General features: G+C 39.8%; 1 non-coding gene across 1 annotated transcript; it reads right to left on the bottom strand.

Moving 5' to 3' along the window:
• Positions 1-48,252: 48,252 nt before the first annotated feature.
• LOC122809834 lies at positions 48,253-48,416 on the bottom strand. The gene has a single exon (XR_006365963.1). It is a non-coding gene; the product is annotated as a U1 spliceosomal RNA (small nuclear RNA).
• Positions 48,417-72,089: the final 23,673 nt, after the last annotated feature.

Raw genomic sequence — 72,089 nt, 5'->3', positions numbered from 1 at the left:
TGCCAATATTAAACTTTCTTCTCTTGGTTTAAATTTGCCTCTCCTTAAGCATTCCTGCATTTGTTCCTGATCAACATGAAGTTCTTACAGAAGTTTTCTATACTTGCAATTATATTTATTTATTTATTTATTTATTGACATTTTTTTGACTGGGAAAGTCCACTGGGCCATTGACCCCTTTTCACTGGAGGCTCGGGGAGAAAAGCTCCACGATAGTACATTCAAATTAAAGAACATTAAGACATTTATGAGTTTAAAAAACATTTACACATTATATAACATACATAGTAGTACATTCAATATAGTACATTAAAGAACATATTCATAGTTCCATATCTAGATAAAAGTTTACAGGAGGTTTTAAGCAAGGGAGAGAGTAAAGCCAATGAGTAAAGGGGCAAAGGGGCAGAAGTATATAGTGAGGTAAGTTGTGAGTGTCACATAGGGTAGTTTACCATGAGATGGGGAGGCTATGGAGGTTTGATTATTGTGCAGTGACAGGATAAGTTTTTTTGGTAGTGTAGTTTGAGTGATGATTTAAAGAGTTGTGAAGATTCCGTTAGAGTCATATGGGAGGATAATGTGTTCCAAAGTTTGGCTATAATATAGGAGTATAGACTTTGTCCAGCTCTTTTGTTTGGTTTTATAACATTTATTACTTGTTTCTGAGAGGCTCTAAGTGACCGAGCAGGAGTGTAAGTTTGCACGACTGAGTGAAGCACTGGGCAGAGGTGGGGTTATAAAATTAGTTTATGTGCTAATGTTAGTTGGGTATAAGAAAGATGGCTCGAGAATTCGAGCCATTTGATTTCTGAAATTGCTTCACAGTGGTGTGTGTGGTTTGGTTTTCCCGAGGCAAATTTAGCTATTTTATAATAGCAGGATTGCAGTTTATTCCTAAGGGATGAAAGTAGATTGGTGAAGATAGCACTTCCATATAGAAGGGAAGTGAGGAGTAGCGTACTTGCTAGTTTAGCTTTGGTTTGCTTGTTGAGGTATAATTTGTGCCTATATAGTTTGCCTAATTTGAAGTGTACTTTTTTATTGTGTTATGAATATGTGGCCCAAAGGTAAGTTTTTCATTTATTGTTATATCTAGTAGTCTGGCAATTTTAGTTATTTCTATTTCAGTTCCATCCTTAGAAAAAATCTTAAAGTCTGTGCTTGGTGGTTTTGAAATGAATAGGAGTAGTTTTGTTTTTTTGGCGTTTAGTAGTAGTTGAGAATTATTTAGCCAGGTTTCTACTGAAGTAAAAGCTTTTTGGGTTATACTGAGAATGTCAGAGAAATTGTTGGCGGAAGAAATAATTGTCGAATCATGAGTGTATTGGATCAAGTTCCCTAGATGAGAGACTTTGTGAAGGTCATTAATAAAAATATTGAAGAGTAGTGGCCCTAGAATGGAACCCTGAATGACTCCTATGTTGTTTTTTTGATAGGTAGATTGCACATTTTGCCATTTTACTGATTGTTCCTTGTTATTGAGGTAGGAGATGAACCATTTGACAGAATTGGGGGAACATCCTAGTTTTGATATTTGGTACAGTAGTTTGTTGTGTGATACTGTGTCGAAAGCTTTTGACAGATCTAGTAGGATTACTGTGGTATAGAGACCAGTGTCAAGGGCTTTGTTGACAGTATTGGTGAAAGAGAGCAGGGATGTAATTGTGCTATGTGCTGGATGGAAACCATGTTGTGTGGGAGAGAGAAGCTCATTGTCTTGGAGGTGTTTAAGTAGTTGAGTGTGTGCACATTTTTCTAATATTTTTGATACTGGTGAAAGTATTGAGATTGGGCGGTAGTTTGACAGGTCATGGGAGGTTCCACCTTTATGTAGTGGGGTGAAGCTAGATTTTTTCCATAAGTTTGGGACATAGCATTCAGAGAGAGATCTATTTATTAGTATACTGACTGGGTATGCAATTGCACTTGATGCTAGCTTTAAATATTTGGGGGGAAGGGTTTGTCAGCAGAGAGAGAGCAGGGTTTAAGTTTACTTAGAAGTTTGCATATTTGTGAGGTAGGAATTGGTTGGATGGAGAACGAAGGTGCTGTTGGATTATTACTGGAGGAGTCTAAAGGGTGGGGAAGTTTTATTATCATGTTATGCTTTTCCCACATTTCTTGCCTTCTCATCTGGTCCTTCACCTTATATTCTTTCTTTTGTTTTATGGCACATTCACTTGCTGCCTAGTTTTTATCTACTTGTGGTCTGATTTCCATTCCTGCTTGACGTCAATATGCTTCTGCTAAATTAAGCAGAGAAGTCATCTTAGATTTATTCTCCTCATGTTTCAAAACTTTCACTAAGTTTGGGCCTTGTGAGGTCAGCAGATATGTGTGGAGTCCCACAGTTGCAGATCTATACATATACCCCAGGATTCATGAAGCTTGCACCAGGCACAGGCATAGCGTAGGTGGTATAATGCCAAATATGGCCGCCGAGCAATTCAGGTATGATCCAATTCCACGTGCACTACCAGCGTACTCCAGATCTGCGCAGCCCTCGGCTCAGGTATGCTAATCACCCCATGCGCAGTACTGCACCATGCAAATGAAGGTACATAGTGATTCATTAAGTGGTGCAGGCATAGTGTAATCCCACAGAAATGTAAACTAAAAAAAATGGTTTACATTTTTCCAAACAGAACATCTGAGCTATGAAAGCGGACCAGACTCATGTATTACAAAGTTAACATATGCCAATTGCTAAATATACAGCCAATGGCATAAGAAAAGATGCACAACACCTAAAAAACAACATTTAATGTCATGTCCACAGTAACACAAAGTACAACCGCAGGGCATGTTGGCGCAAACAGGAACACAAGGAAAATATATACAAATGTCATAAAATCGCAATGTAATACAAATCATGATTTCACCATAATACTCAATGGTATGCATGGTACACCACAACCAAGCTGCAAGGGTTGCTAAGGGTCTATGACAGTGCTCGGTGTGGTAACTATGAATTAGTAGTCAATGCTATGCAAATGAGGCAAGTGATAGTGAATTGCAAATGTCCCGCCGGACTAAGGATGTACTATATGGCGCAGCGCTACAACACCGAGGAGTGGTTTGGAGGTATACATGAAATCAGCAGTGGGGTGTGCCACCATAGCTGTAAGCACATTGGAGCAATGCAAATCTGGCATGCCCATTGCTAAGCAAATCCGCAGGATAGGGGTGGGGATGTAGGTATACCATCATTTAGCTGAGAGCACATATGGTGCCTGAAAGCGCATGTGTACGTGGATGAAAATGTGCCCGAAACCCGGTAAGCGGACGCACGCGCCGTGCACCATAGCTCAAACAGGAAGGTTAGGGGAAGAAAATAAGGAAATGCCGCAGTAGGGTAGTTGGAGAACAACTGAGAAATTAACACCTGTTAACTCACAGTGGGCAATCAACGGCAGCTAACAAGTCTGCTCGCAGCAACCTGCAGAACAGGATAGGGGAGGTGTCGGATTGCAAAGAAAAGAGAACTGTCATAGCAGAGCAAAGCAAACCTGCAGTAGATCGGCCATAGAACACATTTCACAAGATAAGCCAGGTTTTGGAAAGTACAAAAGAAAGCAGGCTGCTGGATGCATGCCAGAAAATGGGAGGGGAAACATTAAGAAATGTTAAGGGAAGGGAAAGAGGTAATCCACTGCAGCTAAATGTAATTCAACACCAAAGGCACCACCTATAAAAAAACTCCAGCTCTACTCAGTTGCATACTGCCTACTTCGAGGCGATCTATGCCTGACATACAAAGCTATGTCAAATCCAGAATTAATGGACATGCTCCACCTCAGTAAATCTAAATCCCTTAGAGCCACATGCTCGAGGAACTTGAACCTCAGCACAGAAATAAATAGAACTTGCTGGAGGGACAGGTTCATAACCCAGAGGCTCCCTTCACTCTGGAATAGAATTCCAGTTCATGTGAGGCAGACACCTTACTGAATCTCTTCAAGAAGAATCTCGATAGGTGGATGGGGGATCGTAGGTTTGTCCCAGGGATTACTCCCGTGTCACTATTAGACAGAATCACAGTAAACTAAATCTTAAAAAGGGCACAGTATACTCAAATCAAGGGGTGGCGTAAGCCATATAGAATTGGGCTAGGCTTATAATTGCCCCAGGGCAGATAGCCTAGTATGAACCTATGAACCTATGAATAGCAGTACCTGTGGTAAAACACATAAGATACCCTGTAGCTCCGATTGTACATACACACCCTATGACATCATCAGTGTTCACAGCACAATAGTATAAAGTGTGAAGGCACCTCACACACACCTGTGTATTCCCAAACACTGCACCATTGGTGTAAACAGACGGGGAACTTTTACAATGTGTTGGGAGCTGCCATAGCTGTGATTCATCACCATGTGTTAGAGACTGAAGGTGTTGTGGAGGATGATGCTGACAAGCACCTCAGGCCCCGGAGGAGGAGAGGAGTATTCAGACCAAGGGTAACCTACCAGGGGCTACATGATCTGGAGATAGTAGAGCATTACAGGGTGGACAGGGACATCTTACAGCAAATAGTTGAGCTGTGCCAGCCATGCCTGAGATCCAGAAACAACAGAAGGGAACCCATCCCAGTGGACACGAAGGTATGTGTAAGCTTGCGAATACTAGCCACATGTACTTTTCAAAGGCCAACTGGAGATATAATGGGCATCTCACAGGCATCAGTATCCATGGTACTACACCAGTTCCTGGATGCCATGTTACCACATGCCAATGAGCATATATACTTCCCCCGAACTCAGGAGGAGTTGGCCAGCAATATGCATCTCTTCCACCATGTGGTACACTACCCGGAGGTACTGGGTGCGATAGACTGCATGCACATACATATCAAGTCACCACCCAGTGAGCATGGTAGGTGCTACATAAACTGCAAGGGATACCACTCCATTAACTACCAGGTCATGTGCAATGCCCAGGGCATTATCATAGATGTGTGTGCTAGCAGCCCTGGAAGTTACCATGACTCCCACATCTGGCATGCCTCGCAGCTGTATCAGGTATTTGTCAGAGGGGACATCCCACATAGCCACCTTGTGGGGGATGCTAGCTATGCACTAGAGCCGTGGATGATGACTCCCATCAGAAATGCACACACACCCATGCAAGAACACCATAATGAGGCACACACACAAACCAGAATCATCATAGAGTGTGTGTTTGGGATGCTGAAATCACAGTTCCGTTGCTTGGACATATCTGGTGGAGCCTTGCAGTACTCTCCAGGCACGTGTGCCCACATCTTCATAGTATGTGCCATGCTACATAATATGATCCTGCAGAAACAGCTGCAGCAGGGACATAATGGTGAAGGCCCTCACAGCCCACCGCAATTGCCAAGATCATCACAGGCACAGAGGGATTCAGACCACGAACACCCTGTGCCAGCCCCAGTAGGCAGACAGAGGCGTGCCCAATATGCCCATGCCTTGGCAAAGAGGGAACATATAGCACATACACTGACAGTGTAGGCCCCTATGGACTGACATACCTCTCTACCTGCACACAAAGTAAACTGGATGGCACACACACGCACGACCACCTGTAAATTGTAATGTATAGGTGGCCTACTGTGTGAATCTTACATATGCAGCCCTCAACCATTGCACACACAACAGCTATTGGAACAAGGAATGTCAACACCTGAACAGTACACGCACCTAACAGCATATGTTGATTCTGTATGTATAGGTTCCTAGGTACATCAGTAGGTACATGCCCGATTGTCAGAGGCCATTCATCAACTGAGGCAAACAGTGTCTGCTGTCACCACCACATTGATTAACCAACTGTCCCTCAGTGGAGCAGAGCCAATTGCGGGATCGATGTGTGTAATCACTGTTCCCCATACACTCTGCATGGATTCCCTGGTGTGTTAATGAGGGGCACCATATAATGTAGTCAGGGATGTAGTGGCAAAGCATGGAGAGTACCCATGACAGGTATCTGTCACCCCAGCATGCTCCACCTATGGTTGTGTGAAGGTGTAGCACATTATAGTGTGTGGCTCACTGTGACATACATTCTCAATGCTGGAGCACATCCATTAAACATCACTTGGACATACCATTAATAGGTCTCATCCATATGTAAACTAACTGAGTTACACATTTGATTGCAGTATGGAGTAACAGCCATAGTACAGTCCACATACAAGACACCATAGCACATTTACAAATCCCAGATTCCCAAGTGGTAAATGCACTGACTGTCGTGCATGTTCCCGGTTCCATGTCCTGCAAGGGACGTTACGTAATCCTGAAGGCACGAATAATGGATGTTGGATGCAGGTCATCACATTAGGTTTAGCTCATGTTAGCAGGATTATGCGTTGGCAAGTGCTGGTAAGCGTCGTTTAAACATGACTATACGGATATGCGCGAAACAGGGCTAAGCTTTGCTGAATATCACGCAGATCATGGTCAACGATGTCCAGAACAGGTGAAACTAGCATTATTCACCCCTGTACTAATAGTGCCTGCTCTGAAGGGTAAAACGACCACTGCCAGGAGTAGAACACTCAATCATTTACACAATCACCTAACACTAAGCTACCTGAGATGTACCAACGGCAGGTGTGTATTGTGACAGGTTAAAACACAAACATGCGGAGTCCAGGAAACAATGTACACCACCATGTACACAATGAAAGGTGTGTTCTCCCTCTCACTCTCTCTCTATATATATAAATATATATATATATATATATATATATATATAATAGAGATAGAAAGGGTGATAGAGAGATATATGTTGATATATACGGCTTCATCTATATCTGCAAATATATAGATAGGTCAACGACATGTACACAACCATGGAGGTACAAATAAATAGGATACTGCCAACTATCGAATGTGTCACATACCGACACGTGTAATCACGAGGCTTAAAGACCGAAAGACCACAGTACCGGAACACTAGAACTGCATGTAATATTATCACGATGTTAAGGGACATTTAGTTATCACTGCTGGTGCTGCGGTCCAGGTAGGTACTGTGTTCAACTGTGTTTGTGATTGCTGTAGTCTGTGTATGTGTGTGTTGAGGGTGCCGTGTGCATTTCCATGGGACTGTAATGTGTGTGTGTGTTTGCATCGTGTGTCTGTTAGTGCTAACTCAGAGGTAGATCATTACGGTAGGTGTAGTCATAGCTGGCCATAGGCATACGGTTACCACCTGTCCCACTTTAAGAGGGACAGCCCCTCCCTGGGCAGTTGTGTCCTGACAAAAAATATTAAAAAGGGCAAATATCTGAGATTGTAGGACATAATTATGTCCCATATATTATGTAATAGTTGCATTAAATAGTAATTCCTGTATCTAAAATATGTAAATGTTACATGAAACATGATAAGTAGCTAAAGTGCTACAAGAATAAGTATGTATTTAGGATAAAAGTATGTTCTATCCTGTGTATTGACCATGGGTATGTGTCGGCCTGTAAACACCGATGTATGTCCTGCAAATGTCCCACTATGGCCATTTGAAAAGGTGGCAACCCATGCAAAAAAGGTTCAGTCACCAACACAACTGCAATGAGTGCAAATATCTGTGACAGAAATGCATGAGACAGCTGTCATTTAGTAACATTCCCTTACATATCGATGTATTTCTGGAGGTATTGAAGTATCAACCTCACCTGCATGCTATATAGGAACCAATTAACAATGGCTCAATGTATAAGCCTGTAACAACCATAGTTTCAAGTCTACTAAATGATAGGTTTTCAATTAGGGAAGGAGCCCACACACATATATGGAATATGTAGAAATGCAGTCCCCACAAGCCTGTATATGCTATGTACACCCACCTACATCTCGCCCACACCCGAAACGATTGCAATACAGACTGTAATAACATCACAAACATCCACCCACTCAATTACATCTGCAGAAGCGTTAACATACCTTGTGAGAGACACATTTCTAATGGCACCATGTGAAATCGTAGCTGTTGTATAATGGAACAGACGGCAATGTTACAGGTTTTGTTTGCAATAGTCCCTTATCAGATGGTTGATGACAGGTACACTCACATGTAGAATCACATACTCTAGCCATCACACACAATCCACGGGGGACATGAATTCAAAATATCCGTGTCTCCAAATAGTAATTGCAATTCCTCACAACAAAACACATACAGGCCGTCTCCCCGAAGGTAGGGCAAAAGGGCAACACCCAAGTGGAGAATTCAATTATACCCCATTGTTGCCACGTGATTGGTGAATGGAGTAGCTGCACAGCTGATGTGCATGTAATAATTTACTCAGGAACATCAATTGGCGGCAGGATACCACATGTTACAGGTATAGACGTATAAAAGGATGCCTTGCCATACATTCAAACTGCATGCTCATACCATAGAACCGTTTAAACAGTAAAGGTTTAAGAGAGATATTTACGAAGACTCGGAACGCTAAAAAGGTATGTAGAACACTCAGTATGTTAGTGTATGTAGAGCCTGTTTTGTATTAACTAAAGTGTACGCAATGCATAAAGTGGGAAAAGGTATTATGTAGTGATGTCTCGTTGAGCATAGTAACGCTTGCAGAAATTGTGTGTCCTGCTGTGGGCCACAAGGTAAACATCTCATACACCACAAGGGATGCTACATGAGGGCTTTAACCACAACAATTCCACACCACCCGCCGTCAGTGGTAGGGTTTGTCCAACAAGTACGTGCCATAGCAGGGGATAGTATATGTTGATATACTGTCACAGTAGGCATGTGTATGGGCATATAACGAGAATAACATGCCTAAGGTGATCCTGCTGTGCAAGTATGCTTTGCATTATGGGATAATGTTTAAATATGTGTAATGTACAGTATTGTAGGTAGATATGTCAGATATTTTACACAACATAACTGTTATATCATGCAAACAAAGGGTATCGTCTATTGGCATGTACAATACACAATAACAGGATACATATGGCTTGTAGTCACGGGACACTGTAACAGCATGATAGCTAATTGAAATGGAAGAGCTACTCAATTATCCATGCACAGAGGACATGTAATAGCTTCACAGGTTCATAGTGAGGTACTATGCTGTCCGACCAAGTCCATGTGTAAGCCCAACTACAGTGTTTTCACCAGTGGCACCTCCCTAAGGTAGTGTCCTATCTGTGAACAGCAGAGCCATGTGTTACCTGCACCTGTGTACAGTACAGCCACTGCAGTGATCCCTGGCATACATGTGTGTCTCCCATCCACCCATCGAGGTATCTCATGAAGAGTGCTAGTGAGTGTCCCTGCTTGATGTACATAGGAATCATGTTCCAAAGCATGGTGAGTGTCTGGTTCAGGAATGTATCCCTCAAGCACATCCCACTCATTGTAGTATTTGTGCACATATCCATGAGCATTTTGCTCTCAGTGGCTTTTGCTTATGTTGCTTATGCGGAGTATATCCATAAATATTGTTGTGGACATGGGCCCTGTATGTTCAGCAGAGATCATATCTGAGTATGCAGTATGCAAATGTGTACAGTCGTGGTGTCCGTAGTTGTGCCGCATAAGTCATTCTTCAGAGGTCAATAATCCTCATGGTGTGTTAATGTTGTGGTATGTAAAGCCGTTGCTGCTCTGTCAGGTACACCCCAAAAGGGGTGTTGTACCCTTGAACGTGTGTCATATGTCAGGAGTATAGAGGTACAATGGGTGCTTTTGTTCCAGCTACAAACCCATTACAGATAAGAGTGGCCACGTAGAAGGATATCCACGCCACATTGGCAATATGGTTATCAAAGGAGTGGGTGCTATATACGTGTGTACTAAGATCCCGTATAATGTCACATGTATGTAGGGGACTACCACCTATGTGATTGATAGTCAGTGGGTGATTGGTGTAATCCAAAGGGGATGTCTATTCACCTTGTGTCATGCAGCTTGAGGCCATGTTATCGACACCAGGTATCCATCACAGTGACACCCTTATGGAGGGTGTCTGTATCAGCTGGTGGATCAATCATGGCATCTTGTTTGCAGTCATCTGGAAACCTATTAAGGAAAGTCCCTCTGTGCTAGCCTGTACCTCAGGGAAGCATATACCGAACATGAGAGGCCCTATGACCTAGGACTGTGGTACGCCAAGTGTAACTGAATTACAGTAGGTACTATGGTATGCTACCCTCATTGTGTGGGTCCTCTCCATGAGCCACTTTGCATAACATCTCAAGACATAGGGGTCGATGTGCAGGTGGATGTGTATGTTGTCAATACCAGAATGGAGAACGGTGCTGAAAGCCAATGAGAGGACAATGTAGGCTGTGTGGACCCCCTTACCGTCATCAACTACCCTGGTAACTGTGTCAAGGAAGTCTATCAGGTGTAGGAGCCATGGTCTGGCCCTAACAAATCCAAGCTGGGTGGCATCAAAAGTCTGGAGCCCACCAATGTCTCTGTGAATGACTTCCACGATGATGTGCCCCATAGCCTTGCAGAACAGTCCAGTCAGGCATATAGGGCAATAGTCCTTCTGGTTCATTGTGGCACCACCTGTGTGGAGTGTTATAACTGTTGCTGTGTGGCATTCAGGGGCCACAATCTCTGATACAAGGCTATTAGTGAATCTAGTGGCCAAGTGGGGAACCATGTCATTCTGAGGTTTGTGTAAATCACAGCTTGGGATGTTGGAGGGTCACATGGAGTCTGTGTTCCAGGCCTTAGAGGGTGCAGGTTGGAACTGCGTAGTTGTGACCGCAGGGACTCTGCATTGTTCCTGTATGGATTTTGGCCCTCTAGGGAGTGAGAGTGTGTAAAGTTAGCATTGAACCTATCTGCCAGGATGTTGCCAATATCAGTCGGTTCTGTAATGTTCCTGCCTAACCGTCGTATGTCAGAGCAGATGTGGGTATTGCCATCGAGTACTGACATACCATCATAATGCTTTGTGGTAGTCCTTGGAATGTGTGTAGCTAGCTTTGGAGGATGTGATAAGGGATCTCGGATTCCTATTGAGGCAGACCAGTGAGCTACCCCACCCATGGGATTGTACTCCACTTTGCAACAGCCTCCACCTTTTGTTGTACATTATGTCCATGGAATTGGACCCCCAGAGTGGCGTCCGCTATCTGGTGGATACCATCATGGCTCTGTTTGGGATAGCATGATCCATGCAGTTGTGTAAGTGCTAATGAAGTGCACTGGTGTATGTTTCAGCGTTTGTAAGTGCATTGTCCATCTGCAAAGGTGTCATGATGTTTACTACCGCTGTCATAAGACGTCTGAAGTAGGCCTTGTAGAAATCTTGTACTGTGTATACCATGAAGGGTGTGGTGCCGGGATGTGGATAACAACAGTGATTAGCATATGTTTGGAAACTACCAATGAGGGGATAACCCCAGGTGTGGAACACCAGTCACATGTTGGTAATGTCCATGTCTAGGATATTGTTGGCCTAGGTGGTGGTGTGTATGGTTTGATCCAGCCGAATGGAGGTTATGAATCCCAGAAAGCTTTGGCCTAATGTGTCGGTACATGAGTAGGTATCCCAGTTAAGTGTGGGGTAGTGTCAGTCTCACATTAGTAGTACCTGTCTGAACCCTACTGTCCAGTACGGTAACCGTGGGGATTGTTGTTGAATCCATAGCAAGTTACAATGTGTATAGCAGTTTTGGCCACAGTTAGTTGCAAGTGGATCACCTCTGATGCATTCTGCTAAGTAACCAGCCTGGAGGTGTGTACATCCTTGTGAAATATAGACACACCTCCGCCGTGGGTGTTCCGGTCCTGGTTACATGACTGAAAGGTGTGGTCTGCGTATAACCTATCAGTGCAGGTGTGCTCTTCGGAGCCTAGAGGCAGGTCCCAGTCACTGCAGAGATATCAAAGTGGTCCATTATAAGGAGTGCCTCACCTGAGTGCGTTAGAGATGAAGATGTCAAGCAATGAGTAACATTATCCCAGGTTTTGCTTGCCTGTTCCTGTTCTGGTGGTATATGTTATTGGAAACTGTCCAAGACAGGCAGTATAGGAGCAGCAAGAGCCTTACATGTTATCTATAATCCCAGGGCCGACAGGTGCAGGTCATCTCTGCCAGAGCATCGTGTTTTGTTGACCATGTCATTCAAAGCAGACAGATACTGGATGCCAGTGAAATGACAGCAGAAGCATAGGCAACTGTCGAAGTGAAACATTCAGTCATTGTACAGTGGTATCAGTCTGGATGAATGCAGAATGCTTCTCATGGCTTGGGCGATACCTTCTGGGCTACAAGACCGGAGAGCTATTGCATGTCCCTGTACATGTAGTCCAGGAAGTTACATCTCAGGGCAGTCACATTAACATGGAGAATGACAGTCAAATTGTACCTGGTGAGGTGTGGCATGGGTGCATAGGTTATGTTGCAGATCCTGTTACCTGACAGCCAGATGTAAGCGACTGTCGCCTTGTGTAGCCTGCTGAGTGGGACATCAGTGTGACCGCCTACAGAGTCACCAACGACTGGTATGTTGGGCATGTTATAACACCCTATTGGCTGTAGCTGATGGGCACACATGAACCTGTGGGCTATAAGTAATTGGTGTTGTGTCTGGTGATGGGGGTTGCCTCTGTTGCCTACACAGAGAGTATGGAGAGGTTCTGCAAATGTCGCAGTCATACTATGTGTGGCCTGTGGTGGTGGAGATCTAGTGAAAATATGTGATGAGTGGGGTGTGTTGCAAATGTTTAACATTCCCACATGAATGTCAGGTTCAGTCTGGGTTGGTGAGAGCATTACCCCCAGCATGGCTACATATGTGCATCTCCCATATGCTGTAGTTGTTGGGAGGTGATCATTGACTGTGTACATGAGAAAATTGCTCTATTGACTCATGTTTGCCATATTCATCATACAGACAGGCAATAACACTGGTAAGTGACACTTGGACATGCCTGTATATTCAATCATGTCTCACAAGATATGTGAGGTACGTGTGTACAACAGCTGTTGTACGGTAAGCAAGCTGAAAATGTAAGGACAGACAGTGTACTTGTAAGAAATGAGTTGGAATGGGTGCTATAGTAATTAGTAGCTCATGAAGTGCTTACATGTTCTGAACAAGTGCTGAGCATGAATATGCAATACAGATAGGGTGTTGGATAATATAAACCCACTGCAACCCACAAGTGGAGACGCCTGTCATAATTGGAGGCACTGCACTATTACCCTGCTGAGTATGGTCTGCAAGTCTATGAACCTTTATCAATGTAGATGTTAGCAGTACAGATGCAGATGACAGTATGGATGATTTCACACTGCATAGCATACCTGTGACAGGTCATAGGACATCATCACCCATACTGTGTTCCAGCTACACTGAGTATACTAGATGTACATTTGTATGTCAGAGGAGTGTTCTACCAGTGGCCTGTTGACAGAAGCAACACTACAAAAGGTGTCTGAGTGACATAGCATCATAGGTTCATAGGTTCGTACTAGGCTATCTGCCCTAGGGCATTTATAAGCCTAGCCAGAGTGTTGTGGCTTTCACCACCCCTTAGGATGAGAATACTACGTCCTTTTAGGGTTTAGTTTACTGTGCCTCTGTCTAGTAGTGACACAGAGATGACCCCCGGGGTAAACCTACGATGTCCCATCCACTCGTCAAGATTTCTCTTGAATAGAGTTAGTGAGGGGCTCTGCCTAACATGGATTGGGATTCTGTTCCAGAGTGTAGGGAGCCTCTGGGTTATGAATCTGTCCCTCCAGCATGTCCTATTTATTTCAGTGTTGAGGTTTAAGTCTCTTGCTCTCATGGCTCTGATGGATTTGGATTTTCTGAGGTGGAGCATGTCCATTAATTCCGGATTGGACATGGCCTTGTACGTCAGGCACAGATCACCTCTGAGTAGGCGGTATGTAACTGAATAGAGCTGGAGTTTTTTCAGTCGGTCAGCATATGACATATGTTTAAGACCCTTTATCCTCTTGGTGAGGAACTTTTGGGGTCTTTCCAACTGCTGCAGGTGTCGGGTAAGATACATCCCAAATGGGGCATTGTACTCAATCATTTGGCCTGATAAGAGAAGAGTACAAGGGCACAATGACCTCACTTGATCTAGATGTGAAACCCTTCATGATAAGGTGGGCAATATAGAAGGTCTTCCTAACCACTTTGGCAATGTGAGTGTCAAATGATAGGTTACTGTCAACCTGGGTCCCTAGGTCCCTGATTACCTCTTCCGTACTTAATGGATTACCACCTATGTGGTAATTTTTGGGTACCTTGTTTTTCCCAAAGGGTATGACTATATATTTTTTGGCATTCAGCTTAAGGCCATGGCTCTGGCACCAATTATCCATTTCTATGAGGCCTCTCTGAAGGATGTTTGTGTCCGCTGGAGTATCAATTATGGTGTCCAGTTTGCAGTCATCTGCGAACTTTGTCAGCCACAATCCTCCTATGTTTGCCTGTACCTCGGAAAAATAAATGCCGAACAAGAGGGGTCCCAGAACTGAGCCCTGTGGGACACCGCTTGTGACTGGCTTTGAGTCTGACATAGCTCCAGCAACTCTGACCCTGTGGGTTCTGTCCTTGAGCCAGTTTGCAACCCATCTTGTGACATATGGGTTTACATTTAAGCTGGTGAGTTTGTCTATGATGCCCGAGTGGGGTATTGTGTCAAAGGCTTTGCAAGGTCAAGGTAGGCTGTGTGAACTGCCTTACCCTCATCAATGGCCTTAGTGACTGTTTCAAAAAGTCGACCAAGTTCAAAAGGCAGGATCTGCCCTTGACAAAGCCAAATTGGGTAGGATCCAATGTCTGTAGGTCCCCAATGTCTTTGTTTATGAGTTCCATAATGATCCTCTCCATAGCTTTGCAGACCAGGCTCGTCAAGCTTATGGGATGGTAATTTCCAGGGTCCGTAGAAGCACCGCCTTTGTGAAGTGGGACCACTGTTGCCGTACGCCATTCTTTGGGTACGTATCCTGTAGTAAGGCTAAGATTAAACAGCAGCCTTATGTGTGGGTTTAGTTCCTCTTGGAGTTCATGTAGTACACAGCCCGGGACACCGTCCGGTCCCATTGATGCTGTGTTTTTAACTTTAGAGAGGGCGGCTCTCACCTGGGCATCTGAGATGTTAGGGAGGTTACACTCTGCTGGGATAGTTATTTCTCCTTTTGGGGGGGGAGGGGGAGGAGAAATTTGCACTGAACCTGTCTGCCAGAATGTTCGCAATGTCAGTGGGTTCAGTGTATTTTGTGTCATTTTGGACTAACTCTGAGCATATCTGGGAGTTTCCACCCAGGTTTCTAACATAGCTAAAGATGGCCTTGTGATTGTCTTTTGTGTCTTTTGCGATTTTTCTCTCAAAGTTGGCCTTGGATGATTTTATGAGTGATTGTAGTTTTTTGCTAGTACTGATCAGAGATGCCTTCCCTTTTAGGGATTTTGCTCTGTCAGTAGTAGCTTCCTCCTTTTGTTGTAAAGTTTGTTTATGGCTGGGGTCCACCAGACCGGGCACCTGCCTTTGGGGGAATGGGTCTTGGTTTTACTTGGGATTGCATGATCCATGCATTCTTGAAGGTGCCCGTAGAAGGCATTTGCAAAGGATTCAGCAGTGTGGGTTGTGGTTTCCACTGGCCCAGGGGCCTTGAGAGATACCACTTCAGTCTTAAGAAGTGTGAAGTTGGCTTTTGAGAAGTTCTTCACTGTGGTCTTTTGTGCAGGGGGGGGGGGGGGGGGGATGTGGATATCCAGTGAGATTAATTTATGGTCTGATCTTACCAAAGAGGGATATACTTCCAGTGTGGAGCATTTTGTCCCCATGTTTGTGATGATCAGGTCTAGTATATTGTCTCCTCTTGTGGGAATGGTGACTAGTTGTTCCATTGCATTTGAGTTTATGAATTCTAGGAACCTTTGGGCTAGGGTGTTGGGGCTTGAGTAATGTTCCCAGTCTATGTTTGGGTAGTTGAAGTCTCCCAAAATGATGGTATTTGGAGAGACATTCATACTCTCCAGTGTCTTCAGGAAGGCTGTGTGGGGTGCCTGAGTTTGAGAGGGTGGTCTGTAGCATGCTACAAACTGTAAGGCAGTTTTGCCTATGGTTAGTTGCACCTGGATGGTCTCCGATGCTTCATGCTTTGCCACTAACCTGGAGGTGTGGGTATCTTTGATGAATATGGATACTCCCCCTCCTTTTGTGGTTCGGACCAAGTTTTGGGGCCGGAAAGCATGATATGAGGTAAAACTTGATAGTGCTGGGGTGCTCTCAGGAGCCTTGAACCAGGTTTCAGTCACTGCACAGACATCGATGTTCTCCATACTGAGGAGGGCTTCGAGAGCGTGCATCTTGAAGTTTAGACTTCTGGCATTGAGCAGCATTACCTTTAGTTTTTTTCCACTTGTGTTTTCTAGGGAGGTAGGTTTGTCATTTGAGCCTTGCCTAAAAAAGGCACTATGGGGGTGGCAAGAGCCTTGGCCAATATCCAGAAGCCCAGGGGTGACAGGTGCAAGCCATTCCTTGCGAAGCAGCGTGGCTTGCCAAGCATGTCATCCCAAGCAGACAGACATTGGATACCCTTAGAATGACACCAGTAATTAAGCCAATTGTTAAAACTGATCATTTTGTCTTTGTACTGTGGCATCATTCTTGGTGAGAGTAAGATGCTGCTCAGGGTCAGGGTCATACTGGCCTGGGATACATAATCAGAGAGCTCCTCTATGTCTCTTTTCATGTAGTCCAGGGAGGTATGTCTCAGGTCGTTCACACCGGCATGTACAATGACTGAGTCATATTTGTACTTGCTGTGGAGTGACCTGAGTGCTTGTGTTATGTGGCAGATTCTAGCTCCCGACAGGCAGCTTACTGTGACCTTTTCCTTGTTCAGTCTGGTGAGCAGGACATCAGTGTGTCTAACTATGGAGTCACCTATTACAAGTGTGTCTGGCATGTTGTTTGGCCTTAAGGGCTGTGACTGTTTAGCACACTGACTTTGAGAACTATGTGTTGCATGCGCTATGTCTTGAGGTGGTGGTTGCTTGGGTGTCTGCTTTGGAGGCCTCTGTTGTTTTGGTAGATTTTTAATCAGCGCCTCCGAGTATGTTTTTATGTGTTTATGTGTTTGGTTTGCAGTTGTGATAGTTCTATGTGAGACTGGGTTTGTGGTGTGCGTGGTTACCTTCTCCTCCTGACTGGTCTTGCCAGTACTGAATTGGGAGAGCTCAGCCTCCAGTTTGGCTATATAGTTGCATCTCTCGCATATATTTGTATTTGTTGGGAGGAGGAGAGGGTTGCCTGTGTACATGAGGCAATTGTAGCATTGCCTCAAGATTCCCAGATTCACCAGCTGAACAGGAGAGGACGCCAGCAACTAACCCTTCGACATGCTAGAAATAGTGAAAAAGATTGCTGTGTAACTGAGTCAGAAAGGACCTTTAGGGAAATGGGTGCTCAAGGGAATTTAGGTGAATGAAGTATTTTCTTTTGTTTAAGAGTGCTTTACCTGTATAAAAAATGCTTTAGGAGCAAGTGCTGAGCTTTTCAGATAGAGTATAGGCTGTTTAGATTGCAAGTAGAACAGTTCTAAGGGAAAAATTGAAGAGCAGACTTTATCACACCAGTGGCAGCTACAGTAAAACAGGGTTAATGTTTTGTACTCCCCCCTCATTGTAGCCCATACCACACAGACAAATAGGAGGCATCTGCGTATGTAAGGATGTGAATGGCCATGACCTAGGAGCAATAGCTGTCTCAGTGTTGTGGACAACATACAGAATGGGCTTTGTGGGTGCGGTGCATGACATATGTGCACAATCTGTCAGCTGCTAATAGCATTGTCACCGCTAGGTGAATAACCTTGTACCCATTAACTGCCACCTAGGCAGCGGTCAACATTATGGACACTATGTGTAAGGGATGGTGCTGTGCAGTTCACATCCCTGAGCTGGTGACATCTCCAGGCCTATTAGGTAGTCATACGAGGCACTCATGTCATTTCAGGGTGCTATCCATGAGAATGGAGATCATTGGACAGGCATACTCAGTACTCGGGTGACCAATATCGGATCACATATCACCTTTAAGGGGTATTGGCCATGCGTGGATATGTGATACCAGCCTTCACAATCCTCACCTACACTATGCAGCATGCTGGCTACATTGCATAAAGACATGTGCTACACTGTGATGTTGGACATGCTACACGTACAAATCCTGATCTGAAAGTCATACGTCATGGACAGCCACCATCCTACTACAAGGATAGCCACATGCTGGACAGATCCCTGTGCCATACATGTTACATACTCCTGCCATACCATGCAACCCTGTCCATCAAAGTTGCACATGTCATCTCTGTCATATATGGTGCGATGACCGTATGGTAGATGTATCATTAACTGTCTGGATCAGTAATGTGGCACTGATGCACCTGGCTGTGGCAAAATGGCTGTCAGATGCAGCTAGAAAATGTTGCCCATACATGCTATAGTTGATAACTCTCCCTGCGAATAATGTCCGGCTAGCCATTGTCCCTTGTGTATCACATGTGCAACACAGGCGATATGTGGCAGGATGTTGAACTGCTGTACAGTGCCGTGTACATGTATATGGCAAAACGCATGCATGTAAAGGTTTCAGTGCACATGTCTGCATTGTCACTGCTCATGTCCGTTAAGGCAGTGTATATGTTGATATGAGACATATACACAGCATCAAGGTCAACAGCATTACTGTGGACACATCCAGGCATGTGCTGATAGGTAAGAACACCAGTACAGGCAAACAGACTTGCCCACATCAGGACAGCATTCACATGGAGTATGAGCAATGTAATGAGGTGACACACATATATGGTGATGATATACAATGCACAATGGGTGTTACATGTGTGTGACACAAACATGTCAGTCATGTCAGTGTCATGACGATTTGCTAAGATAACTGTTCATATGTACTAGAGTTAATACAAATTCATGTGCAGCTGTATCTCTGTACATCTCTGTGATACTGTGACCTGTCTCCATCATTATGTATTCCAGATAATACCTCGTTCACGCCTGCCAGCGTATAGCCACCTGGAGGATGATGCCCTCATACCGTACCTCCATGATAACTATGAGGTGTTGTTCAGCCATGTGCCACAGCATGCCCAGCAGCATGATGACCTGTGGCAGGAACTTTGCAGGAGGGTTAATGATGTGGGTGGCCATAACCGCACCTACCAGCAGGTGTGCAGACACTGCATGGACCTGATACGACATGCGAAACAGCATGCCAATGCAATTGCCAGGGAACAAGGTGGAACAGGTGGTGGGCCACCAACCCAGCCACCGCTCACACCTACCAAGGAGCTACTGGCCAGCCTGGGGACACCCTCAGAACAGCATCCGCAAACACTAGCTGCCATCGTGGAGGTGGGTGTTTCCCAACCACTGATGCCTGGTAAGTCACTACTGCACATATGACTATTATATCCCATTTAGTTGCATGTGGCACTGCACAATATGTAATGTAACATCATATGCAAAGTATGTTTACACACATGCCGCATACTATAGTATGCTACCCTGTGTATGCACACATGTGTATACTATATGCTATTGTACAGCCGAATGTGTTAACATGCACAGTGCACCCTGTAGCTGTCATACAGTTATGGATAATGTTCAAACTGCTGTGTCACCCCTATACAGGTACCTCTGGCATGCTGAACAGACATCAGTCCATTGCAGGTGAGACAGTTATCAGTATCAGGCATGTTAATGCATAGATCTATTCGCCATGTGGCCAGTTAACACATGTACACATAATGTATGGTCCAGTCACGATATACAGGTTGTATCTGTCATCAATCACACTGGCTACCCATGTGCAATATGTATAAACTAAATGAAACACTGACATGAAACCACAATATCTGTCATTGCTAGATGTGTGGACAGCTGTGCATACAACGGTGGAGGTGTTGTTCAATGTAGGCATATGTACTATACATTGGAACAACACATGTGTGGTATGCAAACAGTACCACACAGTGAGCTGGGATATGGGCAGCCCACAGGATTCACCATTATGTAATATGCCCCTGCAATGGGTGCACACATTGTGACATGCCATCTGACATGTCCCAGACATGTAGTGTTCCGGCTGCAATATTGTCTCACTGTCCCATAATACATACCCCACATACCAAACATACAACCCTTTGTCTGCATAACCCTGTGCACAGTGACGTATCTGACATCTATGGGTGTATGTTATATGGGACAACACAGACATGTGAGATAGATGGCCAACACATGTTCACACATGGCCATGGAGGATGGCCAGAGACATGTAGCAACACACAGTAGATGTGATGTGTATACACCCTGTTGCACATTGTCCACACATGGTCCAACTATAGCCTTTGTTGAATGGTTATATAGTTGATGTGGAACACTGGACATCCTAAAAGCCTGTGCACAGCTTGTGGAGGTGTCACTTAATTCAACCATATAAGATGTGTTGAACATCATGACTGTGTCATAGCATGATAGTAGTCACCTGTACAGCTTCCACAGACATAGATACCACATCAGGCCACAGATACCGTACATTTCCCTTGCTGCTGTTAGACATCACTGTCAGCCGTGCACCTCGTGTGTGTGGTACATAAATGTCATGTGGGACATGGTGTATTGACAAGTCTGCCATGTGTGTACATGGTTTCCAGGCAGCTAAGACATTTTAGTAGTTGTGCAGGGGTGTCATCCATAGGTCTTCCAGTGACCTGTCACATGACACAGCATGGTTTAGTGTGTATACACCTCAGCGACGTGGCTCACAATCCACAGTAGTTATGTAATGTGTATGCACGCAGTCATGGCTATGCAGTGTGTGTGTATTCCACACTGTATTGCAATATAGACGCCTCATGATGCCATGCAATGGCACAGTGTCTGTACCTCGCACTGTATAACAATGTAGATGCCTCATACTACCCTTCAATGCTCATGCACATCTGCTAAAAGTGCATTCTATCTGTAGGGCATGCAGACAACACTGCAATGTGATACCCATTACACCACTGTACATGTGTCAGGACACCATTGTGTCAGACATGTATGCATGTCAATGCACACGTCAGCAGATTACATGTCATACTACATGTTAATGACAATGTCACATCAGCCATGTGTACTGTTAACCTGTGCTGGTCCACATGGTGTATCACAGGGATGCATGCTTACTACCATGATTGTGTGAACTGCATGGCTTCTAATATGACACCTGCTTGCTGTTGTGTGCAACCCAGGACTGTATTAATATCTGAGCTGCATGCCTTCTGCTGTATCACATGCATACTGCATGCTATCTGTCAAATCACATGCATGGTCTGTCTGTGTGTCTGTGTGTGTCTCTGTCTGTCTGTGTGTGTCTCTGTCTGTCTCTGTGTGTCTGTGTGTGTCTCTGTCTGTCTGTGTGTCTGTGTGTGTCTCTGTCTGTCTGTGTGTCTGTGTGTGTCTCTGTCTGTCTGTGTGTCTATTGTAATGTAGAGTCTTTCTTTGCATTCACAGGTGATGTAGGTGCGTTACCCTCCTGCAGTCCATCTGATATTAGTGTCCCCACAGACTCTAGCAGTGATGAACATATGCATGAGGTACAGGCAGGGTTGTCAGGGGCTTAATCTGTGCCAATGGCTGCCATCCCAGCTATGTCCCCCTCTTCCCCGCACACAGTTCTCATGCCAACCCATACCCCATCACCAGTGGCCATAGAGGAAGGACAGTCAGCGTGTGTTAGCTTGGAACAGGAACATGTGGTGGGTACAGAAGATGTGTCTTCACACCATGGTGTCAGTGTAATCACTGCCGATGTGCCACACAGGCATGTGGCCAGTGCTGCTCGTAGGAGGACCTCTGGCAGACATGCACCTGCAGGACAGAGTGCAGCAGCTGGTGTCACCAGATGCATGTTTCAGACTGTAATAGCAGCACAGGCACGTGCTGAACAGCAGAACAGAGATGGGCAGAGGCTTCAGAGGGCTGCTATCTGTTCTTTATACAACATCCAGGCATTGGCAAATGCTCAACAGCAGATTGCTGATGTTCTGGACAGGCGATTGGGTGACATGGTTGGAATCCTTGACAGTAGCATGGCAATCCATGAGCGTGAGCTGTCTGTGCTGGAACATCTGGTAGGAGTGAGGCATAGGCCACATGGACATAGTCCAGCTACACCACCTGGTGCAGGTCAACGTGAACAAGCTACCTCACATGCCCACTCCCACAGTGCCAGTAGCAGTAGCAGTGAAGCTGGTGCTGCGCTGTCCACACCAGGACACAGCAGGCCACGTGGATGTGGCCCTGGATGTTCCCAGTGGGGACACGGTTCCAGTGGACATGTTTCATCGGACAGTACCCAATCTGTACCTCTGCCTGTTAGTGCCCGTGCAACCCCTGGCAGGCACAGGTCATGTAGCCGTGGCCGGACACAGTGAGCTGTACATACTGGTCTGTACAATCTGGAGCTGTCAGTAATACCCCTGTGTAGGCCGGACACATGGCAGAACTGTGTGCACACATACACACACACAGCAGAAACATCTGTAGGGCACTGCAAAACCCACATGCATAACAACCACACATGTCCAATCAGATTACCGGCCCTAACCCACACACATGATGTCATCCACTGGTGCAGCCTATGCCCCTGGCAAACATTATCACCCTGTGCATATGATGATGCCTGTGCCGCATCGCTGTCATCCACACCATCGGTGCAGGGACATGCTCATATGGTCTGATGCACAGGGTGAACAGAATAGTGAGATAAGTGTATATTACATTTGTTGTGTACTGTTGACATGCACCAGACATACCATGTAGTACAGGTTTAGAATGCATTGTTATATGTTCACAGTATGTGTCTTGGTAACAACAGTAACAGCATGTTGGTAATTATGCCCTGCTTCCCTCCTTAAGGTCTAATTGCATGTGCCATTACATTACAGTGTTTGCAGTTAGAGTACACTGTTGTATGTTCACAGTATGTGTCTTGGTAACAACAGTAACAGCATGCTGGTAATGATGCCCTGCTTCCCTCCTTAAGGTCTAATTGCATGTGCCAATAGGTAGCAGTGTTTGCAGTTTCCCATGTGTAAATGTGGAGTACTCACAGGCATGTATGGCAATACCAGCATGCTATACGTCATCTCATCCTCACTGTTAGAAAGGCTAAAATTCCACAGATGTCCACACATCTACTAATCCAGAAGCATGTGAGCTGTTTAATAGGCTACAGTGGCTAGAGATGTGACATCCATACCTGGTCACATCACAGGTATAGTGACATGGTGTGGGGGGTTTACACAGCGGTCTGGCTAATGTCAACGTTAGAGACCTCACTGTGTAGCAGTAATACACTGTCACATTACAGGATGAGAACACGCACAGACATACACAGACACACGCAGTAACATGCCCACACTCACGGGGCCAATGGCACTATAACACACACTCGATAGTGTTGAGGTGAGGACCCCTGCCTATGTGGCAATCACCTTGACAGTACTGTGCACCCACATGACATGACACAGAGAATGAACATGTACAGGTAGCCAGTAAGGCTGAGACCGATGGCATCGACAGGGTAGTAGACTGCATCACCATGAGGGGTTAGGGATCCTGTGTGTTCTGTATGGTAGTATACACCCTCACTCCATGCACCAGACAGCCATACATACATACACACGCACACTGTGGAGTCCACAAATGTCATTCACATACAGATAGCTGACATGTGTGTGTTACACACACCACCCCTGCATACGTCTTGCTTTCTACACTGCAGTATGTACAGATCTCTACAACAGTGTACAGGAGTGTGTAACAATTGGGATGTATTCCCCAGCATACGTGGCATATATGGTCACACAAACAAACACACATGGCAGTACTGTGAATCATACACCTGCTATATGATGATACATCTGACAGACATGCAGCAGTATTGGCCGCATTATGTGTACCAATGCTACCTTCGGCAATTGTGCTGCTATATGCACATGGGAGGATGTAAGTGTTACAGGTGTCAAGTGATTTACAGTCAGTAACACCCTGATCGATGTGTAGGTTGTATGTCTTCACCATCAAGTAACAGTAACATAGCGTACTATTTGCACATGTCATGGTAGGATGGCTTGTGACACACCTGTGAGCTGTCTTCAGCAAACATCCATCTGCAAAGGTGGACCACCACTTTATGTACACACATCCATCCATACCTGATGTACATCCAACCATACTGTCAGTATTTCACCATATACAGGTGTCAATGATGGGGCTGCATTGCAACTGCATGTTGTAGTTAGACACAGATGAACTGCATACATCAGCTACTGCACATGCATGGTAGCTGAATGCACACCACTACATGTACATGTGTGTTGGTCCTACATTCCTGTCATGTAGCCATGTTTGTATGCATTGCAATTGGTGGACATGTTGTGATGACATACATGATACATGGACTGTTCTATGATATGATGGTTGTCATGGGTAACTAGTACAGAGGGAATGTTACCTCAGTCAACATTGCTACCTTATGTACTGTAAGCATTCAACAGCCATGGACATACCTTCCATGTGCATGTGTGTGATTGCTGTAGCCGCTTGTCTGCATGGAGGACAGCAAAAGCTATGCTATGTACATATGTGTTTTGTGTGTGTGTGTGTGTGTGTGTGTGTGTGTGTGTGTGTGTGTGTGTGTGTGGGCCATGTACATATCCACGGCAATTACATGTATGTCATATCCAAACATGAGCGTTTTTTGGTGTACAGCAACAGTCATCTGTTACAGCTGTGTAAGACCCAGGGCCCCTGTTAGGTGTAGAGCTGACCTGGTTATGAACAGTGGCATCATTGCATTGCATCAGTATATGTGTAGTCTGCACAGTTGCTGTAGACCTATGTACAGTCATGAGTAACATGGTGTTGATGTAATGTATGGATGTGTGTTGCTGGTCCAAGTACATGGTGATGTCTGAGGGCTACATAGTAGAATGTAGCATTTACCACTGTGATCTGCACCTGAGACATCTGTGATGGCTCTTGAGTGTGTACTGGTCAGTACATGTGTGTGGCCTTCATGTACGTGGGGACACTAACACCTGGAGTGGTCCGTCACGGTCTTATGGCCCACATGTCTGTATCTGAGTTATACGGTGGTAGTGCTATTGTGCGCAACTGTGCCATATGCCAGGTGTTCCTCACTGCAGAGATGTCCGTATTCCCCATTGTTGGATCTGGATTGTCAGCTGTGATTACGAACGCTACACATCATCCTTATTCCCCATTGTTGGATCTGGATTGTCAGCTGTGATTACGAATGCTACACATCGTCCGTATTCCCCATTGTTGGATCTGGATTGTCAGCTGTGATTACGAATGCTACACATCTAGCACTGATGACGGGTGTCAGATATATGTAGTGCAGCGTTCATGATAACAATGTTCACTATCGACACACTGTGCCCTTCTGTGTTTAGAATTCGTGTGCATACAAGACAGCCCTTCACTACTACTAAGTGTGTGAGCATGCCCAGTACACCGTTGTGTAGATGGACACACAGTACATTCCAAACGGACATGTGCTACTAAGTGTGTGAGCATGCCCAGTGACACCTTGTGTCGGTTATGTGCCTCTGTGTATGGGCATGACCATTGAAATCCTGTATAGAGATAGTGGTCATCCAGGCAACAGATGTGCATACCCCACGTCAGGATGGATTCCTACATTGAACACACTGGTTAACTGTCTTGAAGGGTGTACTGTCTGTGGCACGTCTCGTATCTATGTAGTGTTGTAATAGTGCTCCGTAGATAGGCAGTTGTCCCGCTCACACAACTGCTGTGTGTTTGTCTCCGTCTATCTTGGGACAGTAATATGCTTTTAGACTGCTCACTCTCCATACATTCCCTAATGGCGTCTTTGCCTTTCCTGATGATGTCATCCACCTAGAAGTATGCCTCTGGGAGTGCTGTGTTCCAGTAATCTCAGTAGCGCGCTCTGTAACTGCGAAATGCTGTAGTATGATAAGGTAGTTAGGTGTATGTTTGACTCCCAGCCCTGCCAAGTGAGTGTATGTCTGTGTCTTTCCAGCTGCCTGGGGACAGAGTAATGTTTTTAGACTGCTCACTCTCCATACATTCCCTATCGACATCTTTGCCTTTGCTGATGATGTCATCCACCTAGAAGTATGCCTCTGGGAGTGCTGTGCTCCAGTAATCTTGGTAGCATGTTCTGTAACTGTGAAATGCTGTAGTGTAATAGGGTAGGTAGGTGTATGTTCGACTCCCAGCCCTGCCAAGTGTGTGTGTGTGTGTGTGTGTGTGTGTGTGTGTGTGTGTGTGTGTGTGTGTATGTATCTGTGTGTTCCCAGCTGCCTGGGGACAGATTAATGCTTTTAGACTGCTCACTCTCCATACATTCCCTATCAGCGTCTTTGCCTTTGCTGATGATGTCATCCACCTAGAAGTATGCCTCTGGGAGTGCTGTGTTCCAGTAATCTTGGTAGCGCGTTCTGTAACTTCAAAATGCTGAAGTGTGATAAGGTAGGTAGGTATATGTTCAACTCCCAGCCCTGTCACGTGTCTGTGTGTTTCCAGCTGTCTGGGAACAGAATGATGTTTTTAGACAGCTCACTCTCCGTACACTCCCTATCGGCACCTTTGCCTATGATGATGATGTCACCAACCCAGAAGGATGCCTCTGGGAGTGCTGTGCTGCTGAAACTCGGTAGCACGTTCTGTTACTGTGTAATGCTGTAGTGTGGTAGACTAGACAGGTAGGTGCTCGATTCCAAGGCATGGCAGGTGTGTGTGTTTGGCAGTTATACCCTATGTGTTGGAATCTGTAGGTGGCTAGCTGCGGTATGTATTCAGTGTGTTTTGTTGCTGACCTATATAGTGTCCACAGCCCACATTTTTTGCCAAGACACGGGGTTGTCAACACATACATTCACCAATAGGTCCGGTGAGTAAATGTCAGCAGCCCTACTCTTACCCTTAATACAGTCTGATCCATGTGACGCAACAAAACACACATGCCTTGATAGTAACAACACTACATGATGCAGGTGGCACATGTAGTTTCCTTTTCATTCCTGTCTAATGCTTTGCTGTCATGTGGTCCGCTGTTGTGATATAAATGCAATATCTACATATGTGTGTACATGTATATGTGTGTATGTATGTATATATATATATATATATATATATATATATATATATATATATATATATATATATATATATATATATAAAAATGAAGAAAAATAAAATGTATATATGTATACATATAATATATATGATATATGTAGATATAGAGAGATAGACATAGATTTAAACATATATGTCTGGGGACATCAGCACTATTGAATGTTTGTGCTGAATGATCTGTACATGATAACCTTGGATGTATGTATATCTGCCATGGCGTAGTTGTAATGCACATCATCTGTTGTGTGCAGGGTCCTGGGTTGTAGTCATGTAGACACCAGTTATTTTTTGCTGGGAAGACCATGGGACATCAAATATGGTGATAGTAAGGCACCTGTTACCAGTTGTGTACGGATCTGAGCGACACTAAGTAGTGGTAATTAATTAGGAGGTTCGGTATGGGTCATATAACTATTCTTTAGAAGACTACACTATGCAGATGAGGTTGACAATAGTGTATCCCACTTATCCCCAGGGTGTGATGCAGATCCCTGGAGTGAATGTGTGTAGTTAGCTGGGTTCAGGGCTCGAATATAGTTGACAGCATGGGAAGGGGGTCAGGCATACTGTACGTACATTGCAGAACTGTGCCTCGGGAGTGCTCCTGCCTTAGCACGCCTAAGCTAGGGGTGTGTCTATACCTGCCTGGTGACATTGGGAGGGACAAAAGCAGTAGTGGGGTAGTCAGGGTGTACAGGCTGCACAAACAGGTGATGATCAGCACAATCAGCAGATGACATGGCCAGCCCGCACCTGAACAGTACGGTAATTTGAGCAAGCGGCATACACACAGGTTTCTTACGCACTCTACATCACCGGTGTATACCTGCGGGGACATTTCACAACGAAGTCCAACCAAATGAGAATGCCTGCAGCAGGCAACATAGACCAACATGTGCAGGAGGCTGAGGGCAGTGAGGATGTGTATGCTGCCGAACAACCCTTACTGAGATGACATAAGACTTTATATACCCAGGGTGACTTACCAGGGGCTACATGAGCTGGGGATGGTGGAGCACTATGGGGTGGACAGAGACCTCCTACGGCGGCTTGTTGACATGTGGCTGCCACACCTGACACATCAAACAGGCTGAGGGAAACCCATCACAGTGGATACCACGGTATGTGTTGGCCTAGGTATACTAGCCGCAGGTACCTCATACAGCAAACTGAGGATATCATGGGGATCTCGCAGGCATCTGCATCCAAAGTATTGCACCAGTTCACAGATGCCATGTCAACACATGCTAGTGAACAAGTACATGTCCTCAACGCATGTGATTAGTAGACCAGCAATATGCATCTCTCCAACCACATGGATGACTACACTGGGGTACTGGGTGCTATAGCCTGCACACACGTACACATCAAAGCACCTCCTGGTGAGTGGGGTAGGGCCTACATTCACTGCAGGGGCATAGCCTCCAACAGCTAGGCCATATGCGATGGCCAGGGCATTAGATTGAATGTGTGTGCTGTCTACCCTGGAAGCTATGATGATTCCGATATATGGCTTCTGACACAGCTGTACTACACCTTTGCCAATATGGACATCCTCTACAGTCTCCAAGTGGGGGATGCTGGGTAACCACTGGTGTTGTGGCTGATGACACCCATCAGCAATGCACACACACCTGAACACTCACACCATAATGAGGCAGATGCACAGGCAAGACATATAATTGAGCATGTGTTTGGGATGCTCATGTCATGGTTCTGGTATCTGGACACATCTGGTGGAGCCCTCCAGTATTCACTAGCTACATGCACACAATTTGTTATGGTATTTCCTATGCTACACAATCTGATCCTGCAGTAACAGTTGCAGCAGGAACAGCATGGGGCAGGGCCACACGGCCCAACACTACTGCCAAGGCCTGTACAGGCACAGTGTGACTTGTCGAAGGAACTACCTCAGCAGGGCCCAGTCGGCGAAAGGCCGTGCACAGTATGACCTGCCCTTGGCAAAGAGGCAACACAAGGCATATGCACTGACACAGTATGTACCCACGGATTTCCCCTCTCTGACTCGCACACAGTACAGTGGATGCCAAACATGACGCTACCTGTGCTCAGCCATGTATAGGTGGTGCACTGTGTGCATCCGACATAGGCAGCCCTCCAGCACTGTCCTCAGGTCCAGAACACCCCCAGGGTACATCTATTGATCTAACAATTGGCAGTTGTATTACAATGTGTATTTACCCATTGCTATGGTATGTATGTGAGCATACAAGAGACTTTGGTGTTCGAATGTTAGGGCAGCAGACAGTACACGTCCATAGTGGTACCATGACATCTGTAGCACATACAGGGGTAACAATGGTAGCCAGTAGTACACAGGGTGTCCTAACCCACTGCAGATTATGGGATGAACATCATGTGTGTCCGTACAGCCCACACACGTTCCATGCAGCTGGACAGGTGTGGACCAATACAGACAAATGATATACAATGGCCTATGGATATGCCCAATGAATGACACCAACCCCCAAAGACACACACAGACTACAGCAGGCCAGGCAGTTTGATGTAGGTTGTGAAAGCTAGGACGTCCAACACCACTATGCTGGTATTTAAAGCTGGGATCTGACGTACACTGGTATCCCTCCAACCAGCAATTTAGGTAGGTCCACACACTGACATGGAGTACCTGGCATACCAGTACAGTAGCGGCAGATGTGTACAACTGTCAGCTGTGCCCCCCATCCAACCTATACATGTGAGAGTCATGTGCACCACCCACGGTGCTGTGCAGGACTGTGGATGCGGTTGGATGTCCCTCCACGCTATGCAGACATGTAGCAACTGTCAATGCCACATGACCATTAGCTACCCTGCAGACATAGCATGACACCTGTCTGTGTAGAACGGAGGGGTCGGCAACAGAGTACTGACTATCTGGACATGTCACATATGCAATACAGTTTACCATATTTGGCATGCTCACACACATGACGGTATGACGGTAATGTTGGTCAACAACATGCGTAACAGTCATACTGGGCATGCTCACACACTGAAACACAGGATGGCCAGGCATGCATACAATAGTGGTTCGGACATATCTGCCAGTACATTGCTATACGGTTGGATGGCTGTACTGTATTGTGTGTGTGTGTGTGGTCTATTTCTGTACATATGCCATGGTCTATTGTTAATTCACATGAGCTATGTGCGCAGGGTACTGCTACCAACACGTGAATAGGACGGTTCTTTGTTTGCGGACAGACCGACGCCTTTGGATACGAACTGGGTAAGGCACATTCCAGCAGGTGGGAGCAGTTGTGCGTGGGTTTGCACAGTGTTAAGCACTGCTGACCTCTGGTTACAGCACCTTATACCCGTTTAGACTCCACATGTCTTTGACAGTACACTACTGACATACTCGTAGACAAACACGCTTACAGCCGCTCGCTCACCGACATTTGTGTTTACATTTGTCACTCACGCTGGGTGTGTGCGATCCCTTGTGATGCGTATTACATCGGACTACATAACTACAGTATCAGGTATGTCTAACCATTTGGCGACGGCAGGCGTTTGACTGTACGGACTCGGTGGCCTGCCCAGTGACGTTATCATATTATATGCGTGTTCCTCATATGATCCTCTCCCATCTGCCTGATACATGGGAACCGATACTCTGCAATGCTGACATGTGAATGTTATTTTGTTAGCGCAGATGTCCGCCGAGTCATGCTACCGCATGCCTACTGTATGTTTTCCACCTTTCAGATTGCACGATGGGAGACTGTAGGAGTAACACCTTTGCCACTTTGCATGGGACAGTCCCTCATTAGGCATATGTCATGTGACAATACTCTGTCCATTGCTACTGTCCTGATTAGGGGACATTCTCATATTCTACGTGTCTGTAGTGGTTGCTTGTTACAGTTCTTGTATACCTGACACGTCGATATGTTATATGTAGTAGCATAATCAACTTTACTGCTGCTAGACCATGCTTTAATTTGTGCTGATATGTATATTTCTGTACTATGCATGGCTGTAGGTATGTTCTGCCCTGGTACGTCTGACATTCCTACAGAGCAGGTCCCACTTTGGCCATTCAGAATGTTGGCGGCCCTATAGATCCTATATGTAGAGCTATCACATGTGTCAAGGCAACACATACCCACAGCCAGTAGTAAACTGACTACTTCAACGGTTTGCATACGTTAAGGTTATTCTTGTAGCATTATAATTGCTAATACTGTTTCCTATTACATGTAGCTGTTTCTGATACAGCAAATTAATTTCTGACACCAATACACACAATTAATGGCCTCCTTTCCCGGACTCACAGGCCATGTGCCATAACATTCATTTTGCAGGACACATCTGCCCAGACGGGTGTGTCCCTCAAAGGCGTATGGGTGGTAAATCTCATCTATTATGCTATCATATACCTAAGGTGGTCAGCAAATTATGCACTTTCCGTCACTAGCAGACCTCACATACCAATGGGGGAGAATGAACACTGTATCAGTAACACTGCATAACACCCTGTGGGACACATTTAGACAATTGGTTCAATTAACCAGACACATTGACAGTCACAGAGCATATGTATTCATTCACGTTTGTCGAGGTACATGCTGTTTATGACTCATACATGTTGTCATCTGTCATTACCTGTATTCCGCCACCTGTCCACCTAATATCACTAGTTCTGGAAGAGTTTAGTTGGACTTTGTTACATTCTGATTCATAACTATTGTCGCCCATGCTAATCAGGTACACGACACTGATTTGGTCCCTATGTAGTCCCCCGATGGTTTACAGACTATCCGGTAGATGTGCTCTTCAGGTTTGGGAGATATAAGCGTCTGCTATGCCCACATAGGAATATTAATGACTTCCACTGGGCAGGCCTACTACATCTCTGCCAACCAGCACCTGCACACTTAAGCCCATTATTGCATACCCATGGTTCACCTACCTAGCACCCCTCTACAGCACTCATGTCAAATACTTACTGTGAGCGCAGCTGGGGTATGAGCACACCCCTACACATTGCCCACTCTCCCCATCTCGGGACACGTCATACATTTTGTCAACCCATGCATTATCACACTCGCGCAACCTACTGTTCTATGTACACCTACATCCTGCTCACATCAATGACAACGGATTCACACGTACACTGAATTTTTGGTGTCCCGCAAGGGACACCGTTATCCATGTTTAAAGTGTAGACCTTGCAGATCTCTCCCACTGGTACTTTCCTGCCAGTGTTTTGGACAGCAGCAGTGTATTTATCTTTATTGCCTGTCTGTATGTCTGACCAGCCTAGCTGGGTGGTGTGGGGGGTACAACATTTATTTATTGGACCTCTCAGTCACATAAGCCCGGGCTGTAAATACGTTACCCCTAATTGCTGTAAAATAACCTAGTTATGTACATGTGTATATCTACAATGACATATATATTTGTTTTGTGTGTATGTGTATATATCAATACCTGTTGTATGTGTGTATATATATATATATATATATATATATATATATATATATATATATATATATATCTGTATATATATCTGCATATATATCTATCTATATATATATATATATATATATATATATATATATATATATATATATATATATATAGTTTCATAGTTTCATAGTTTAGTATCAGGCTATCTGCCCTGGGGCATTTGCAAGCCTAGCCCTAGAGATGTGGCTTTGCCACCCCATGTAGTGGTACTAAGGTGTATAGAATAAATTTAGAATACTGTGCCTTTGTCTAGTAGTGTCACATTGAAGACCCCCTTACTTATTAAAATTAGTTTACTGTGCCTCTGTCAAGTAGCGACACAGGGGTGACCCGCAGGGTAAACCTACGATCTCCCATCCACTCGTCAAGATTTCTCTTGAAGAGAGTCAGTGAGGGCTCTGCCTAACATGGACTGGGATTTTGTTCCAGAGTATGGGAAGCCTCTGAGTTATGAATCTGTCCCTCCAGCATGTTCTATTCATATATATATATATATATATATATATATATATATATATATATATATATATATATATATATATATATATATATATATATATGTGTGTGTGTGTGTGTGTGTGTGTGTGTATAAATAAATAAATAAATATATATATATATATATATATATATATATATATATATATATATATATATACACACACACACGTTTTTATCTATATATACATCTGTGTGTCCGTTAACCTATACATTTCCCGGACATAGACACTTACGCATGCGTATTGGGTTTTATCTCTGCTTCAACAGCATACTATTGCCTTAGTCATTATGACACCGAAACTTCACTCCGGTGAACTTGTGATCAGTATACTGCGCATTATACAGCGGACAGATGTCGCACGTTTTTCATGTCTGGGGTGCCGCTGATAAGTGAGATGTGATACAATGTCATTCAACCTATTACTCGTATGCGCAGCCTATTATTCCTGCTACTGTGTTTGTTTCTGTGCACATTCATATTATTAATGTTAATAGAATGAGTGTTTGTGTTACTGAGATTGTACGTCAACATATTGATGTCTGCATGTAGTTGTGTCTTTCTTCTTTTCCCGGTTTGGGATTGTCACAGCAGAACTCCGTTCCGCTCATGGTTGGCAGATAGGTTTTACTTGCCGGGCTGCCAGCCCTGATGCACAACGTCCAACAAAGATACGCCCATTCATGCATGTCTCCACGCAGACAACGCTCTATCTGGGAATCGCACCTATGTACTAGCTGACCTCCATGGGCCACTCCATTGCAGCAGGCACAACATACCCTAGAACTCCTGTGTCCATAATTGCATATCCATAGTTTCTCCAGCAAACCCGTGTTGAGTTTCCACGCATAACAGCCATTATCCACCTGATATCGCAACCATGACACACCTTTACACATTGCCCTCTCCAGAGCGTTGGGGCCCTACACACATTTTGTATCACCTCGTGTATTCACAGGGTCCCCATCCATTCATATTTGCACATATGTGCCTTTCCTGGTGTTATGGATTACGAATGGTTTGCGGGTTACAAGTGTAGGTGGTCGGAATATGTACTACATTCCATCTGTGTATAATGTTGACGTAGCACTTCAACGAGGTTATGGCCACTGGTATAACCCTGCCTCTGGTGTGAATAGCGGTGCTCTACTCACTCTTGTGCAGCTTTATCTGACATACGCTGCGAGCACTTTATAATACCTTACTTGCTCTAGATTCCCTTCACAACCCTTATGTTTGCTTTCATCTTTTGGAGTTTATTCTTTATATATATATATATATATATATATATATATATATATATATATATATATATATATATATATATATATATATATATATTGATATATAATTGCATATTTCTGTTATGTCTGTGGATATTTATCTATACACACATCTATCTATCTATCTATCTATCTATCTATCTATCTATCTATCTATCTATCTATATGTATATCTATATATATAAAAGTTACAGCTGTACAAGACAACATACATTTGCTATGCTACAAGCTGCGTACACACACGCAGGTGCACTTGCATCTACTTATTCTGAGTTACATATCTTTACTGCCACTTCTTTGTGATTACATGTGCCTTATTCCTTATGAAAGTACCACTTTGTTGGAATCCAGTTAACTCCCCTATGCGAGACACGCGGTCACCTTTACATGTATAAATGTTGGCTTTACAGCACAGAGGCATTCATTACACAATAAATTAATATGTGCTATAGTTGTACTAGAACCGGGAATGTCTTTATGTTAGGCGGATGCTCTAACCACTATACTATTGTTATTCTGCCTCATTTATATGTATACCCATGATTCATAGCTACTCTGACATACGCCTCACCGCTTCACTTACACAGCAGGCATCCATTCTCCTGCTGGGAAAACCACAGTACTACACTTCCAACATTCCCTGTTTCCTACTGTTCTGGACTCGTGCTGCATGTCTACTCACTCCAAGGATATTCAGAACTCCTACCCTTATAGTCCTCGCACATACATGTGTTTGATGTGCAGAGTGTTCATGTGCTGGTCCAGGTTTAGGCTTGTCCAACTGGTGACTAGAACTGCCCTGTGGCTGTTCAAATATCAGATGTAGTACATGGACAGTTAGTCCAGATTTTAAGATTCTGCCTGTGTTTACAGATGCCGGTGTTTGGCCACCTCTGACCACATTATTAGGTCGGCACTGCATAATATAGGGTGGGGAGTGGTTCCACTACATAATATAAGGTGGGGGGGGGTTTCCACATGTTTCCCTTCACATTTGACTATTTCATTCATTTATATATACAATGAATATTATTTTGGCCATCAGTTATAAATTCACTATAGGTATGCAATAGTCCAGTGACAGTTGGTTAGTGTACATATGTGTACGGACCTCTGTGATACTCGGGGACTAGTTTCTACAGTGACAGGGACAAGACTATGACAAATCAGGGACAATCACGGACACTTCTATCATATTAGTACTATTAACTTGGAACGTGTTGACAGATTCGTATTACTACTGATTTTCTGCAGTTAAATGCGTCTATTGCTCTTAATTGTTGTAATTAGTCATTCTCATTCAACACCTTTCCTCCAAAGGTCACTGGTTTTGTGAGTGATTAAGAGGGTGGCCAGTTCTTGTGCAAATGCTCTGAGCATTGGTAGGGTTGACACATTGTCATATGTACAGGTTGGGATATATTCTGGGGACACCAGATTGTTTAGGCCAACACATACCCATGGTCAGTATAGGTTTAGAACATTCATTATTTTCCTAGCTGAGAGCCTATACCTTTCGCACTTTAGTTGTTAGCCTGTTTCTTGTACAAATTACATATTTTCTATCCTGACATGACCACTTTAGGCAACTGTTACATGCAGTATGGTACATAGTTATTTCCTACAATCACAGGACATTTGGCATTGTATCATTGTTGGTCAGGACACACCTACCCACACAGTGACTGTCCCTCACACTGTGGATCAGGGGGTATTCTGTTTATGTCAGTGCCTTCATCACCCTATTTCCAAGTGCCACTATACGAATGTGTACAATATATTCTCTCGATTATTCATGTCGGGACACGTGCGTCAAGGGCAGGTGTTTGATCCTGGGTAGTAGGTTCTGTATGACCATCTAGGGCTGGACAGTCTCGTGCACCACTACTGTATATTCCAACTTGTGTCCAGATATCTACAGGACTGGACATCGTGTCTTTATACCCATTCTGATGTTTACACATGTTACTTATTCCATGAGGGATATCCAAAAATTTAACAAGACCAATACCGACCATTCTTTTGGCTTTACAAAAATGTGCTGGGGGTTTTACTTGCAAGGGATACATAGTTTGCAATCCTGAAACTGCCTAGGGTGACACTGCCTACTACATATGAGTAGTGGTCACTATGTGTAGATATGGCTGCGCCAAGCTAGTAGGCCATGTATGGCTGGATTTGGTGGATGTTCAGGTATGGGGGCGGGTTGTGTGCAGCGGAGGGGATGATGGGTATTCCATTGTGCATCCAGGTGTGTTGCATTTGAATTGGCCGGTTCCATCAGGACCAATCTGTGGGTATGTGCCGGTGACATTTCTGTACATTTGTATCGCACATTTAAATATTCATATGTTTGTGGGATTGTGTTCTACAGTATGGCCTGTCAGGTTGTATTGCAGATGTGTATACATGTTCTTTGTGTTTCTTTCTGATTCCCCTGCTGCTCCCACATACACCTCCAGTTCACCTATTCTGCATACGACACAGTCTCGCCTTTGAGGATTATACCATTACCCACCCCCCATGCACACATATTCCTGACACTCCATCCATCACTGCTTTGGTTGATGGCCCATGACACGGTCAAGGTAACACATTGCATAAACTACATATGTCAGGTACCTGTATGGTTTTGTGGACTACCCTGGCATGTTTCACCTTCCACATGCTATACATCACGCACATAGGTACACGCCCATACTTAACTTTCATGACATGGTTGGCACACCCGGGTAATACCCGATCAACTGTGACACATCCTAATAAGTACGGCTTGGATCGCATATGTGCGGATTTTGGCTGACTGCTCTGATCATTGGTAGGATGCCACCTTTTCCTATGTCCAGGATGGGATATATTCCGGACACATATCCGATTGTACTGGACAGCACATACCCACAGTCAATGCTATGGATAATACTGTTCCTTTAAGCCTACATGTTGCCTTATTGTTGTAACAGTTTATATGCTCCTTCTGTTTTGTTTTCATGCTTATTCTATTTCCTGTCACATATGGTGTGTTAAATACGGACATACCTATTGTATGTGACTATTACATGCGTTGTGGGATATAATTCTGTTATACGGTCACTAGATATTTACATTTATCATGGTTTTGTTATGGACACATCTGCCCAGCTGTGTACTCTCCCTCACAATGTGGGACAGCTGGTGACCCTGACCATTGGGCTGGAGATAGCCATTGGTGGAGCGCTAACATGATGCGTTTCACTTCCACTTGGTATAACTATCTGCACTATGTTGGACTACAGGCACATGGTTTTCAATGTCATTTGTTCAAGGAATGGGGACCTGTTATTCCCTACCATGCATTTGTGTTTGCTTCTTCATTTTGTGTTCGCAGGAACTGTCTTGCATGCTTTGCATATGTTTCAGTATCCACGGACACTGACAGATGTGATTACTATTGCATGCAAATTGTTATATGCTAGCATTTTAGGTTGCACGTCGACAGCTGACATTTCCACTCCTCCATGTGGCACTTTGACACACCCTATGCACTCACGCTCGTTTCCTATGCATGTGGCTGTGGCTGCAGCGCGCCTTCATTAATATGCATTTGGCAGTACTGCGCCATCTTCACGCCACACGATCAGCACAAGCCTAACACCGGCCTTGCACCGAGCTTCATGAATCCCAGGGATAATCTATTTCAAGGAAGCCAAACCCTTCTTTGGAACAGGGAATATATAATCTTGGTATACACTGATTCTTATAAATCATTTGGTGAGCATGAAGCATCCATTTTATTTTCCTTTCTAATCTTTTCAACATGTTTAGGGGCCAGTCAATCACTCCAAAACTGTAAGTTAGGACAGGAAGAGAAAATCAGTTTATAGCTTGGATTTTGTTCCTATATGTCAACACTGTTTTAAGAATTAAAGTCTTCTATGTTATTCCTTTATACGTTTATTCACATTTGTTCATGTTTTATTGTTGATCCTTCATCAATTCCCAAATCTTTATACACTCCCTCTTGCTCAAGTTCTTTTATACCATGTTCTTGTCCCAAACTGATGTTTTCCTGGTTCTGTAGTTTTCCCGCTTTAAAGGTTGCTTTTGCACACTTATCAAGACCAAATGACATTCTTATATCATCTGAAAAGGTGTTGACAGCCTGAAGCTGTGCTTTCACTTCCTCAACTGATGAGCTATACAGTTTTAAATCATCGACAAAGAGACGATGAGAAGTCTTTAGACTTGTTGTTTTCTAGGAACCAAATTATAGCCATGGCCTAAGCTGTTAAGTAAACAGCTTAATGGGTTAATGGCAAGGTAGAATAGCAACGGTGACAAAGAGTTACCTTAGAATATCCCATTTTGAATTTTTATCCTTGTGATAATAATCTGTCCTTTATCATGGCTCAATTGCAGATTGGTCTGCCACTGTTTCATGGTCACTGTAATGTGGTTGATCAGTGTAGGGTGTATCTTATACATTTTTAAGTATTCTTTTATCCATTAATGTAGGATACTATTAAATGCATGTTTTTTAGTCAATCCATGCCACACTTAAATTCTTCCCCTTTTTGCAGTTCTCCAGTATTACTTTATTTAACAACAAATGATCCTTTGTTCCATATGATTTTGTTTTATTGCCCTTTTGTTCTATTTCCATAACTGAGTTATCTTCTAAATGACTATAAACCCTGTCATAGGTTCATAGGTAGGTACTAGGCTATCGGCCCAAGGGCCTACATAAGCCTAGCCAGCAAGGTTCCATAGCTTATGCCACCAAAGAAAGTTATTTTCTTGTGCCACTGTCCAGCAGAGACACAGAAGTGATACTCGGGGTGTATTTCCTATTTCCTATCCACTCATCAAGATTTTTCTTGAAGAGTGCTAATGAAGAACTTTGCTTGACATAGATGGGTAGCTTGTTCCAAAGTTTATACATCGTCAGAAGGCAAGTTATTGGTCTATAATTTTTAGGGTAGCTTGCAGGTTCACTCTTAAGTAGGAACATTGTTTTTCCTCTTATTAGCCAAGTTGGTGTCTTTTTGGGGTGCACATATAAATAGTTCCTACTCATGGCTAAATCCTCGTGCAAAGATGTTAATACTTTTAACCAAAACTTAGTTACTGCAGAATAGACAGATTTATGTTGATAGTGATATATCCAGCAGATTTTGCTATAATCTTATGTCCCTGTTTGGATCATGAAGCATTATGATGTACATTACCTTCTACCCTTCCACCATCACCAGGAATGATGGTAATTATACCAATATTGGTCTAGCATTGTTTGATGATAATTTGCTGATACTGTTACAAGACCTAGTTCAGCAGCTCCCCTGACTTTGAGGAATATTGGCTGAATGGCAGGCATTATCAGGATACTAGGTGAATCTGGAGAAATCAATATTCATGGGGTGTAATATAACTAATCTCCTAGATATTCAGGAATTGTATTGATGTACTATAAATCCACTTATACTTGACAAATTTAGAAGAAAATATTGCTCTCACAGTTCAGGTGTTCAAAACCTCAAACATGCAGTGCATTCAGCATATTAGTGACACCAATTTCAGGAGTGGCATTCTTGGGCATTGACACAAGAGGCTAGATTAGTGCTAATTAAAATGGTCTTATGTCCTAAAATTTTGTAGCAACCAATTTGCTTACAATTTAAAATTATTTTTTTAACTAAAACATGAGCATCGTAGCACTCCGTGCAAGCATGGTATAAACCATATCAACCATTTGCTAACAGTTTGCTACAGTTTAACATTAGAATTTTCTTTTTACGACAATATGTTGAAGGAGAGTTGGGGGCAGGGCACAGAAATGGGACCTACCTGAATTTCTTTATCTTTTTTTTTTTTTTTTTTTGCTCTTCAGTAGTAGAGTTGGGTGGGTGTAATAAGCTGATCATTTACAGTGTAGAAATCAACTTAGTACAGGGAAGTGTTTTTTGTTTTGTTTTGTTTTCTTTTTTTGCTCTACACTTGAAGAGCTGAGGGGGGGGGGGCACTTATTTATAGTACCAGCCCAGGGTGCTGGCTGAAAGAGTTATGCTTTGGGGATCCTCTTTGTGTATTTTTATCTGGTGATTACAAACTGAGTACAGTCATATAATCCCCACTAACACAAATACCCTCCAAGAAAGGCTGAGACACACAAAGAACTAGTGCCATAGTGCCACGGCCACCATCTAAAACTCAATGCCAAGTAAAGCATAATAGTATCCTTTGAGAAAACAGCTACCCCTGAAAACTACCATATTAATAATATACCCCTAACAGCAGACAATGTGGTCAGGAATCTGGGAACACATGCAGACAGTAGCCAGACCTTTGACCATCATGTGTATATGGCAGTAAGGAAATTATTCTATGTTATGCAACAAATAAGAAGAGGTATGACAGCTAGGTCCTAGAATGGCATTCTTCTGCTGTACTCAGTCCATATCAGACCAATCACTGAGTACAACTCCACATTTAATATATCTGACCAGGAGCAGCTACAGACATTCCTCACAAAAAGAATACCAGGTGCAAACTACATGTCCTACATGGTCTGCCTCAAAGCCCTGTCCCTATTCTCAGTATTCTACAGGCTCTTGAGAGTTAATCTATGCCTGGCATACATAACATCCTCTAATCCCTCTAATGGACCTGTTACACAACTGCAAAGCAAGTAGTATCAGAATTACCAAATCTAGGGACCTAAACCTCACCTGCAACATAAAAAGACATGGTAGAAGGATAGGTATGTGCCTCAGAGACTACTCCTTCTCAGGCATATCAAGCAATGCTCTTCCCCAACCCACATCAAGTGCAACTTGGAACAGTTGATGAGGAATCAGAAAGTTACTCCTGGTCTTACACATATGTCTCTAATAGATAGAGGAAGCCTGCACATGCTAGACTACCCATGCCCAAGTCTACATTCTTCTTCTTCTTTCGGCTTTTCCTGGTTAGGGGTCGCCACAGTGGATCACCTGTCCGCTCATGATTGGCAGTGGAGTTTTACGGTGTCAAGTTGCCAGCCTGGTGCCCAACTTCCACAGAAGGCACACACATGCATGCACTTACACCTAGGGCCAATTTAGAGTGTCCAGTCTATCTACAGCATGTCTTTGGGATGTGGGAGGAAACCGGAGCACCCAGAGGAAACCCACGCGACTACAGGGAGGACATGCAGACTCCACACAGAAGGCACCCCAGCTGAGGATCGAACCAGAGAACCTCTTGCTGTGAGGTGGCAACCCTAACCGCTGCACCCACTGCAGCCGCCCCATGCCCAAGTCTACATATATTCCATAAAACAACCCTTGTGCATCAATCTGTTAGATACATTTGAGAAGCAAGGCTAGGCTTTAAAAGACCCCCCCCAGTGGTCATTAGCCAAGTAATCACTTTACAACCTATGAACCAATATACACACACACACACACACACACACACGCATACACACACACACACACACACACACACACACACACACACACACACACACACACACACACACACACACACACACACACACACACATGTAAAGACACACACGTAAAGACACACACGTGTAGCACACATATATACACATGCACTAGTGCATGTAGACTCATGCACACCCAAAGTGAAACATGTCATGTGTTTACAGAATTTACATAGACTCAGTCAAGCTAAATGTATTAAACATTTTAAAAAATCTGTGCCTTATTAGACTGAAATTTATGTTTTGAACATTTTTATAAGAATTTTCTTGTCTTAAGTTTGTTTGCTCTCTTTTCTAAAACAGACCTGCAATGATAAGATTCTTCATCTGAAAGATCAGAATATTTTCAACTAGGCTGTGTACAATTTTAATATTTTAAAGTTTTTATACATAAGTTTATACACTGGCCTTTCTTATAACTTGTTTTGGTATGACATTTTAGTAGATTTTGTGTGCATATTAAAGAGATTCTTGCTTTAAATACCCTAGTAATATGCCTTCTAATTTATCCTCACGGGGGGGGGGGGGTTGTCTAAAGTAGAACAAGTTCCCTTACATTCATAATCAGAAGGTCATTGGTATGTTCCTTTAATATAATTTTTGCAATACATTTTAACATTTAACAATCACCCCAAGAATATTACACATGGCATGCTGCATTTCAAGATATTTGTTTTTTTTCTGTATGTCATGATTGATCTGGCATTAAGAAGTCCTTCAAGTGTGGTGGGTTCTATACACAGTATGTCAATTCTTTAACGATTGTCCTAACTTTGGCTGTTTCTGCTTTGCTTTGTAATGCAATCTGACACATTTTAATTTTTTCTGCTTATATTTTTCACACTTTTTACTGAGTAATCCAAAATTAGCCACACCATCTGCCATTTCCCACTGACACCACTTATCTCAAAATATGACACTTACAGAGTTGTTTAACAAATGTATTTATTATTTCTGTCCCTTCACTATTTCTCTATAAACATGACATCATACAACATTGAGTTAAACATTAAGATTTAATTGTTATGAGCTTTGGGTCAGTGATCTTCTGTGACCTTATGCATCCTTATCTGACCATGGTGGACTGCCATGGATAAACATTTCCTTTTGATATTCATATTAGCAGCACATAGTCCTTCTTGTCAAAAACAATGGTCTCCATCATCCAGTCCTTGGTTCTTCCTAGATGAACCCTACCCCACATCTCTAAACCAACCATCATTTTCTTCTAAGCTGACTTGAGTACCTAGGGTTCTCTCCTAACCTCAGCAGTCATCCATTGCTGACTTGAGCACCTAGGGATCGCTCCGAACCTCAGCAGTCATCCATTGCTGACTTGAGCATCTAGGGATCTCTCTGAACCTCAGCAGTCATCCATTGTTGACTTGATGTAATATAACTGCATCTCTTTTAGAGATGGGGTAGCCTATTAGAGAAATGACTTGAAGTCTTCATTGTGTACTACTTTCTTTCATTATGCACCACCTAGCTGCTTGGCTTCTGGGATTTGCTATATGTTGTCCTTGACTTCCTTCCATAACTTGCAGCTGCATCGTTTAACTTCTACCTGCTATAAGCCCATACTCTAACTATATGATCACATATGCATCAAACACATCCAAATTAATATGACTATAGGAAAGCCTGTCTGCCTTGTATATACCCACACCCTAGCATGTAATCTCCTTTCACCACATTCTTACCAATATATAGACCTTCAGTATGTTGCTGTTGACTGTCTTCTTCATCATCATGTTTATTAACTGATTGCTATGGGGGTGGGAGGATGGCATAATGGTTAAGGTGTTTACCTCACAGATGCAAAGTACAGGGTTTGATTCTCACATGGGGCAATTGGCTAGGCTTGAAATGGTCATGAACCTATATCTACCAGTTCATCATACGTTCTTTGTACTTCAATGTCACTGCACCTCCAGATCAAATCCTTCATGAATTTCTCTTAGTTAGTAGCTTCCTATACCATTACTCACTGCTATTAGTCACCTGTTTATTCCATCTAGTCACATTTAATTTTTTTCATACATTACATTTAAATGTTATCTGTATTATGTCACTTGGCCAGCATAGACAGTGTCGGTCACGTACAAAATAATGAAGTAATACTGCAAGATTCTTAATGATGTCAATTAATTTCAGCAAATAAGTGCAGACAGGGCTAGATTACTTAGTAAATACAAAGGACTTTAAGCATCCCATGTTGCAAAGAAGATCAGCAAAGCAATGTGGACATATCTTTCTAAGAGAGATGCAGGATTAAGCAATGAACCTTATTGTGTGGAGCTACTATAAGGCACTTGTTGGATACCCATCAAAGTGTTTAAACTTAAATAAGATATCTACTCATGAAAACATATAGTATTAAACTGTACATAACACCTTAGGGTTCATCTTCATAAGCAGAAATGGACATAACAAAGTTTGGCAAGCAACTGTAACATTCAACAATGGCAGATGTCTACAATACTGTTATTAGCCAAACCATTAGCTAGTTTCCTTATTTGTAGTTTAAATGTAAATAGCTCTACAAATGTGAATAAGAGATATCTGTTTTAATTATTTTATGGTATACATGTAGATAGTTGTTTAATAGATATCAGATAGTTATCTGCTTATCAAAAACAACAGGTAGAACTTAGCTTTGGTGTGGATATTTGGTCTGGTACTGTTGTGCTTTTAAATCTTCTGTTGCTGTTTTGGACATAATGGCTGTACTTCCAGATAGATTGCTAATCTTTGATACTAGAGCACACATGGGCATTTTCAAGAAATTGTTATCTATGTTCTTACTAATTTAAAAAGGAGAGAACATTTTTTTGATAAAATAAGACTTACATGTTTGTAACAAGTCATCTTATCATGCTAGGGAATTGGAAATGCCATGTTAGATCAACTAATCACTCTACATCAAAAGATGTTAAAAGAGAATTAAAAGGATTAAAAACATGGACATCTTTTATTGGGACATTCATTGGGGCCTATTTATAAGTGAGGTAGTTTGTTAACTGACAATGATTGCTTTTCTTATTCTGACTCATGGATTTTAAATCATTTTAAAATTATATATCTGTCTATGACAGATCATAAAGTTATATTATTTAGTCTTTCTGTAACATTTTTTTTAGAAGGAAAGGGTATAAAACATTAAATGGTTGGGTTTTGGATGCTCCAGAATATCAAGGGGCTTTGTCTCATTTTTGGAAAGATGACCTTACTTTACTGGGCTTTTTTAAAAATTGGACTCAGTGGTAGAACAATTTCAAGAAAAAGCACAAGACAGTATTCTACTGTTTATAGAGCATCAGTTAGTTGAGTGGCCTGAATATGAGAAATATTTAAGTATTATAAATTCTGATATTTTTATGGACAAAGCATATCTTTGGAAATAATTAAATTTAGATAGATTGAATATATTGTTATAAAAACATAAATATTTGCAGAAAAGAACTAAAAAAGATATATTTCTCTTTACAGAAAAAAAACATTGAAAGGGAATCATGTTTTATAGATTCTCTACCCTTGTCACACTCTTTATAAGAAATTTGATATTATGAAATTGGTTAGTGATTATGTTAAAAATCTGTTTCCTGTGATATTAGCATTTCTGTACAGTGATGTGGATAAACTATGGATGGGTAATAATTACTTAAAAAACTGAATAGCTTCATGATCTGTCATAGATTGAGATTGTTAAAGAATGCCTCATCCCCTGGTCCAGATGGTACCCAATACTGCATCTATAAAATGAGGGATGGCTCTTAAAAAGGTATTTTCTTATGTATATTGAATGAATGGTTGAATAATGGTATTTTGCATGATTGCATATGAAGGGATAATATGTTTTATTTTTAAGAAGAATGCCAGATCTGATTTAAAAATGTTTAGACTGCTTTCTTTCATTAATTCAGATTATAAATACATTTTTGTAAAATTTTACAACTCAGGCTGAGTAAAGTTTTCTTACATAAATTTCATCAAGGAATATTATAGCAATCACCCATGACTGGGTGTGGGTAATGCTGGATTTACTCACTGTTGGTGTGGTTTCATCACATTGGTAAAGACCGAGTCACCAAACAAAGCCAACCATGGATCAATCAGCATACTACCAGCCATGGGTTATTGTGATTATACAATGACATTATTTAAAAAAAAAGTTACTTACTTTTCTTAATTAATGTCCTTGTATAATGGCACTGTGCTGCTCTTCTTCATTTTCCCTGGTATCCTGGGGCTTTCTTGATGTACTGCACATACATATGGGACTTACTTTCCCATGCTTATGCAGTTCATCAGTGCTGTGTAAAGGAAGCAACAGAGAAAGGAAGATAAATGTTACTTTTTTTTTTAAAAAATAAATAAATTGGGAGACTTTCAATGTATGGGAGAGATGGGACAGAGAAAATGTAAGGATAATTACGTACGTTTCTCTAGTTTTGCATAACATACCTGATTATCCTTGTATTTTTCTCCAGTTTTTGAAAGTTTATTTATTTTTATCTTTATTTTTTTTTTTAAATGAAAAAAGTAGAATTTCCATAGCATATATTAATATAAGAAATTCCAGGCGACCGTGCTTTTTTCCATTGGTATATGCTTGATTTACAATGGGAACGTTAGCTGGGCTGTCTAATCAGCGTGCTTGTTTTTGAATGTTAATCGCCAGTCATTGTATAATTGGCATTAAAGGACGATTTAGTAGAAATATGTTGATTCTATTTAGAGAAGTTATTGATGCAATTATATGCACTGACTAAGGGATATTAATTACTTGTGATGTTCAAAAAGCTAATGATTCAGCTTTCTGTGATAGTCTTTCAAAGGTATTGAAAGGCTATGGTATATTTTTGCATCTGATAAAGACTATTCATTCTGTTTCTTAGATTTGGCATGTGGTAAATAGATTCATAAGAAAACATATACTGTTGGTCAGGGAGGTAAACAATGCCCCTTAGTGGTTTCCTGTTTTCCTTAATAATGAATGTCATTATTGAGAAGTATAGAATTTTACATTTGAATGCTGTTTTAAAACATTTTTATAAATATTGTCATGTCATTAATAATATCATACACTGATGATTTATATTTTATTGTTAAGCTGAACATTTTGTTAATATAGTTTTGTCTAATGTGATACAACTTTTAAGTAATGTCAGATTACAATTAAATTTACAAAAATGCATTGATTAAATGTGTTTTACATCATATCATTCCTTTTATTACTATGGATGGCAAAATATTGGGGGTGGTCTACTTTATTACTATGGATGGTAAGATATTGGGGGGTCTCCTTCACATTGTTGAACTCACTAATCATTGAACGCGTTTTTTTTTAATCCTATTTGTTAAAGCCTTCATCCATCAAACGATCATTTCAGTGAACTTTTTCCTACAGTAAGTAACCTGGGGGCTGTTATTGTGAATTTGCCCTTTTCCCCACTGTAGTGTGATTTTAGAGTTGGTATATTTAGTTAGGGGGTGTGGGGGCACAGACCCACTGCCAAGGTGGGTTTTAAAAGTGCTGCTTTTGTTGTGATCAGTAGGTTGGCTCAGTGGTTGCTTATCCTGAGAAAAAGTTTCACTGAAACAATCATTTCATGGATGACGATTTGATAAATAGGGTTTGACAAAGAGATGGTCGAAGATTAGTGAGTCTGACGATGTGACTTAGGCCCAATATTAGGAATTACTTCTGACCTTAAACACATCTATTTATGGGAAAAGGACACATTATAACAAGATGCACATACCCTGTTTTAGACATGGAATTTTTTAAGTTTTTGTTTAGAAAGAACTTTTATATTTTACATTGTTAGGTTATATGGGACACATTTTTCCTTTCCTTAAATGAAAAATAAAGTTTATTTTAATTAATTATTTATTTATTTTTTTGGGGGGGTAGATTAAATCCAGTTGAAACAAATACTCTTTATTGACTAATAGGAGACAGTGTGTTGGGACTGCTAAATCCTATTCCATGTCTGTTGTCCCTTCATTTATACTGGATTTCAATAGTTTGGTTCATCTGGAATAGATCAACCCAATATAATTTTGAAGGAAAAATTAAAGATAGCTGAGGGATCTTTTAACTTTAAAAAGCAGAATCCTTCTCATTATCTTATGAAGGAAACAATCTTTTATTAAAAATTTCATTCTATTATTAGTTCAGAGGTTGATAGTAGAACACTAGGCTAACTGCCCTGAAGGGATATTTTAAGTCTAGCCAATAACTCTAGAGCAGAATCAAACCCTGTACTTTAAGACCCTAAGCATTACATTAAACCCTCCCTCCAAAAAAAATAAAAATTGTTTCCCACCTTTGGGGAAATCACAGGAGTCAGTTCAACTAAATTGTGCAATGGAAGAGCCTGAACTTGGGGAAACCACATTCTTGACCCCCCCCCCCCCTGCCAGGTAAGTAACATTTGTAAGCATAGCTGATCATTTATACAGAAAGTTATAGAATATAACTATCATGGACAAATGTTATTATGACAAACCCAGGTGTCTTCTGCCTTTTCATTTTTACATACTAAACAAAGGAGAGACACATCTAAACATACTAGCGATGTGCTTCACTTTTTATGGCATTTGATGTTAGGCAAACTCCCTGTTAAGGAACAAGTGAAATATAAAATAAGAGAACAGAGACTATACAATATTTGTAAACCTAAAGAAACTTCTGCAAATTTCCATGAATGTTCTACAATTCAGGCCTATTGGAATGTTTTACTGTGCCATTACACTACTGGTTTTCTTTTTCCTTTGCATATTGATATGATTTTGTATGGGTGTTATGATATGTGTCCATTATCTATGCAGAGCACACTTTGTGGTATATTTGGGCAACTTGTTGTGAGGTACAATTATATAATAAATTGTGGGATTGTTCTTTGATTTTGTGAAAAAAATGTGAGTGGTTGTGGCAGAAAGATTAGAAGAATATATGCTGCACCTCAGAAAATCCAAATCCCATCGACCTACGTGCTTGAGAGACTTCAACCTCAGCACTGAAATAAATAGGACATGCTGGAGGGACAGATTCATAACCCAGAGGCTCCCTTCACTCTGGAATAAAATCCCAGCCCAGGTTAGGCAGAGTCCCTCATTGACTCTCTTCAAGAGGAATCTTGACGAGTGGATGGGCGATCGTAGGTTTACCCCGGGTATCACTTCTGTGTCACTGTTAGACAAAGGCACAGTATACTAACCTCGAAAAAGGGCATAGCAAAATTAATTTAAAATGGGTGGTGAAAGCCAAACACACTCTGGCTAGGCTTATAAATGCTCTAGGGCAGATAGCCTAGTATGAACCTATGAACCTATATATATATATATATATATATATATATATATACATATCTGTATATATATATATATATATATATATATATATATATATATATATATATATATATATATATATATATATATATATATATATATATATATATATATATATATATATATATATATATATATATATATATACATTTAGGAAAGTAATTTGATATTGATTATTAATCTTTCTTTTACTGTTTTATACTTGTTTTCTTGCTTTGATAATGTGTTAAAATCTGGATTTCATTTTGTGTATGTGTGTTATATATATTTATTTTAATCTTTATTAAAAAACACTACTCTTTAAAGAAAAAAAGTCCTCTAGGATCTTTCACATCCACCTGAGCTACCACCAACTTATACAAACTGGACCTCAGTTTAGCATCTCTTCTGAAGGATGATGCACTCAGGAGTACAACACCCCTCTTATGCTGCATTGCAGTGTTGGCAGTCCTTCTACCTAGTGCAGGAATAGAACCCACAGCCTTCTGCACCAAAGGCGGCATGCTACCTGTTGTACTACTGGCAATAGCTTTTTGTATCACAAAAAGAATTTCAAATGTCTACAAACCACCTGTAGTAACATCTTTAGATTTATCACTGTAGTTTCCAAAAGAAAACATCACTGGTTCTCTAGTGATAATGCCAAATGGCTTCCTTTGGAACATAGTACCACTCTACTTGTAGAAGATGTAATCTTTAAACTCACTAACCTTAACTTATTCCCCTTTCAGGAAAGCATACTACATGAAAAACCCACCCCCTGCAAATGTAGATCCCTCCCAGCATATAACTCTACCCTTCATGTAGTTCATTCAAAACTCTATTCCTCTTAGCATGCCTTCTCTATTTTGCCCCAAATATGTGGACTACCATCCCTCCATGTATAAAATCTATCACATCCTTTCCTAAATTACTCATTCATAAAATCAAAATATACATGCCTCCTAAACAATGGAATCACATAAACTCACCCAAAAATAACATTTTCCAGCATGCCCCACATGTATTATATTGCAATTATAAGAGATCAAAAAGTGTATTCTGTCTGACAGTGTTACAGATATCCTATGACAACTGTGTGTCCAAGTGTAATTGTTTAAAATGTATGTTCAGTCTGACAATGACTGCTGTGTTACTTTAGATCTGACTGGAAGTTTCATGTATCACCGGGCAGAGCCTGAAAATGGTCTAAAACTATCCCGGGTAACAAATACAAATAAATAAATTTAATGAAGTAATTAAGTAATTACTTAATTAAAATAAAACACATTCATTAATTAATTAAAATAAATAGCTGCACAACAAACAAACAGACAGATAAAAAAATAAATGTATTTACAAAGACCTACACTGTTAAAATTCTAATGTTGGGAGGGATGAAGCCTAGATGGCCAACTGAGAGCAGTGAATTTTGAGAGCTTCATAAACTAGTTTAATAATACAGGAACATTTTATTACTTTCAAGTTTAAAACATAAGAAATCTATAGATAAACTACTAAACTACATAAATATCAGTTTTGGTGGAGATATATTGAGTCACTGAATTTGAACAACTCAAGGAATTCTCATCCAGATGCTGCTTTGAAAAAAGAACTGCAATTGATGACATCTACCTTACAGGAACTGTCTTTGAAGATGGGTGGCTTTAAAATGACTTAGAAAACCCAAAATTAAATTCTCAAAAACAGACTGATACTCTTAAGCAACTATTACAGCAACATCATACAAAAATAACAAATATAGAGACATCTCTAAATAACATTGAGGGGAGACTCAAAGAGGAAGAATTCCAAAAAGAATTTCTGCTTAAGCAGAATACATGGCTGCTTAACAAAATAGATGACTTAGAAAACAGGGAAAGGAGAAACAACATAAGGATCTTTGGTCTGCCTGAAAACACTGTAGGAGAAGACATTATTTAATTTTTAACAAACTAGATTCCTGAATTTTTAGACTTGAAAGAGGGACTTTCATTTGGAATTGAAAGAGTGCATGGAGCACTGAGGAAACCTGCTTCTAACTCAACAAATACTCCACCTAGATCCATAGTTATAACATTTCTTTCATTTCTGGACAAGAAACTAATATTAAAATCTGCTTGGAAAAAATCACCCTTAAAATACAATCAAAGTCTGATAAGGTTTGACAATAATTATTCTTCCGGAATACTAGAACAAAGGAAAAAAGTTTGGCCAATAGTAAAACTGTTGAAACAAAACAACATTAAAGCACAGCCAAGACAAAAATACTTTTTGCGAATGAGATGAGAACCTTTAATGACTTAGAAGACACTACTATATTCATGAAAAACAACAGCATAGTGTGTATCCCAGAAGAAATGGAATGGATGCCCCCTACCTTTATAAGAATAAAAGAAACAAATCCTTGGACTGATACTAGAACAAAGAAACAAAAAACTGAATTCCAAGATAGCTGTCCCAAAAAAATAACTCTTACAACTACATCTCTCAAAGTATCAATTGATATGGTACATCACTTGTCATCTGTTTTTATTAAAAAAAGGAGGGTTCCTTAAACAATTGAGAAACAGTAATGATTTATTCAGAATGTTCAGAGTCCAATAATTCTTCACAAATGTAGGTCAAGACGGGTTACTATTTACATTATATATAAGCCAAAGTAACATATAATACAAATATAGAAGTTTTTATTCCCCTACCTGAACTCAGTGAATACTTATCTTGTTCATTTTTCATTGATTTTACTTATAATAATTTAAATAATTAATTAACTAATTCAACAAGGTACCATTCATCAGAGTTCAGACTCAAATGTAACAAATTAACATCATATATAATAGCAGTAACGGTAGAGTGTTTTGAAAAAAAATGCTGTCATGGAGACTAATGCCTTCATCAGTCATAGGGTCATAGGCTAACTACTCTTGCAAGCCATTGTAAGCCTAGCCAATTATCCCTTGTGAGACTCAAACCCTGCACTTTGAGTTTGGAAGGCAAACACCTTAACCATTAGGCCACCCTCCCAGTTAAAGTATGATTTAGAAATGTCATGTATATCCTGGTTAAATAATAGTAGCAAGCTTTTAGTACAAATGTCACCATTATTCTGTCTAAATATAATTGATATCAGTTATGGCAGGTATCACAGCTCTGAATGCTGTTTGATCAATCCTGATATGGTGTTCGTGGATGCAGCCATGTCTGGCAGCTAGTACAAATGTCATTATTATTCTGTCTAAACATAGTGAATATTAATGATGGCAGGTATCATAGCTTCAAGTGCTGTTTGATTAAGCCTAACATGGTCTGTGGTGGATGCAGCTGTGTCTGGCAGCTGTTGTATGTTGCCGTTTTCATCTCCGGGAAGTCAAGGGTTGCGGCTTGTGATCCAGGATTACTGATGCATGTGTATTAGGAAGCGACATTTGGTGTTTTAGCCTGGATCCAGGGAAGGGGATGGATAAAACTGTGATTTGGGATATTTTGGCAGAGAATAATTTGTTTATACATCTGCTGAGTGAGAGGTGGGAAGGCTGGCATAATGTGTTATCTCTTGTTGTGGTGGCTTGTTGGGAGTTTTTTTTTTTTTTTTTATCTATTTGCTCTCCATTCTTTTCCTGGCTGCTGCCTCACTGAAAGAGAGGGAGTGAATTTAGGCTTGAAGTTGCAGTGAAATGAAGCTTTGCTTCAGGTGCATTGTGAGCCTCTGGTATGCGCTACACAGACACACTAACAGAAGCAGACGCTCCCAGGTTGCTATGGTAACAGAGACAGAGTGATTTGTTTAGCTCATTAAGTTGATTCTTGATTAAAAAAGGAAAAATGAAAAAAAAAATAATAAGCACAATTTTATATTTAAAATGTATTTTGGTCCAAACACATTAAGGACTTATATAAGAGTGGAAGTTGAAAGATTAAGAGCACTTGGACTTGTGCAGTACCATTTGCAGTGGTCTGGGAGTTGAGCTTGCTCGGGCATGTTGGGCATATGGGGATAGCTGATTCTAGGGGTGTTTGGGATTGCCAGGAAGTTTTAGAGAGTCATCAGATTTCCTTTGTGGAAATATCTATGGGAATAGAAAGTGTGTTGAGTGGTTCACTGTCAGAGTGGTCACTGCATGGAACAGGCTGGTAAAATGGAACCAGACAAATATTGGTTTGGATATTTTAAGAACAGCCTGGAAACACACCGCATCAACTAGTGAATGGTATTCTGGCAAAACTGGATGGGCATTGTTGCCCGTGCTTGAAGTACTGATATGTGTGTATGTAAGGATGGAAATATACTTATAACAAATAAAAAACTAGAAGGGTCTCATAATTTAAAGTCTATGGACTGTATAAACATGCTTGGAAGGAGCTAATAATAAGAATAAGCATTACCGCTTGTGGTCTCTCAAATAACTAAGCAACAGAAAAAAAAAACAAAAAAAAAAACACCATATTTATGTAATGTATGATTTTAGTAAATCTAGACATAAAATATATAATCATCATATAAGATGAAGCAGTCTGCTGAATTTAGATATTAAATACAGGATGTAATAACATGGGCTTGTGTATAACAACACTGCTGTTTTAACTTGTCATAAATGACATACACTACTTTGAACATCAAGGGGAAGCATGATGATTTTCTTATATAAGTAAATATGCATAACATGTCATGTAATTGCTTTAACTTGAATTGTTGTTTTTGTAACCCATCTTGACCATATATAATACTTAAGAGGTTACCAAGGTAACTAATGTTTACACATGACATCAAACTGACACAGTTGTTCAAGAGAAACAATAGAAGCCTGAACTTGAAATATCACAGAATGTAACAATCATATTCTGAACAAATAGTATTAAATTGGCAATAGGCACTCAGTTTAATAACATGGACTTGTGTATACTAACACTACTGTTTTAACTTGTCATAAATGGCATACACTATATTGAACATCAAGGGGAAGCATGATGATTTTCTCATATAAGTAAATGTACATAGCAAATCATGTATTTGTTTTAACTTGAATTGTGATTTTTGTAACCCATCTTGAGCATACATAGTACTTAAGCTGTTACCACGGTAACTAATGTTTTATACATGACATCAAACTGACAAAATTGTTCAAGGGAAACAATAGAAGCCTGAATGAGGAATGGTAGAGAAAGTAAAAATCACATTCTGAACAAATTGTATTAAATTGAAAATAATCACTCAGTTTAACCTTTGCTGATTATACAAAATAGAATGTTGCCATTTAAATCTAAAAACTTTCAGTATATGCTATAAAATGGCAATTTATAAATATGGAAAAGGAACTTGTAATCATTAATCATAATAAGTGAATTTCTTGTTTTTTAACCTATAATTTCACTTATTTTATAATAAGAAATGATAGATATGAAAATCCTTATGTGTAGGAAATGGGGGGAAGATGGATGCACTGATAATTAAATTGCACTAACTTTCATCAATGTTCACATATAACAAACTTGATGCTTTAAGTAAGTTAGCAGCAAAGTGATTACTTAAATGCTGGCAAACAATGAAATATAATTTCTGATATATCCAGTAAAAAATATTGTATTATAAACATCAGGTATAAATACTATTACCATCTATTTATATTATGTAATAAGTTTTGAAAGACCTCATCGATAAGGGTGAATATGTTAAATAACTGTGTGCTATAATCTTTTATTGAGGTTTTCTATATGATCCAGCCTACTTTACTAAGATTGAATTGCTTGTCATCTACTTTCATGTAAATATTAATTGCTTATACAATAAGTAGACATTTATATTGTATTAGAATTCTGTCTAATCTACAATGGTACTATATCTGTTCAAAATAATATAAATATAGCGTATTCCTATCACAAATATTCTCCAGATGATAATTCACTTTAAGGAGCTCAGATTTTCTGGATTGTCAAGGTATGAGTGATAATCTGATGGATTTAGGTTTATCCATCATATTAAGAATCATTATCATTCCATGGCTAGTGTGGATATTAGTGTTGTTAACAATTATTAATTTAAATTTGTTATTTCACAAAAGCATTTTCAGTATGCCTGACCAAAATATTACTTTATTGGTCAGTACTCAAAGTATAAAACTGATAATTTCCTTTAAAAGCTCAAACATATACTTTATAGTTATCAGAGGAAAATGTTTAATAGTTACAATAAAACAAAAATACATAGTCTAAATAACCTAAGATGGATTTAACTTTGTTATCTTTAAATACCAATGGCTTAAACAATCCTAGCAAGAAATCAAATCTACTGAAATATTTAAAACTGAACAAAGCACAAATTGTCTTTTATCAAGATACTCATTTCAAAACAAATGACAATTACAAATGGAATCCTAATGAATATATGATATTGGCACAATCTACTTATAAAACAAAGACAAATGAGGTAACAATTTTATGGAAAACAAATGTGATTAATCCATAAATCATTTATAAGTATGAAGATAATGAAGGCCTTATGACATTAGTAATAATTAAATATAATGATAGAATATGGACCCTCTCCGATTTATACTGGTTCCCAGGCATTGGAACAAGAACTGTTAAAAACACTTGGATTTCATTTCCAATAATTATAAAGGCAACTTAATATTAGGAGAAGATTTTAACTGTATATTTGATATTTCTGAAACTACAAATAGAAAACACTGCATACATCTGCTGTAACAAAAGCTTAAAACAAGTGGGTAGAATCAGTTCATCTTGAAGATACTTTCAAATTTAAAGAAGATAAATCTTTGTTGTTTTCCCATCAAGATCACAGATTTGGCAACTAAACTAGAATATATAAAATATTTGCTGCACATGACTTACATTCTAAAATCATTAATTTCTCAATTACTCCCTACTAATTTTAAGACCACAATTCATTGATACTAATAGTTCAAAATGGGTCCAAACTGTTAATCTTTAACTCCAGAATTCCAGCATATACAACTAAAATTAAAGAGTTCAAACCCTGGTTATTATCTGAATTACAATTCTTCTTAGATATTAATTACATCACATAGATAAATAAAATAATGATATGGGGCTCATTAAAAGCTTATATATATGATAAAACCCTAACTTGGTATAAAAAAATCAGAGAATGGTATTCTGAATTATTAGTTCTACAATCCCAATTTTTGTCAGTAAAAGTTGAAAAAAATCAAAATCATTTGGAGATGAAAAAGAATGTAGAAGTATTAAACAATAAATACAATGAAATTCTAACACATAAAACTAGTTTAAATTTAGAAAAAAACTAAAAATGAATACCTTGGTCACTTCTCCCAAATATCTACATAATTTATCCATAAGAATCAAAATACAATCAAAAGCTAATAACATTAAAATTGTCTTCCATGAAAAGAAAGGGAAAAATTTATCAGATATAGGTGACATTCTTGAGGCCTATAGAAATCACTATATGGAAAATTTCCAAAAAGAAAATATACATATTGATCAATTAAATCTAGATGAAACATGTTCTAATAAAAAATACCAGAAAAATTAAAACTAGAGCTGCAAGCACCCATATCCTACAAAGAAATTACAGATACAATAAAAGAGGGTAAACATAATAAAGCTCCAGGTATAGATGGCATAATTATGGAAATATATAAACTTTTTCCTTCACAGATACTATCCATCTTCCATAAAATTCTATTAGAAATTCAGTCACAAGCTTTAATACCATCCTCTTGGAGATATTCCTTAATCACATCAATCCTAAAGGAAAAAAAAAATCCCCAAACCTCTGTTCCTCATATAGACCTATATCATTATTAAATAATGACTATAAGAGATTTATGAAAATATTAACTAACAGAATGAAAATACCACTATCCAAAACAATAAATAATGATCAAACTGGATGTATATATCATAGACACACACAAACAGGGAGAATTAAATTTTCCTGATATAGAAACATATATAAAATCATCAATATCTAAAACAATCTCAGATTGGATAAGTCCAAATTACTCTGCAAATTGGAAAGAATTACTAACTGTAATATCAATAAATGAATTTGATTTACAAAAACAATTTCAAATAACAGATAAAAATAATTTGCCATGGCAAATATTATGTATTAGTATGCAATATAATATAACAAAAACCCAGTAAAAATTGTATGATTAATTATTACATTGACTCATTTAGGAAAATGTTTAATGCAAATATAGATTTAAAAATATGGTTTGATCTTTTAACACAATTTATAGTCACAAATAACTTTCCATATAAAAGCTATAGAGAAATTATTAAATCCTGTGAAAAGAAAGGATTTGTTTGTTGGCTAAAATGTATCAAAGAACTAAAAGTTTTACATATGCAAGAAATAAAAACAACATACAAAAGTCCACAAGACTGGCTAACTTTACAGTGTATTCTGTCATATCAGCAAGATTTAAGTAGAATAATTAGCAATTCTTCATTTAAAGAAATACCTAAATTTATGAATACATATATGAAATCATATATAATGACTTTGACATAGGAAACTGTATTTAAAAAATTTCCAAAATATTGCTAAGCTATAAAACAACACCCAAAAGCTCATATTTGAAATATATAACAAAAGGACACTCAATACATTTAACTGAAGATATTAAAACAAATATATTATTATCGATAAAATATACATCCTTTATACAATACTGGAAAGTTTTTAATTGGAAATGTTTGCACAGAGCTTTCTTAACACCAGACAAAATCAGTAAAATTAGTTCTTCCAAAAAAGGAATATGTTGGAGATGTGAGTAAGTACACAATGCAGAATAGAACCACATTTTCTTTGACTGTGTTAAAATTAAGCCATTTTGGAATGGTATTAATAACTTTCTGCAAGCTTTATTTAATGAATCATTTTATTTTACTAAAGCTCTTGTATTATTAAATGTGAACAAAGGTCCTCATTTGAATAGGTCAAAGATGTATCTAGTATGGACTATACTTGCAATTTCAATGAAGTGTATAACAAGAAGATGGAATACAAACACAATACCAACTTTGGAAGACTCCTACAGCCTATTGACAACCACAGCATTATTGGAAATTAAAATGAAAGAACTAAGAATTTATCCAAAGCCATTTAGCAACAATCCTTGGGGGAAAGTCTTATCATTGATTGACACTTTACAATAATTGTTCAGACAGTGTGATAATGGATTGGACATACTTATAAAGTAAATGTATACATTAAGGTCTGTTATAGTGTCAGGCTAATGTAAACAGTGTACAGAGTTATTTAAGATGTTATGTATAAATACTACGGAATTCATTCAAATGTATTTGAAAAATAAAAAAATTTTGAAAAAAAAATGTCTAATGTTTGATGTTCATGATTGCATTTGTCACCTAAGTTTCATATGCTGTCATACGGCTGTCAATGCCGTTGTTATGTTTTTTAAGGATAGCTTAGTTAGAGTATCAAAATGTATGACCTACCAGATTTGTGAATAAAGGGACATCAGAGAGACATCACCATGTGAACCAATGTAAGGACAGTGAGGTGGCAATTATGCTATATGTTGTAAATTTTATGACACTAAGGGGAACACTGTTTGGTAGCCCCCCTTATCTGAATGCCACTGCTGTGCCTTATTCATTTAAGAGGCAGTATCTTGACAAAGAGATGTGGATCCATTCTTTGTAATGCTATGTTATGCACTTTTAGAAAATTAGCTAAGACCAACTCCCTGGTAAACACGGATGTAGCACTGACCATGAACCAGGTGACCTTGGTTGGAATAGCAGCTCCAGCATTGGATGAGTCAGCCAGATGTGTTGAGAAATGAATGAACCTGCTCACCTCTCTCACTTTTTAAATACATATGTGTGTGCTACTTATTTAAGCGGCCAGACTTTGTGCAAAACCTCAAATGCTGTGGATGCTAAGGTGTGAGTGTTACTTCCTTAAGTGTCCATATTTTGTGGGGAACCTGCATTGATATGGCTGCTAAGACATTAATGTTATTTCTTTTAATGGCCAGACTTTGCATGGAACCATCATGATATGGATGCTAAGATGCGAGTGTTACTTCCTTAAGTGATCAGACTTTGTGGGAACATACAGTGATTTGGGTGCTACAGCTACCAAGATGATGCACACATGAGACTGTGTTCTATGAGGACCCAGTTACCTATATGAATAATGACAACTGTGCAGCTTGTAACTTGCATGACATATGTAGTGGTATTAATCTCTGATGTAGTTAGTATAATAGCTTTAGCTGACAGCACATTGTCTTACTGAATGCTGTCAGTAAGACTGGCAATATTGGGTCTGTTGTACCATTTCTACTTTCTGATTTCTGCTTTGGCTGTTTAAAAGAGAAGTGTGTCACTGCAGTGTTATAGAACAATGCATAAGGTATAATTAGTTAATATCTGTCTGTATCATTTTTCATTTGCATTTCTTGAAAGCATCCATTTTTTGGACTTACATGTGTTATGCAAACACAACATACAAACAGAATTATGTCCAAAGCTTAAAGCATTTTGGATCTGACTTTGTAAGCATTACAGTACTGAAGAAGCATTTATAGTGCTGTGTATAATTTTCCAACCACTTCTTATTCTCACAATTTTATAATGTATCTCTCGTCAGCAGTTTATATAAGCTATTTCATTTTTTCTTGGATATTGTCCAATATTCTAATGATTCTGTAAGGTAAGGTATATCTATATCTATCTATAAATCTCTATCTCTCTCTCTCTCTCTCTCTATATATATATATGGGTCTATCTGACTTGGTCGACATTTCATTTAGTCGACAATTCAGATAGTCGACATTTCATATAATCGACAAGCTTTTTAAGTGGGGGCCCCCCTAAATATATATTCTAACTCCAGGGTCGCACGATTTTGGGGGGGGGGCAACAGCTTGTCGATTATATGAAATGTCGACTATCTATATATATATATATATATATATATATATATATATATATATATATATATATATATATGTATGGGTCCATTTCAAAATACTGACTTTCAAAATACCTAAACTCAAAATACTGGGACCAAAATCTCTAAAGTTCAAAATACTGAAAACTCAAAACACTGAAACTCGAAATATCGAGAAAAAAAACACAGTACAGCAAAACAGGTAGTTCCGTAACTTCAACTGACATATGTTCGAACACATATGTCCGAAGTTACGGAACTTTGACTATGAGTAAAAAAATAAAAACAAAAGGAAAAACAAAATAAAAGAGTATATGCAGGTGGGCAAGCCCCCTGCACCCCCCACACCACCCGGAACTTTAAATATACCAACTTTGAGGTCGTGCTACAATGCAGTAAAGGGAACATTCCTTTACTGCACTGTAGTTCAACCTCAGAGTTGGTATATTTAAAGAGTGGGGGTGCAGGGGGATTGCCCCCCTGCATACACCCTTTTATTTTCTTTTATTTTTTTTTATGTTTTTAGTCATAGTCGAAGATCCGTTACTTCGGACATATGTGTTCGAACATATGTCAGTCGAAGTTATGGAACTTCGACTATGTAATATAGACCCCAGCAACACAACTATATTGTAGCAGAACTACATACAGAAACATATTACTCTTCTACAAGTATAGGCAAGCCCCTTTGCATCCCCTGCTAATTAAATATATCAGCTCCAAGACTGCACTTCACTACACTAAAGTGCAATCTTGGAGTTGATATATTTACGTATTAGGGGGTGTGGGGGGCTTGCCCCCCTGCTTATACATGGAGAAGAGTAATATGGTTTGTGTTTTTTTGCTTCAGTATGTACTTGTGCTGGAATATAATAAGTGTTGGTATCCTGTGTGTTTTCAGTGTTTTGAGCTTTAGAGATTTTGGTCTCAGTATTTTGAGGTTAGGTATTTTGAAAGTCAGTATTTTGAAGTGGACTGGGCAGCCAGGGTGGTGCAGCAGTTAGCATTGCCGCCTCAAAGCAAGAGGTTCTCTGGTTCGATTCTCAGCTGGAGTGCCTTCTGTGCGGAGTCTGTATGTCCTCCCTGTGGTTGCGTGGGTTTCCTCTGGGTGCTCCAGTTTCCTCCCACATCCCAAAGACATGCAGTAGGTGGATTGGACACTCTAAATTGGCCGTAGGTGTGAGTGTGTGCCCTCTGTGGAAGGTCGGGTGCTGGGCTGGCAACTCAATACTGTAAAACTCTACTGCCAATCATGAGCAGACAGATGATCCACTGTGGTGACCCCTAACTGGGAAAAGAAGAAGAAGAAGTATTTTGAAGTGGACCTATATATATATATATATATATATATATATATATATATATATATATATATATATATTATGTAGCTTCACTTCATAATCTCGAGTTACTGAAATCCCAAATTTCAGTAACCCGAGACCATAAAGGCAAAAACCAGAATGCCAAAAGTGCATAAGAGCGAATTTGAATATCTCAAATCTGCGCTTATGCATTTCTGGTACATCACGTGTAGTGTTATGGTGCCTGAGATTGCAGGTGAGTGAGTGTTTGTGTGTGTTTATGTTCATTGTTTGTGTGGGTAAGGGTAGGGAGGTGTAAGTGTGAGTATGAGTGTTGGATTTGTTGGTGTTTGTGTGTGTATGATGTGTATTTGTGTGCAAGTGAGGGGAGGATGGCGTGGCATGAGTTTTTTTTTTTTTTTAATGTTATGTGCGACCTTGGAGTTGGTATATATAAGTAGGGGGGTTGTGAAGGGCACAGCCCCTCACATGGGGGGTTGCAGGGTGGGTTGCCCCCCTGCCTATATGCAATGTAAGGTTGTGTGGTTTGTGTGCTTTGGGTGGAATGGTGTATGTGTTATGTGGTGTATGGTGTATGTATGTTCATGATTGTGTGATTTGGGATTGTGGGTTGAGTTGTTGTGAATGGTTCGAGTTTATAGTCTCGGGTTACTGAAATTCGAGATTTCAGTAACTCGAGATTATGAAGTGAAACTATATATATATATATATATATATATATATAGATATATATATATATATATATATATATATATATATATATAGTATGTGTGTATATATATATATATATATATATATATATATATATATATATATATATATATATCCATATATATAAAAAATATATATATATATATATATATATATATATATATAGATAGATATATAGATATATAGATATAGATATATATCAAATAAAATACTTCAGATGCTGGAACAATAAGGAAACTGAGACCAATAGTTCAAATCAGAAAGTCCTTCTTCATTAAAAACTACTTTGATACAAACAATCCACAAGATAGAATCCAAAACAGTCTGAAATATATGAAAATATTTTAGCACTTTCATTCATTAAAATAGTGTTAACCAGTCACACTTCATCAGAATAATGGTGTAATGATATAAGAACTAGTGGGAAAAAAATTTACATTCTGGAGGAGGTATGACCTCACTATCTAATCCAATTAAGGATGCTTCTAACACTAAGATTCCCACTGAGTCCCGGGGGCGTGTCTGCCTGTAATTTAACTTGCCATCTCAATTCTTTAACTTCCAGAAGGGGATTGCAGTCACCAAAAGGCAAAGAAACATGTTAAATAACCACAAAATGGAAAGTATTGCACTGTGCATAATTGAAAGCGTGTTTAGCTAAGGCATTCTTAATGTCTCTCCTTCTAAGGGCTTCACTGTGTTCTTTAATATGATCACTTAATTTCCTTGTGGTTTTGCCTACATAACACACTTTGCAACAGTCACACACTGCAAGGTAGATTATATTCATAGAGTTACAATTAAAAGCTTCTTGAAACCGAATCTCTAGTTTGGGATTTTGCAAACAGAAAACATTCCCTTGAGCAAGGAAAGGGCAGCACACACACTTGCCACAACAGAACATGCCTGTACCCTGAGAAGGGAGACTGGTAATTGAAGGGGTATTCTTTTCAAAAGCTGACTTCAGGGCCACAGTCTTTCTATAGAAAAAGCTAGGACTAGGACCCAAGATTCTTTCCAAATTTGGGCTACTGTTCATAATTCTCCAGCTCTTGGACAATATCTCTCTGATAGACTCCCCCTCTCAAGTGAAATGAGAAGCGGGAATCTGGAATGGTCATTCGAGGAACCTGTGGGTTTATGGCTGAAACCAGATTTAAGATGGGAGGATATTTGTTTTGCCTGTGAACAATAATATCAGTGAAGATGCCATTAACCAATGTTTCTGGGTAATGTTTTTCTAAAAATAATCATTTAAGAAATTGACTTTCTTTAAGGAAAATATCATTTTCACTCACAATCCTGCTAAGTTGCACAAACTACACACACACACACACACACACACACACACACACACACATATATATATATATATATATATATATATATATATATATATATATATACATACATACATACGGGTCTACTTCAGAAGACTGAAAAACCAAAAGAATGAATCCCAAAATACTGAAAACTCAAAATACTGAAGGATGGAATTTGCCCCTTTTTTACTGTTGTGCAATCTTCGAGTTGGTATACATAATTAGCAGGGGGTGCTGGGAGGCTTACCCCCTGCATTAAATTTTTTTTCATTATTTAGAAATTTCAGTATTTTAGGATTCAGTCATTTGGTTTGCCAGTCTTCTGAAATAGAGCAATAAATACATATACATATAAATTGTGATAGCATCACTGTTTATAATAATTGAATAAAATGTTCACAAGGTGCATTCAAGAAATTCAGTTTGAGATTAATTTCCTAAATACATTTCTCATATACAATTTTATATATTTCAAATATGATTTTGTTGACTTAATTAGTTCTAACCTAGTGACATAATTTCAGGGGAGACCATAGATAATAGCCATATTAAAATTTGGATAGGCACCAGGGAACATCCCCTTCCCCTACTCTACTATTCTATTAAAATTGGACAAGTTGGTGGATAAGCTTTAAGGAAAATGCAAAAACTGTTTTTGAAATGTCAAGAGAATAAGAGGGTAAAGAGAAAACAACCTTAACTTTGATACTCATATTAACAGCACAATAATAACTGTAAATAGAAAACTGGGCTCCCTCTATAGGATCAGACCCTTCCTCGCTCCAGCAGCCAGAATAACTATTGCCCACACCCATCTAATCTCTACACTCCTCTATGCTTCACCCATTTATACTAATCTGTCAAAAAATAACCTCAACAAACTGGAAAACTCCTACAATAACATTGCCAGATTTGCCACTGGCAATCCATTTAGAACCCACCATTGTTACAATTTAAAGCAGCTAGGATGACTTGAGCTACAAAATCAGCTAAAATTTCACCAACTTGCCATTGCCCACAAGACCCTTTACCAACCTACTAATACTCCAATACTTTCTAGCCTAATTTCTCCCTACAAAAATCTTAATACCTTACTTCAAATAAACTACTTGTTTGCATAAGTAAATCCAACAAACATGGCCGGAGACTCTCTGTTCTCTAACACTGTTGGGAAAAACTGGAACCTACTTCCCAATAAATTTGCATCACTGTCATCAATATCACCTTTCAAATATAAACTGAAATTATACCTTACAACACACTTGTTATGCCCCTGCACTAACCCGGACTAACGTCCTCTTTCTATTACTAGCTATTGCTTACCTACTACTTCTCTGTACTAAGTCCAGTTTCCTTGATAACAAAGAGAATGTTATCTTGTAGATAATAGCAATGTTTGTTGTGATTTCATTCTTATGGTTTGTTATATGTATGTGATAGGTTTGTGATATAGTTGTGGATTGAGCTGTTATAATTTGTTAAATTATGTATTGTACCAGCACTTTTATTAGAATTGTGTTCTTGGAGCTTATCTCCCCAGGCCTCTACTGAAAATGGACATATATCCAGTTAGACTAGCCCGGTCAACAAATGTAAAATAAATAATAAATAAAATATAAAACATTAAGTCAAGAACTATTTGACAATTAATAAAGAACAAGAGAGCTTTCTATGAAAAAGAAAAAAAAAGAAATGTATAAAATAAGCCAAGAAATAATTAATAGTCTATTATACAAAGATATTGTTTACAAGGGGAAAAAAGAATAGGTAACACCTTATTTAAATTAGTGAAAAAACAGAAGAATAATAAGGGAATTAAAAAACAATGAAGGAAATAAAATTACTATGCAAGAAGGAATGTGTGAGATAACAAAAGGCATATATTACAATCTTTTGTTAAGACAGAAGCAAAAAGGATTCAAAAATATGAAGTCAATAAATTAAGTAAAGAAGATAATGAGGACTTAGAGAAAAATATAAATGTGAGCGGTCCATGAAATATTAAAAGATATTAATACGAATACAGCTACAGAAATAGATGGTATTGAATATCATATGTATAACGAGGTGGAAAACTGGTAAAACGAGTTATTTATAGAGGTATTAATGAATGGTTACAGATAGGAATGATATTCAAACAAATATCTACAGGAATTATTAAATTTATATTTTAAAAAGGAGAAAAAGATGATATAATAAACTAAAGAACAATAGTATTGAACAATACAGACTATATAATATTGATGAGAGCAACAACTAAAATGTTAAATAAAACAGATAAGTTACTTGATCAAACAATTTTTAGTAGAAAGGAAGTCAGGATTTGTTATAGTTAGTAAGAGAAGTACTAGATGATATTACAAATAAACAGGTAGAAGCTAAAATTTTGATAGAGGATTTAAGCAAAGCATTTGATAACTACAATATGAAGCTTTGTGGGATATTGTATATATAATACAGGTAAGAAGACAATACAAGTAATTAAGTCAGCATATGAAGGAAATAATGTAAAAATAAAATGTTAATGGATGGTTGAGTGATGAAATTAAGCTAGAATGTGTAATACACAAGGATGCCCAGCAAGCAGTATTATTTTTTCTTTAGTTATGAATGTAATCATAAATAAGATCAATAAAACTACAAATAGTGCAGGGTACAAGACAACATTTGAAATACAATTAGCAATAATGTATATGCATGCAGATGATATACTGTTAATCACTAAGAACAAAGAATGGATGGAAGAGATAAATGGAATTAAAATAAATTATTAAATATGTTTGATCTATGTATAAATAAAGAAAAAAGTAAGGTCTTTGGATTTATGGGTAATATAGGATAGATAAAGTTTAATGAAGAGACTATAGATATATTAGGGATAGTTTTTGGATTAAGTGAATATAACTCCAGGAAATAAAAGATATATGTGCTTTTTGGAAAACAGTTTACTATCAAAATTGCAAATGGCAAAAAAAAAAAAAAAAAAAAAAAAATGCTGTTCACAGCTCCAGCGCAAATAAACAAAAACAAAATCACTCCCATGGTACAATGTTGAATCAGCTGATTGAAGTCAGCAGATTTGAGACTGCATCTGAAAACATCACATGATGTCCGTATAGGAGCTCATGCAACTGAAACTCCTATACCTTATATCACGTTTTTGCAGGGGTCCAAGCCCCCCTGCACCTCCTCCCTCCCTCCATGGGGGCTGTGCCCCCCACACCCCCTGATAACTATATATTCCAACTCTGAAATTGGACTACAGTGAGGAAATGGATGAGTTTCTAAACTGCACTGTACCACGATCTCCATACAGTAAGTTGAGTTTATAACTTTTGAACAGGAGATGTTCTGCAAAATGGAATTTCAGACATGTCAGTTTAAGATTATCCATCTGTGGAGCATCTCAATTCGCAAAATTGATAGTAAACCGTGGAAAACATATAGGTTGTCATATAACAAGAAAGGATATTTGATAAATTATATTCTATTAGGTAAAATCGCATATATAGCTAATACTTATATGATACTGACACAATATGAGAAAGAAATAATGTCTATTTTAGTTTCCTTTATATGGGGATCCAGACTGAATCCAGATAGAAGAGGAATTTTGTATATGATGGAAGATCAAGGAGGATTAGGGCTAATAAACCCAATTGTTCATGGAGCTTCAGTAGATTTATACAGGACTTCAATAAGTTATTAGAAAAAGAATGACAATTTGACAGAATATATTTTGTATAGTAAATATAAATGTTTTGGAGAAAAAAATAGAAACAGAAAAAAGATTTAAAAACTTTATGAATGAACGTATATTGCACCAACTCTAAGTTGCCACTTAATTTCCCTGACTTTTAAAAAGTGTTTCCAATCCCCTCTTGGGTCCAACCTAATTTTTTCTAGAAGACCAAAGCAAAACTTTTTAAATCCTTGACATATAATAGAATGTCTGAATAAAGCATTGGTTTTATTTTTGCCTGCAATGTCATATGTGTGTTCATATATATGTGTCTTTAAGGCATGTTTAGTCTTGTCAGCATAAAATACTAAACATTCAACACAATTGTTTTTAAACCATTTGTGGACCCTCCATTAAATTTATTTTTACTATTTTCAAGTGTTTATGGTTGATGCTGCACCTATAATGGACTTTAAATATATATGAAGGGAAAGTTCAACATCTTTGAAATGTGATTAACATAAATGGAAAAAATAGATACTGGTGACAGCCAAAAGCATGCTAAAAGAAACGATTCAGCCAGTAAGGAGAAGAAGGCCATACAGTCAGGAATTGTTTACCTAACTGCAGGAAATGCAATAATATTGATAATTTTGGGATGGATTGCCCATTGATATAGGAAGAAAGGCTTGAGGAAAAGAAACTATTTTGGATAAAATGCAGCTGGAACAAGATGGTGCAGCTACAGATGATGGGGGTATGCAAAACAGAATGAAGTAGACATGCATAAAGATGTTATACAGAATTCTGAAAAAAATAACAGAAACAAATATAAAAGTACAAACACAAAATAAGTTTAAAATACTAAGTAGTGCAAAGGGAGAAGAAGGGGATGCAGACAAAAATAAAACCCATTGAGGGAAGAGTAAGACGAAGAAGAAAAAAAAAGAAAGAGAAAAGTTGCAACCCCAAAGGATGCAAAAAAAGGGGAAAGCATAAATACTCAGTGCTAGTGGTAAATTCTAACAGTATTCATAATAATATTAGATACTTGACTGTAACAGACTGGTTTAAAAATAAACATGGGCATTATATATCTGTTAGATAAAAGATGGATTGGAAGAGAGACAAGAAAAATAGTGTGGCTATATGGGAAAATACATATTTTTGTTGAGTAGGAAATCAGAAGTGCTCCAGCAAAACGGTTATGATAAAATGTGAGGAAGTAAAAGTAATGGCTACAATAGTGGTTATACCAGAAAGTCTGCCAGTGGATGATATCAGAAAAAAGAGAAAGAGTAGTATGTTTGCATGTTTTTTATGGATATACAAATATGACAAAGAGGAAAAAATGCTTGAAGAGATACAATATTTGTGATGATGAATATATCAATAATTATGATAGGAGACTGTATTTGTAATTTAAATAAAAATGAAAGATATCTCCAGACATAGCATTTATGAAAGAAGTTATTATGTGTGGTAATTTAATAGAAGGGTAAAAGAAACTGAATTTATCAGATAGGTGTATTTAAAACAGAAAAGGTTATGTTTTTCACTCAAACACATGAAAGAAATAATGGTTGGTGTGAAGACTAGGGGAATTTTCTAATCATTAAGCAACAAGGGTTTTAGTGAATGATAACAAAAAAATAAGTTATAAAAGAAGGAACATTAATAAAAAGGTTAGCAGCTGACTTTATTGTATTAAAACAAGAGAAAGAGAAATTGCATTATGAACATATGACCATGAGAGAAAATTACGGAAACTTGATTTATTGGTTAGGCCAGCTACATTAATGCTCTTGCATGCAACAAAACAACCCTCCTGGCACAGGAGTGAAGAGCTCAAATGAAATTACCTGATGGATTCATCATTAACTGACAAAGCATTCCAGGCACCTCTGTCTGGGAGAGTATGACAGCTCTCTCATTCATGGTGGAGGACTTGACCTTGGCGCAGAAGTTCACTAAGCACCTCGAGTGTCAGTTGGCAGTATCCTACATGAGAATTACCCAACACGTGTATCATGCGCTATAACCTGCCTGATTCAGATACATACCCTTAATGAGCATGTATATTTTCTTGATACATGGATGTCAGAACTACAGCTAAACTATCAATCTGCACAAGATATATAGCCTATAAATTTTGCATGCCACTCTGCTTTACATCTTTTAAATTTTTGCTGGGATACAAGAGTTTGAAAATGTGCATTAATACAGTTATCTGTGTTCACAATTTTCAAACTCATTTCAGTGGCAAGGTCTACTGTTCTGAATATTGGCATGCCTAATGGTGATGAACTGTCTTAGCCCAATGAGGATGGCTGACAGCTCTTGGCTCAATTTGGGATCACGGTATAATAGCTAGACAAATTTACAGATATACTCTGTAAAGGCTGAAGAGCCGAGGCGCTTGAAGAGTCTGCATTTTATGCTTTGTATTTGCTGCTAACCAGATTTTATTGGATCCAGTGTGTGCTTATTTTACCTGTTTTGTGGGATTACATTGTGGATCTACTACTGGACTGGACTATAATTTTAATAAAACATAAAAGTAATCACTGGCTTCTTCCCTTGTGTGGTGGTGAGAAATTTACAGGAATGTTACCTCTCCCTTCCTTGGGCATTTCTCCTGTACATGCAAAACCCAACTTTCATTATGTCATGAAATGACAGGTGGTGGATAACGCATTATCACAAGGTACATCCTATTCCCATGTGGCAAAGACATACTTGAAAGGTGGCGGATAACGCATTATCACAAGGTGCATCCTATTCCCATGTGCCAGAGACATACTTGATAGGTGGTGGATAACGCATTATCACAAGGTGCAGCCTATTCCCATGTGGCAGAGACATACTTGATAGGTGGTGGATAACGCATTATCACAAGGTGCAGCCTATTCCCATGTGGCAGAGACATACTTGATAGGTGGTGGATAATGCATTATCACAAGGTGCATCCTATTCCCATGTGCCAGAGACATACTTGATAGGTGGTGGATAATGCATTATCACAAGGTGCATCCTATTCCCATGTGCCAGAGACATACTTGATAGGTGGTAGATAATGCATTATCACAAGGTGCATCCTATTCCCATGTGTCAGAGACATACTTGATAGGTGGTGGATAACGCATTATCACAAGGTGCATCCTATTCCCATGTGCCAGAGACATACTTGATAGGTGGTGGATAATGCATTATCACAAGGTGCATCCTATTCCCGTGTGGCAGAGACATACTTGATTACTAACACCTCCTTTAAATGTTAAGGGAAAGCAGTGGTTAGTGTACCAGTGACCAGCTACACCATGGATATATTTCCCTCCTGAGATGAGTATCCCAATAGCCATGACACAGAATATCTGCAGGGTCATCATACAGGCACAGGCATATTCCATTGTAGGCATAATGGAACTATTTGGTGTGGTTTAATGCCTTCTGAGAGGGTCTTGCCTATTTATGCAGCATTTTTTTCAAAGATGCTGTAGGTTGTTTGTAAGCTGCTAGTATCCCTGTGTGGCCACACATAGTGAGTATCACCATTCTTGTGTCCATTCTTCTTCTACTTCTAGTGGGGAAGCCCACTATGGGAAGGTGAGGGCATGGTCTAGGTTCTGTATCATCCACTCCCACAACAACAGTCAGTATTGAGTGCATTACAACAGGAATATGACATGGTTTAGGACTTGTAGCATCACTACAACCATACTTACAATCACTGTTGACAGCACTGTGGGATGGTGAGGACTTGGTTTAGGTCCTGCAACACCACCACCCCCACACCTACAATCAGTGTTGAGAGCACTGTGGGATGGTGAGGACATGATTTATGTCCTGCAACACCACCACACCTACAATCAGTGTTGAGAGCACTGTGGGATAGCACATAAACAGAAGTGGATGGGGTTCTCTTAACAAAACCATCCATAGCATGCCACACAGTTCACACTCAAAGAGTACACTGTCCTCTTTGTGTGTTTAGCATTTTGTCAGTTCCAGTGCCCTTGGGGTGGAGGATTTACCAGATCACTGCATATAACTCCTGTAAGTACCCTACATCATTTCACACATCGAGCACAATGTAGCATGTTCTGCAAGAACTGTTTCCATGCACACTCATATATGCCTATCAGCAACACCAACCTCTGACCAGGTACACCACAAGAAAGATTCCATCACCTCTGTGATCATTTTTTGTGGCTCAGTACAATTAACAGTCTAAAACGCACACACATGCAATCGCAGCAGTAGCTTCCCCAAAACCAATGCCTGTTATTGACATCTGTAACTGTGGCCCTCTCCAGGAGTGCAGATGATAATAACTGAGCCCTGTCCTCACTGCTCTTTTACCAGGATAGTCTGTGTCTGATGCATATTATAACTGATTTACATATGGTATAGCATACCCTAGTTGCATTATTGCATTTATTGTTGTTATTGTTTATGTTTAACCTGACCTATAGATGTGATCCTGATAGTGCCTTTTAACCAGAAACACCCCATACTGTGCCCATCTTTACTTTGGATCATCATTTCTGTGGCTGGCTCCTACACAAGTAGCTCAATAGACACCACTGCCCTTGCTGGCTTTGGGACTTCCTCTTCCTAATTTTCAATATCCTGTTCTATTTGTTTATGTGCCAACATGTTGAATAATATTGCACACACAAAGCACATATTTTGATGCACATTTCCTAATCGTACTGCAGGGTGCCAGCAGTACCATAAAGACAGCTGAGTCATGCTTCATTAGTCTGAACATGTTTAACAATGTTTCAGGT

The sequence above is a fragment of the Protopterus annectens genome, chromosome 8.part0 (genome assembly GCF_019279795.1).
Source record: "Protopterus annectens isolate FY-2018-M chromosome 8.part0, PAN1.0, whole genome shotgun sequence".
Taxonomy (NCBI): domain Eukaryota; kingdom Metazoa; phylum Chordata; order Ceratodontiformes; family Protopteridae; genus Protopterus; species Protopterus annectens.
This window is presented reverse-complemented; position numbering and strand designations above follow the sequence as displayed.